General features: G+C 38.3%; 2 protein-coding genes and 1 long non-coding RNA gene across 5 annotated transcripts; 1 reads left to right on the forward strand and 2 right to left on the reverse strand.

Moving 5' to 3' along the window:
- Window positions 1–8,224: 8,224 nt before the first annotated feature.
- Window positions 8,225–10,728, reverse strand: LOC115929384. Its single transcript, XR_004066457.1, has 3 exons — window positions 10,465–10,728; window positions 9,630–9,882; window positions 8,225–8,364 (listed from the first exon to the last, which is right to left on the reverse strand). It is a non-coding gene; the product is annotated as an uncharacterized LOC115929384 (long non-coding RNA).
- Window positions 10,729–14,970: 4,242 nt separating this feature from the next.
- On the forward strand, window positions 14,971–22,431 carry LOC115929054 (serine-rich adhesin for platelets-like). Its single transcript, XM_030997176.1, has 6 exons — window positions 14,971–15,006; window positions 15,671–15,737; window positions 17,439–17,801; window positions 18,135–18,506; window positions 18,829–19,206; window positions 20,145–22,431. Exons 1-6 carry the CDS (start codon window positions 14,971–14,973, stop codon window positions 20,411–20,413), a joined length of 1,485 nt encoding a protein of 494 aa, XP_030853036.1. The 3' UTR covers window positions 20,414–22,431.
- Window positions 22,432–23,563: 1,132 nt separating this feature from the next.
- LOC576471 (serine/threonine-protein kinase Nek7) lies at window positions 23,564–50,857 on the reverse strand. Of its 3 annotated transcripts, none has more exons than XM_030997357.1 (9): window positions 50,432–50,857; window positions 43,507–43,635; window positions 42,338–42,480; window positions 40,942–41,004; window positions 40,173–40,283; window positions 37,264–37,372; window positions 36,018–36,220; window positions 31,788–31,898; window positions 23,564–29,510 (listed from the first exon to the last, which is right to left on the reverse strand). In XM_030997357.1, exons 2-9 carry the CDS (start codon window positions 43,532–43,534, stop codon window positions 29,397–29,399), a joined length of 882 nt encoding a protein of 293 aa, XP_030853217.1. In that variant the 5' UTR covers window positions 43,535–43,635; window positions 50,432–50,857; the 3' UTR covers window positions 23,564–29,396. The 3 variants fall into 3 exon arrangements, with proteins under 3 accessions (XP_030853217.1, XP_030853216.1, XP_030853215.1); XM_030997356.1 differs by lacking the exon at window positions 31,788–31,898 and adding an exon at window positions 32,626–32,739 and having other exon boundaries at window positions 50,690–50,855; XM_030997355.1 differs by lacking the exon at window positions 31,788–31,898 and adding an exon at window positions 32,626–32,739 and having other exon boundaries at window positions 50,432–50,855.
- Between the last annotated feature and the right edge of the window lie 21,232 nt (window positions 50,858–72,089).

The raw sequence follows: 72,089 nt of genomic DNA on the forward strand, positions 1-72,089 counted from the left end.
CCGTGCAGTCCCTTTCATTATGACGTTGTATGTGTCGATTAACCACTGTGAAAAGGAATGATAAATTGAAATCATACATTAGAACATGTAAATGTTAAAACTTGGCACGGTTGCGATCGCAACGGCTTTCAGAAAGTCAACATTAGGTATAGTAGGGAGAAAAGAAAGCATCCAAGTATTGTAGAAATAGGAAAAAAGTTGCTTCAAAGTAGACAAGAAAAAGAAAAAGAGCGAAATACATTGACAATATACACTATGACAAAATAATGGGACATTTTAAAGTTTCACACATCAGTATGAAATAGAAACATGGATGAGGAGGGGTTTGCCGGGTTCGCGTTCGTGTGGAGTTGCCCCTCTCTGCCGCTTTAGACTGCCCTCTTCTCTTCTCTTCTTTATGTTTGTCTGTTTTGTTTGTCTGTGTGTTCGTTGTTCGTCGGTGGATGGGGGGGGGGGGGGGGGAGGAGGGGGGGTACGGGTGGGGAGGCTTTGATCTATAATATTCATTCAGTATAATGAATTTGAAGACATTCAATAATTTGTACTAAATTATATTATGTATTTCTAAGGGCTGACAATTTCTTGACATTTTGACATTTTGTTATGTATGTCAATTAAATAAAGATGTATGATATTTCATTTTTACTAAATGAATGCAATAAAGAAAGCTACAAACCAAAAATTAGGCAATTTCATTTGTAAAAGGTTTGTAAAAGTAAGGGCAGGCTCGCCCCCTCCCTTGATTACTATTATTTACTACATTATCGGGAATATAAGGGGATGAAAGTAAGAAAAGAAGGCATACCTAGTTCATTTATAGTAGCGAGTGACCCTTGTTTACAGGTAATATGATGCAATAAGACAGAGAAAAGAGTTAGGTGCCCCGATCGTCTCCGTCCAAAGAAAGCTAAATCTCTCCCTGAATCTTGTCCTACGGGCCTCCCCTCGGGGCACGGTGGCACTCTCCGGATGGTAGACGGGGAACATGGAGTCACGGGGCGTTCCCGCTACGGGGTCGTAGCCGCAGAATTCCCAAAGGACTCCGTCATAGTTACGTAAGCCTTCTGATGCGTCTGTGGAAAATGAAAAGAAAAACTGAGTGCTTTTAATGTAATTTTGTCATTGAAACATGAAATATTAGGCAGGATATTACAGGTTACAAAAGAGACGTACCCATCAGCTGCCCGAAAAATCGAAGTGACAGTTGCCCTAATGTTAGTATTTTCATAATTTGTGGGGGAGGGGGCGAGGAAACTACAATTCCAGCCCCGCGCTGCCGCAGTACACATGTGTTCACTTCCTGGTCTTTATTTTTGGTGGTTAACTTTATAGTTTGCTTATACTGTTATTCACCCCATAATTTCCAATTTTTTTTTAATTCTTCAAATATTATTTTGCCTGATATTATCATTACCCTGATCGTATATGTCATTACACTGCTACTCATCCTGTAATGATGACGATATTTATGATGGTGATGATGATGATGATTAGGATAATGATGATGATAATGATCATCATCATCATCATCATCACCATCATCACCATCATCATCATCATCATCATCATCACCATCATCATCATCATCATCATAATGACGATATAGATGCAATGACGATGATGGAATGATGATACAAAATTAAATGATGAAAAAAATGATGATACTAATGATGACTATGATGATGCTGAAGATGATAAACGGCAATACTGCATTTAAATCACCATATCTCTTCTCATTTTACCTGACGGTGTTTGGAGCCAAATCCCAATGGCTACGAGAGCAACTAGCAATATAAGGTGTTTGAAAAGCGTCCAATTTATGCAACTTCCTAGTGTCTTTTTCTCAGCCTGGATGTTATTTTCTGTACCATTTTGATTATTGCTGATCAGAGCCGTTATTTCGGTTTGGTGAAATTCCATATTTACTGCTCCTATCCTTTACCATGTCAAGATAAATTTGAACTCAACGCACAACTTCGAAATCACAAATCTTATAACCTGTAGTGAATAGGCTAGCTAATTATGCAGCTCGTTGTCAAGACAATGGTGATAATGTGATGCGCGCGCATTCACTCCTAAAAGTTTCATTGTAAACGATTATTACGTCATAATGCAAAAATTGTTGAACTCTGCGCAATATCGATCATAACAACCCCCATTCCCATTTGGTTCTTTCCCCCTCCCCCCCCCCCCCCCCTCTCTCTCTCTCTTTCTCTCTCTTTCTATCTTTATCTCTCTTTATCCCTCCCCCTCTCTCTCTCTTTCTTTCTCTCTCTCTCTCTCCTATCTCTCTCTCTCTCACTATCTCTCTCTTTCTCTCTCTCTCTCTCTCTCTTTTTCTCTCTCTCTTTCTCCCTCCCCCCTCTTATCCCCCTCTCACTCTCTCTCTCTCTCTCTCCTCTTTTCTTTTTTTTCTGTCTGCCTGTCTTTCTCTCTCCCCTCTATGTTTCTTTCACTAATCGGTATGCACCTAACCAGTGCAAAATCGTATCGAAACCGGCGTATGTATACCCCATTTCCAAATTAAATGACGAAGATACTGTGATAAAACCACGGTAGGGGAGGGGGGGGGGTGGGGGTAGTCAATTCCTTAAAATATGTCCCATACGAATAAGTCTTCACCTATCAATAATAATAATATTCCATTTTTGTACAGCGCATAACACATTATGGAAATTGATTACCCTAGCTTTGGCTCCGAACGGCATCTGTTATCAGCGCACAGTACATTAGAGGAATAATCCTACCGGGTACCCATTTACCGCATCAGGGTTGGAGTGTGGCAAATGTAGAGTAACGTCATGCCAAAGGAAGGAAGGGATTTGAATTAACCCCGAACTCTGTGGTTCACAGTTCCGCAGACCTATCCACTGGACCACAAAATTCCTCTATTTCGGCAAAATATAATAAATAAAATAAAAAGCTTGAGATAATTTCCAAACCGTGCAAGCATCCATCAACTTTTGCTTGACACCTTATTGGAATTCTCACTGACACAACTGGTAAGGGATGTAACCCGTCCTGCGTCTAGTAACATCCTGGATCTTCTTTTGACGTCCAACCCTGGCCTCATTACAGATGTATCCATTCATCCTGGCATATCAGACCACAACATTGTGTCCTTCGTCTTTTCAGGAAATCCGAAAACAGCCCGTGCCCCTCCCAGGAAGATCTACCAATTCCACCGAGCAGACCACCAGATCATTAAAGAAACTGTTGAAAAGTTTTCAATCGATTTCTTCCTTTCATCTCCAGAGCTCCAAACTGTAGATGAGAATTGGAACAGGATATCTGTGTTCCTCAAGAAGTGTATGGAGGATCTGATACCATCAAAGATGAGCAAATCCCGGCGACACCTTCCGTGGATCACCACCGACCTCAAACGAAAAATGAGGAAGCGTGATAGGCTCTTTAAGAAAGCCCGTAGAAACCCCAGTACGTCAAAATGGAAGGCTTTCAGACAGCACCGCAACGTGGTAGCGAAACTAGTTCACCAAGCACACCACGATTACGTGAACAACATCATAGGGAACAGTCTGCAAGGGAATCCCAAGACCTTCTGGTCCTATGTCAAGCAGTGTCGGACTGAGAATATGGAAATCCCATCGCTTAGATCTGACAAAGGCATCCACACGACCAACAAAGACAAAGCAGAGTGTCTCAACTCCTTCTTCCACTCGGTATTCACCAACCAACAGGTTTGTCATGCTCGTATGGAAGGTTCCTCACACTTTCCTGATATCGGCCATCTACACATTCATCGTCCTGGTGTGGCAAAGCAGCTGTCAAATCTCAACCCATCCAAAGCTTGTGGGCCAGACGAACTTCCACCTAAACTCCTCAAGCTTGTAGCTGACGAGATTGCTCCTGCCTTAGGATTCCTTTTTCAGCAGAGCTACAACTCTGGCACTGTTCCAGCTGAATGGCAGCATGCATTGGTAACACCCATCCACAAGTCCGGTGATAAGTGTGATCCAGGAAATTACAGACCTATTTCCTTGACCTGCATCTGCAGCAAGCTAATGGAACACATAGTGCTCAGCCATATCTCGAAACATGTAGCTGCCAACAACATCCTGGTAGATGACCAACATGGATTTCGGCAGAAACTCTCCACCACCGCACAACTCATCTCTGCTACCCAGGATTGGGCACACACCTTACAATGCAGAGGCCAAACAGATGTCATCTTCCTTGACTTCCAGAAAGCTTTCGACCGAGTACCTCATCGCCACTTGCAGACCAAGCTCGAGCATTATGGCATAAGAGGAGACACATTACATTGGACTATGTCGCTACTTTCCAACAGGCAGCAAGCAGTTGTTGTCAAGGGCTCCCGGTCATCTTGGATGCCTGTTACCTCTGGGGTACCTCAAGGTTCAGTGATCGGACCAGCCCTCTTTTTGCTGTACATCAACGACATCACTGCAAATATCCAGTCCAAGATGCGCCTTTTTGCTGACGATAGTGTGATCTACAGAGAAATTCACACTAAGAATGACACCTCCATCCTTCAGCAAGACCTTCAAACCTTGTCTGACTGGTCAGCGAAATGGTCCATGGCTTTCAATGTCAAGAAGTGCGCCTCCCTTACCATCACGAGGAAAAGAACACCAATACAGCATGACTACCAGATTTCCAACGAGATAATACCCAGAATAGACAAGTACAAGTATCTCGGGGTAACTGTAACCAAGGACCTTCGATGGAATACACACTGCCAACTCCTACTGAACAAGGCCAACAAAACCCTTGGATTGCTGCGGAGAACCCTGTCACCATGCACCAAGGATGTGAAATCAAGAGCATACACAGCCCTGGTTCGACCGCAGCTAGAGTATGGCGCTGAAGCCTGGAACCCTCACACTTCTGGTGCTGCCGAAGGTCTGGAAAGGGTACAGAAAACAGCTGCTCGTTTTGTCTACCGCGACTACCGAAGATCCACGTCAGCTACAGGGCTTGTTTCCCAGCTGGGATGGGATAAACTGCACACACGTCGTCTTCTAGCACAAAGCACCATGCTCTTTAAAATACACCACCAGCTAGTCAACATTTGTCTTCCTCACCTCATAACCAAAGCTACATACATCGGCAGAAGAGACCACACACTCAAGCTCTCTGTTCCTGAGGCAACAATCGACTCCTACAAGTACTCATTTTACCCCCGCACCATTCGCATCTGGAATCAACTACCATTCACTGCAGTTACTGCCCCATCAGTTGCTGCTTTCCAGATGATCGCCCTCCCTGTCATCAGAGGGTTGGAACCTCATGTAGGTTCCAGAATGCTGTAAACCATATAGCAGCATGATTATTTTTACTTGCACGTCACTATTTTACTGTATAAAGCAATTGTACACCCTTTTGTTGTCTGCACCTTCACCTGCTGTCACAACACATCCCATCCCAGTATAGCTTGGAAAAGCTGCTTCAGGGATTACCACATCAAGTATCAAGTATTATTACCTCCATTTGGTATCATTGCCATAAGTCCATTATCATATTATCACGAAATTTTTAGTTTTTAGATTAAATAAACGGATACAACATTTAAGTCGTACAGGACACATATTACAGACTCGCTTTTAAGGGGCATACTACGAATCATCAGGTCATCGCGTCCGGTCGGGTGGTCGCGTTACGCAGGCACGTAGTCCAGAGTTTGATGTTGGGGGTGGGGGGGGGGGGGGGGCACATACATGTAATCGATCGAGGTAACACAAAAAAGGGGTTCTCTCCCCCCCCCCCCCCCCTCCCCCCGTGGCTACGTGACTGGCGTTATGTACACGACCTTTCGTAAAACGAAAGCGGAAGGTCATGCGACCTTTCGTAGATTTGCCGTAGGGTTTTACACAAAGTGTCGGGTAAATTGGACAGGACCATTTAGAATTAGGGTTTGTTTCACAAATATTACCCCCGACATTTCGTGAATAAAGGAGCACGCTTCTACAAAAGGTCGGGTAAAGCGACCACCCGACCCGACAGGGTCATTACACTTTTCGGCCCTTCATCCTCACTTCAAAGAGATTCACCCTCCAATACTATTGTATGATCGATAGCAAATTTCTATCCCCTCTACATTCATCGAAGAATAATACATAGTTACTATTATATCGAACTTTGCCATGGTATTCAGAATAGATCATCTGGAGATAAAGTTTATACCTGATTGGATTAGCTAACAAAGGGCCTACCATCGCCCGGTCGGGTGGTCGCGTTTACGTACGCGACCTTTCGTAGATTTGCCGTAGCCTTTTCACACAGAGTGTCGGGTAAGTTGGACAGGACCATTTGTAGATGAGGATTAGGGTTTGTTTCACAAATATTACCTCCGACATTTCGTGAATAAAGGGGCATGCTTTCAAAAGGTCGGGTAAAGGGACAACCCGACCCGACGCGATGATCCGATGATTCGAACTAAGCCCTGCTAAGGAGTATATCATTACCAGTGGGTTTCTACCGATACATTTCGCGATTTTCCTCTTGTTTAACGATTAATGGATACGCCAATGCTATTAACTTTTAAAACTAGTGCATTGCATTCTAGAAACGAAACCAATATCAATTTCAGGTTCATTACACTTTTCGGCACTTCATCCTCACCTCAAAGAGATTCATCCTCCAGTACTATTAGATGATCGATAGCAAATTTCTATCCCCTCTACATTCATCGAAGAATAATACATAGTTACTATTATATCGAACTTTGCCATGGTGTTCGGAATGGATCATCTGGAGATAAAGTTTATACCTGATTGGATTAGCTAACAGAGGGCCTACCATCGCCCGGTCGTCTAGTGGGGTTTATTGTATCACCGATATCAATTAGTAAATTGCCGACCAAATACTACCTGCATCACTCTTGACGTCAGGTGCGGGATCTATCATTGATATTATAATGGAAAATGTGGGTCAGAATTATAAAAGTAATGCACGGAAAGAGTGGTTTATATTAATCAATTTTCAATGACTATGATTTGGTGTATTATAGGCCCTTAATCAATATTATGATGGATTTAATGTCATACTTGTTGATGTTTTTAGGAGAATGCATTTGAACTGAAGCTCGTCCAAGCGAGAGGATATACTTTAGTGGAAGTATCGAGGATCGGTGAGTTGCAAGACACCTATACGATTGAGGTATGTATTTGTATACATAAGGACAATTTTGTTCATATGGCAAAGGCCTACATTCATTAATGTTTTGTTTCCCCAAATCATATTTGAAAAAATATATAAGAAAAGCACATATTGCAAATATATAAACACCCTCTTTGTTGCGAAAGTGTAATATCTGAATTGAATCATTGGGAAGGTATTGTTCGTATATATCTCCTTATTCTTATACCAGAGTAATACCATTATCATTTTGTATCTATTTTATTTAAAATCATAACATCAGGTGTAATTATCATGAAATATAGATCATGTAATGGTAAGAGTCGTTAGTAGAGTTGTCGTTGTCTAGTGGATATGTCACCGGACTGTGGATCAAATAGTTCACGGTTCAAGTTCCGGCACTAATGTCCTTTGGCAAGGAATTTAATATTTTAATCTCTAACTGTGGGGAAAATATTTCATATTTTAGGTCTTTTGCTAAATAGTTTGTACTAGTTACATGTACTGGCCCATTTTGAGCTCTCTCTGATTGGGAGAACACGGCCACACCCCCGCTAGCCCCCCCCCCCGCCCCCTGCCCCACCCACTCACACTCTTCACCAAAAACACTAGACAGTCCAAGCTTGTGTTCCAAATGGAATTTGGTAATAATGACATTGATTTAATATACGGGTTAAACAGTACAACGAAGCTTTGACAATTGTAACGGGAAATATAGATTATGTCCTCAAAACAGCCTTTAATTTTAACGACAATTATTGTTAATTAGACAATTTTTTAATAGAGTTGTCGAATTTATTAGTTTTTAGCATTCAAATCCAATCGTATTGAGATGCCTCCTGATCTGTATTAAAGTTCAACAAACAAACTTCTATTATTTTGGTATTTGTTTCATGCATGGTCCAGATCAAAGAGGCCTTCAAACCAAAAGAGAAGACCTTATGTCGAATGATCAATAATCCTTGATGATGGCAAATAACTTGTATATCAAGCTTGGCAAATTTCTAGTTTTAGCTCTCTCTCATATCTTCTTGAAAGAGTTCGTGGCCGAGCTAGTATCCTGGGTGTGAAATCCTCGTACGATTTGTGATTTTCCATGACTCTCTTTTTTCTCCTTTCATTTTTGTCTTCTGTTTTTTTTCCGGTAAAGATGGCATGCACCCAATGAAAGTGAAGTCAGCAGTTATTGTGACGTCACAGCCATGCAGTCCCTTGTATTATGACGTAGTATGAGTCGATTAACCACTGAAAAAAAAATGATAAATTGAAATCATACAGTAAAACATGTATGTTAAAACTTGGCACGATCGCGATCGCAACGGCTTTTAGAAAGTCAACATCAAGCTTAGTAGGGAGAAAAGAAAGCTTCCAAGTATTGCAAAAATAGGAAAAAAAGTTGCTTAAAAGTAAACAAGAAAAAGAAAGATTGCCACCGAGCGAAATACATTGACACTATACACTATGAAAAGTGAGGACATTACAATGGATGACGAGTGGTGGGGTTTGGCGGGTTCGCGTGGAGTTAGCTGCTCTCTGTCAGAGCCATATATACACATAGTTTGGCCAACCCGGTTCGAGTTGGTCACAAGATGGCGACTACTGCTTTGTTGGGCAAGCACTAAACAAACGAATATACGCCATGTAATGACCCAGTGAAACCAAGTTGGCCAAACTCTGTGTAGATGGCTCTGTTCTCTGCCGCTATAGACTGCCCTCTTCTCTTCTTTCTGTTTGTCTGTTGTTGTTTTTTGTGTTTGTTGTTTGTCGGTGGATTGGGGAGGAGGAGGAGGCTTTGATCTTTACTATTCATTCAGTATAATTAATTTGAAGACATTATTTACTGTGTATTTAATTATGTTATGTATTACTGAGGGCTGACAATTTCTTTACATGTTGACATTTTTTTATGTATGTCAATTAAAATAAAGATGTATGATATTTCATTTGTACTAAATGAATGCAATAAAGAATGCTACAAATAAAAAAATTAGGCAATTTCATTTCCTATTGAAATGTGCGACCATGACTATTGGGATTAAAATCAACCTTAAATTTCTTGGAAATCTTTACGATCTTGTCTTATGTGCAATGTCAGACAGAATTATTAATCAAAAAGCATAACCCTAAACCGCCACCCCCTCCGCTACGTCGCTGCAATTCCACATTCTACAATAGTTCGATGTCTGATTATTCACCAATCTTAAGGATCTAGTGAAATATGGTGCACAATTTGTTATAGGTTGCAAGACATAAGTTCAACAATGAAGGATATAGTTTAATTGCTTTAGCTTTAAAATAAATGAAACGATTCCCCGTCGTCTTATTTAGCAGTATCTTACAAAATACTTGTAAAGCTGTTTTTAAACTATTGAAGATCATTGCAACAACAAATATCTGCATCGTGCAAACGATTTGTAAAAGTAGGGGCAGGCTCGCCCCCTCCCTCGATCACTATCATTTACTACATTATCGGGAATACAAGGGGATGAAAGTAAGAAAAGTAGGCATACCTAGTTCATTTATAGTATTACAGGCAGTAGGATGCAATAACACAGAGAAAAGAGTTAGGTGCCCCGATCGTCTCCGTCCAAAGAAAGCTAAATCTCTCCCTGAATCTTGTCCTACGGGCCTCCCCTCGGGGCACGGTGGCACTCTCCGGATGGTAGACGGGGAACATGGAGTCACGGGGCGTTCCCGCTACGGGGTCGTAGCCGCAGAATTCCCAAAGAACTCCATCATAGTTGCGTAAGCCTTCTGATGCGTCTGTGAAAAATAAAAAGAAACAGTGAGTGCTTTTAATGTAATTTTGTCATTGAAACATGAAATATTAGGCAGGATATTACAGGTTACAAAAGAGACGTACCCATCAGCTGCCCGAAAAATCGAAGTGACAGTTGCCCTAATGTTAGTATTTTCATAATTTGCGGGGGAGGGGGCGAGGAAACTACAATTCCAGCCCCGCGCTGCCGCAGTACACATGACTTTGTGTTTACTTCCTGGTCTTATTTTTTGGTGGTTAAATTTATAGTATGCTTATACTGTTATTCACCCCATAGTTTCCAATTTATTTATTCTTCAAATATTATTTTGCCCGATATTATCATACCCTGTTCGTAAATGTCATTACACTGCTACTCATCCTGTAATGATGACGATATTTATAATGGTGATGATGATAATAAGGATAATGATGATGATGATCATCATCATCATTATCATCATCATCATCATCATCATCATCATCATCATCATCATCATAATGACGATATAGATGCAATGACGATGATGGAATGATGATAACAAATTAGATGATGATGATAATGATGATTATAGTTCCCATTTTACCTGACGGTGTTTGGAGCCAAATCCCAATAGCTACGAGAGAAACTAGCAGTATAAGGTGTTTAAAAAGCGTCCAATTTATGCAACTTCCAAGTGTCTTTTTCTCAGGTTGGATGTTGTTTTCTGTACCACTTTGATTATTGCTGATCAGAGCCATTATTTCGGTTTGGTGAAATTCCATATTTACTGCTCCTATCCTTCACCATGTCAAGATAAATTTGAACTCAACGCACAACTGCGAAATCACAAATCTTATTAGCTGTAGTCGACTGTGCTATAGGATGGGCTACTCAAGCGGGTCGTTGGCATGACAATTTGATGCGCGCGCATTCACTCCTCCAAGTTTCATTATAAATGATTATTACGTCATAATGCAAAAAAAAATCAACTCTGCGCTATAACGACCCCCATTCCCATTTGGGTCTTCCCCCTCTCTCTCCCTCTTTCTACCCCCCCCCCCCCCTCTCTCTCTCTCTGTCTCTCTCTCTGTCTCTCTCTCTCTCTTTCTCTCTCTATCTCTCTTTCTCCCTCCCCTCTCTTTATCTTTCTCTCTCTCTCTCTCTTTCTTTCTCCCTCCCCCTCTTTCCCCCTCTTATTCTCTCTCTCTCTCTCTCTCTCTCTCTCTCATGTTCTCTTTTTTTCTGTCTGCCTGTCTTTCTCTCTCCCCTCTATGTTTCTTTCACGAATCGGTATGCACCGCCGGTGTGGTAGGCGATTTGTTCCGGGTTCCGCGGAACAAATCGGCGCGCCGATTTGTTCCTCGGAACGAATCTACTGGATCGACTCGTTCGCAGATACGTTCGAAAGCCGCCGTTCTTATCCGACATTGGCCGAACGTTTCTGCTTATATAATCGCGTATATTTTTATTACTTGTGTCGAATAAACATGGTAAAAATAAATTTTAGCTTTATCTTGATACTTTTGTATTTATTGTTGCAATGAAAACCAATATTATTTTTTTGGAAATATTTTTGTGTTGACCCCGGCCCCCCCCCCCCCCCCCCACCCCACCCCGCATCTCTTTCATTTAAACTAGAGTCTACATGTACATCATGCATGCAGCCCATGCACATGCATAATTAGATTCTGTGGTGATCGAAGCCCGGTAATAGGTGGTTGACGTAACACGATATCATATAAAGCAGCATTCAAACCAAATTAGAAGGCCTGATTAGAAAACACCCCGACATCTGCTTTTACAGGCAAACTAAGCCTATGGCAACAACTGCCCTTTTTGCTAGACCACCCAGTCCCCGTCGCTTCGCGACGGCGCTGTTTGTGGTCAATCATTGGCCGCAATTATCAACATATTTGAACAACGGGAATCTGCATTTCTATACAAAGTTCTCAAATTGGCAATCGTTGGTGTAGCTAATTTGGAGAAGTTTGATTGGTTGCAAAGGCCGACCAGAATAGTTCATTTTGCTTTAGGGGTGTACCATGGCGTGTATTCAATAATACGTGAGCACGCACGCTCTCCGATGAGATTCGGAACGGATCGCCTGGCCGGAACCGATCGCCTGTGACTAGCGGAACGAATCTACGAATCCGGAACAAATCGGCGGGTACATATCCAGGCGATCGGTTCCGGAGGAACCGATCGCCTGCACGGAACAAATCGCCTATGACACCGGCCGCGAATTTTTTTTCCGTACTCGAGAGAGCAAAAATCCCATGTGCGCATGCGCGTGGACTTATAATTTCTCTGCTACTTCCCATACGAAATGTACATGTATTCGCATGTACTGTGCACGATTCGCGTTCTACGAGTAAACGATGGCATAGTAGTCTTCAAACACAGACTCTGATTTGCCAGTTTGACAAATCAATATGCGTATGTGTCGCGATGTGCTTATTCAAGTCTGTGTAGTTGTATGATTCAGACCCAGTAGTGCATATGGAAATACATTGCAACTTGTATAGAATGGTATAGTAGTCTGCAAGCACAGACGCTAATCTGACAGTTTGACAACATACTAGTAGTGTGCTGAGAAGTACTTTATTCAAGTCGCCAACTTGTATAGAATGGTATAGTAGTCTGCAAGCACAGACGCTAATCTGACAGTTTGACAACATACTAGTAGTGTGCTGAGAAGTACTTTATTCAAGTCTGCGTAGATGTATGATTCAGACCCTACTGGTGCGTGCGTTAGAAATGCATCTCAATGTGTAGAGTGTAGTATAGTAGTCTGCAAGGACATAATAATATATTGTGTATTGATGAGTAGTGATTTTATGCAAGTTTGTGTACTTGAATAAAAGCTTGAATAAAAGCACTACTCAATACACAATAGGCCTATATTATTCTGTCAAACTGTCAAAGGAGAGTCTGTGCTTGCATACTACTATGCCACTCTAAAAGTTGAGGTGCATTTCCAATACACGCACCAGTAGGGTCTGAATCATAAAACTACTCAGACTTGAATAACACTATTTTGTCAAACTGTCAGATTAGCGTCTGTGCTTGCAGACTACTATGCCACTCTGCAAGTTGAGATGCCTTTCCAATACACGCACCAGTAGGGTCTGAATCATAAAACTACACATATTTGAATATAAAGCACTACTCAAGACACTATGTTGTCAAACTGTCCGATTAGCGTCTGTGCTTGCAGACTACTATACCATGCTATTCAATTTGGGATGCATTTCTGTAAGCACTAAAATGTCTGAATCATACAACTACTCAGACTTGAATACTAGTACTATTGCTACGCACGATATATGCGTAATTGTTTTGTCAAACTGGCAAATCAGAGTCTGTGTTTGAAGACTACTATGCCATCGTTTACTTGTAGAACGCGAATCGTGCACAGTACATGCGAATACATGTACATTTCGTATGGGAAGTAGCAGAGAAATCACAAGTCCACGCGCATGCGCACATGGGGTATTTGCCCTCTCGAGTACGGAAAAAAAATTCGCGCACCGGCCTAACCAGTGCAGAAGCGTATCGAAACTGGCGAGAAACTATGATAAAACCACGGGGGGGGGGGGGGGGGGGGGGGGGGGGGGGGGGGGGGGGGGGGGGGGGGGGGGGGGGGGGGGGGGGGGGGGGGGGGGGGGGTAGGCAATTCCGTAAAATGTGTCCCATACGAATGAGACTTTCACCTATCAATAATAATAATATTCCATTTTGTACAGCGCATAACACATCATGGAAATTTATTACCCTAGCTTTGGCTCCGAACGGCATATGTTATCAGCGCACAGGTACCCATTTACCTCACCTGGGTGGAGTGTGGCAAATGTAGAGTAATGTCTTGCCAAAGGACGATAGTGTTATGGAAGGGATTCGAACCCCGTACACTATTCTCCACAGTTCCGCAGACCTATCCACTGGACTACAAAACTCCTCTATTTCGGCACAATATAATATATAATCAAATAAAATAAAAAGCTTGAGATAAACCATGGATAATTACCTAAATTTGGTATCATTGCCATAAGTCCATGGTCATAATATTATTTTCACGATTTTTTTTTTTAAATTTTTAGTTTTTAGATTAAGAAAACGGAAACAAAATTTAAGTCGTACAGGACACATATCACAGAATCGCTTTTAAGGGCTTAGGCCTACTACGAATCATGCAGGTCATCGCGTCCGGTCGGGTGGTCGCGTTACGCAGGCACGTAGCCCAGAGTTTGATGTTTTTTTTCGGGGGGGGGGGCACATACATGTAATCGATCGAGGTAAAAAAAAAAAAGAAGAAGGGGGTCTCCCCCCCCCCCCCTCCTCCCCCCGTGGCTACGTGCCTGGCGTTACGTACACGACCTTTCGTAAAACGAAAGCGGAAGGTCATGCGACCTTTCGTAGATTTGCCGTAGGGTTTTCACACAAAGTGTCGGGTAAAATGGACAGGACCATTATGTAGATGAGAATTTGGGTTTGTTTCACAAATATTACCCCCGAAATTTCGTGAATAAAGGAGCACGCTTCTACAAAAGGTCGGGTAAACCGACCACCCGACCCGACAGGGTCATTACACTTTTCGGCACTTCATCCTCACCTCAAAGAGATTCATCCTCCAGTACTATTGAATGATCGATAGCAAATTTCTATCCCCTCTACATTCATCGAAGAATAGTATTATAGTCACTATTATATCGAACTTTGCCATGGTATTCGGAATGGATCATCTGGAGATAAAGTTGATACCTGCTTGGATTAGCTAACAAAGGGCCTACCATCGCCCGGTCGTCTAGTGGGGTTTATTGTATCACCGACATCAATTAGGAAAATAGCCGACCAAATACTACCTGCATCACTCTTGACGTCAGGTGCGGGATCTATCATTGATATTATAATGGAAAATGTGGGTCAGAATTATAAAAGTAATGCACGGAAAGCGTGGTTTAATCAATTTTCAATGACTATGATTTGGTGTATTATAGGCCCTGAATCAATATTATGATGGATTTAATGTCATACTTGTTGATGTTTTTAGAAGAATGCATTTGAACTGAAGCTCGTCCAAGCGAGAGGATATACTTTAGTGGAAGTATCGATGGTCGGTGAGTTGCAAGACATCTATAAGATCGAGGTATGTATTTGTATACATAAGGACAATTTTGTTCATATGGCAAAGGCCTACATTCAGTAATGTTTTGTTTTCCAAAATCATATTTGAAAAAATATATAAGAAAAGCACATATTGCAAATATATAAACACCCTCTTTGTTGTGAAAGTGTAATATCTGAATTGAATCGTTGGGAAGGTATTGTTCGTATATATCTCCTTATTCTTATTCCAGAGTAATACCATTGTCATTTTGTATCTATTTTATTTAAAATCATAACATCAGGTTTAATTATCATGAAATATAAATCATGTAATGATAAGAGTCGTTAGTAGAGTTGTCGTTGTCTGCACATTTTGAGCACATTTTTTTTTTTGATCCTCAAAAAAAATTTCAATTTGCACCCCCCCCCCCTTGAGCGCCAGGGGGGGGGCCCAACCCCCAAAAAAGGTAAAAAATCACGTGATTTTACATGATTTTTTTCTCAAGGGGGGAAGGGCCCGGGCCCCCCGGGCCCCCCCCCCCCCCTGGATCCGCCACTGGCGTGGACTATCATGTGTTGATTAGCAATCGAATCCAGTGACCGGGGTAATGATAATTACAATGTAAAATCGCTTAGAAACGTAGTTTTAACCGCTATACAAATGTGACTTATAATATTATTATTATTATTTTATAATTGTGCAGATGGAGTTATCTTTCTTCGTTATCTTCGTTATATTAAACCAATACAGCCCAGTGACTGCTGATCTAGGTGAGTAACTTGATAAGGTCTCATATTACCACCTTTCTTTCATCCATAAATGTCTATAACATCGATTATTTGCAGTGTGCCTCGATTGGGGTGTATATTTACATTCAAACGTCAAAACATAGTGGTAAAAATAAATAAAAGCCAAGTATTATTGTAAAGAAAAATACACATTTTTGTCTACAATATAATACTTTGCTACTTATTATCTAAATTGCTTAAGGCCCGGTCCCACTGCACTTACGGATGCAAAGAGGATGTAAAACGTAAAAACATCTTGCCATCCGTTCGAAAACGCTATGCATCCGTTGTGTACTCATTGCATACGTGTTTCATACGCTCTATCCATCGAGCATCCGTCCACTGTGATTTCATCCGCGCAAAAAGTTTTGAGCTGCACAAAACTTTTAGAACGGATGAACTTCCGCCGTGTACGATGTAAATCCGCGACAAATACGAGCAACAAACGTTCTACTCCGTTATCATCCGTTAAACATCCGCTGTATCCTCTCTGCATCCTCTGGGCATCCTCGCAACTCACATCCGCTGCAGCCAAAAACGGAAATAGGGAGGACAGATAAGGTACATGGAACGTCTATATATCGTTAGTAGCACGGAAATAGAAAGGATGTAAGCGTATGCATCTCGTATATAAAGTATTCAAAGCTGTCATCCACTTCCATCCGCTTTCATCCACTAGGCTTCCGATGAACATCCGTTTAACATCCCCGTTACCTACTACCCACGTCCGTTATTTTCCGTTCTGTTTTCGCCAATTTTTGCCAATTTTGTCCATTTCTGGAGCGGAAGAAAACGGATGGAGCCACCCCCGAAATTTTGCTCATCCGCTGTGTCCTTTATGCATACGTTTTGTGTCCATCGGCCAGAGGAACCGGGCCATTACAACTTCCCCGGCAATCTCTCTTCTGGATTTTTCATCTCTTTGTTTAAATAGTAATATTTCATCCATCACATTTTTGTCGTTATTAATTCATGATCTGCCATATTGTTTTCTTCTCATATTTAAAAACTTTTTTTTTTTTTTATAGAAAAAGGCTAAAAAATATACCGGAAAAAACTAATAACAATAGACCCATATTAATATCTCAAAACTCTCCTCTTTGACCGTGATCAACAACTTTTTCGATAATTTGTTTTATGTAAAGCGCTGTGAAACAACAGTTAGGCCTAGTTTGTAAGAGCGCTATAGAAATGACTGTATTGTATTGTATTGTAAATAGTTTGGGAAGGATAAGAGAAAATAGCCCCTACATAAGTATGTGAACTTCCACAAATTGCCTCTAGCTGTAATCATCTGATATTTCTGGCGACCGATCGTTTTTACTCTTTTCCATTTAAGCGAATTAACCGAGAGTTTTATGTATGGCATAATAATAATAAGGATATTTATATGATGAAAATGTAATTTACGAAATTGAACCTAAAATCCGTGATCATTATTAGATCAATAACGCTTTCATCCCTCCTTTCTCCCTCCCTCTCTCTCTCTTCCTCCCTCTGATCTCACAACCCAACTCTCTCTTTCTTTCCTTCTCTATCTCTCTCTTTCCTTCTCTCTCTTTCATTTTCTCATTCTCTCCCCCTCTCCCTCTCTGTGCCCACACTCCCTTCATATAATCTTCAATTCATCTCTTCTTCCCATTCTCGGCTATGATGTCTCCCTGTCTCTTTTTTTTTGTGCAGCTTGTGAATCTGGTCAAATCGAGAATGACGGGTCGTGTTATTATTTCTCAGAAAGCAAGTTAAACTTCGCGTCGTCCAAATCGTTCTGCGAGGACCTTGGAATGCATCTCGTCTACATAGGGTCACAGGAAGAACAAAACTTCATGCAGAATACCATATCTGGTAGTGAGAAGCATTGGATAGGTTTATCAAAAGTGACCTGGATAGATGGCTCAAGCTTGGACTACAACAACTTTGCATATGTCTTTGATGATGGAGGAATCTGTTTCCGAATGGCGGATGAATGGAGCTATCAATGGCATGACCAAAGGTGTTCCGGTTCGAACTATTACATTTGTGAAAACGAAAAAGAAGACAGTGCCGGTAAGTACAGAATATTAAGTAGAAACTCGGTGATTTTCTGCACGTTGAGGGTCTTCATTTTCTAAGACTTCTAAAAGGCAAAATTTAATCTTGTCTACCAAAAAAAAAAAAAAAAAAAAAAAAAATAATCATGAAAAAAAATAAATTCATAATCACAGGCGCACGAGCACAGTAACAACGGATCTGTCTCTTACTGGGAAGCCAACGTTCTTTTCATAATGACAATGTAATATTTCCTTGGTTTGTTTGATATTCAATTATTGTACAGCACACAATCAAATGAAAATGTGTATTTAATATACCCCTTTTCATATTAATTGTCTCCTTTTGCAGCGTGTACCGGTGGCCACACTGAATATGACGAATCCTGTTATCACTTCTCGCAAAGCAATTCAAATTTCGCCTCGTCAAAATCATCATGTGCCGACCTTGGAATGCATCTTGTCTACATCGGATCAGAGGACGAACAAGAATTTCTGGTGGACAACCTACCCCTTGCAAACAAGGATTACTGGATAGGATTATCAAGTGTGACTTGGCTGGACGGTTCGAGTCTGACCCACTACAACTTCGCAGCTAGTGACGAAAAGACTCTGGATGAAGGAGGGAAGTGTTTCGTTATAGAACCGAATAAGTCATACCAATGGTTGGATGATAAATTTGAAAATGATCACAAGCACCGTTATATCTGCGAGAAAGAAGGAGGTGAATATATACCGATGGTCCATAGCAGTTTTAATAATATCAATTGATTTAATTCAATTTTCATGGGCTTTTCATTTTTCCAGTGATATACAGAAAAGTATTTACATTCAGTTTATTCAATGCATCTAGGATATAGTTGTCTTAGATTTTTTGAAGCAAATTCTTTTTCTGCCTTACAATTCATTGATGATAACAACAATTATTTTAACGACGAATTCCAAGTAAAGAAAATGTTCTGTGCCTAATCTCCATCTTTTATTTTGAGATTTGTCATCATTTTCATTACAAATATCTCGCTATTTATATACTTCAACGTTAACAGGTATCCAATCAAGTTCTGTACAGCAAACAACACCAGGCGCTGTCACTTTTCCCGAAGTTTCAACCCAAACCACACCAAATCAAATGACGTCATCCAAAACGTCCAGTTCCACTACTCAGACTGATAATGTTGTCACGACGAGTGGCTCTACACAACGTTCGTCAACAACCGATGCTGCGACCAGTGAGACAACAAGCAGTCCAGCGTCAACAACACCAACATCACATGCATCCTCAACATCAACAACAGGGCAAGGATCAACAGATGCTGCTTCGCTTACTTCTGAACAGGCAACCGATACCACTCCTGCAACAACGGCAATACACACAACCCAGACAATATCTTCGACTACATGTCGCTCATCTTCTCGGGACAGAGGTAAATGATTTTTGTTTAAAGCATGACAGCCCCCCCCCCTCCCACCCACCCTCTTCCTCCCACCTGCACAAATGGCGTTGTTTCGATTCATGGATTTTCCTTATACAACGGTAATTAAACCTAATATTTGCAACTGTACGGTATCTCTATCCCATGGCGCGTCGATCGAAGACCAAACAAATCACTGACGCAGTAACAATAACGCCTCGTGTGTCATTACGAGGATGTATGTATACCCGTTACCTTCCTTACAACGTCTCCGCGGGTAATAACCCTACAACCCGAATACGGTCGGTGGCAAAGGGCAATGCAACATCTTTTTTAACGCCACGTGATTTTAGCCATGCCCGCCTAACGGTCAATAATTTTTTTTTTAAGCTGCCCGCATGCCCGCCTATAGGTCGATAGTTTTTTTTGTAAAGATGCCCGTTGCCCCGGGTAACGGGCCGCATAAATAAATGTTGCTGGATCCCAATTGGTTTACGTGTAAAAAAATTCTTTGAGCGAGCGCGTGCACGGATACCATGGAGTGCTTTTTGTCTGCGATTCCCGAATGATCGTAACATTCAGGCAACTTTCCAGCGAAGATTTACAGACAGTGTCTCAGATTTTCTGTGATGTATAACCAGCTATCTTTACTCAAGAAAAGGATAAGGTAAGATTTCTTTGAATATTTTTTTGTGTGAATTCGGTATATAAAAGATATATCGACTGTTTAATATTTGAAGCATAGCTGTTTCTATACTGGCTCTCGGGGACGTATCATCCTTACATTGTTACACCCCGCCTCGGGGTCATGTAACGTCTCCTTGGGCCTATAGAAAAAGCGATGCCTCTCATAGCAGTCAATATATATATCTATACTATTTCACAATGAATTCGTTAAAAATCATACTCATATTGGTGATTTTATCTTTAACTTTATAACCTTGAAACAGGTCACACGATCTTCAAAAACTTCCGACTACTGGCCAGCAATGTCGCCCTCATCGATGCCTATGTTCTGTCGTCATACACGGTTTCGTCCATCATCAGATGCAGTCAGTTGTGTCTTGCTGATGTCCGTTGCTCGTGTTATACTTACATCGCCTGCGAGGGTTCGTGCTTACTCGGCAAGGAATGTCTGGCGACGTCTACATATGCTTTTGAAAGGCGAACCGGAGCTAAATTCTATTCGGCACTTCTTGAAGATCAGGAATGTTTCTAGAAGGCACGTAGGGGCGCCGCTAGACCACTTGGAAACTGAGGGTGGGGGTGGCAAAATTGCCGACTAGTTAGCCCTAATTTTCAAATAACTCCGGAACACAAAAACAAACAAACATTTTGAACTGCCAGCAGAGATTTTAATGGAAAGATTATTTTTAAAAACGGTCGTCAAATTATCAAATTTGATGTTGCAATTTTCAGACAATGCTAGAAAGATTCCACATTTCCCAACATAACATCTGAAAGGGAGGGGGGGGGTTACGTGTTACCCCCTTTAGTAATGCCGTGTGTGTTTATTGTGTTTTTACAGACGTGTATCAATCAGATATGATTATTTACGTCTGAGGAACGACCTTTAAACGTCACCATCTGAAAGATGTGACTCAATTTCGAACCTGCGTCCTCGGCTGAATCAGTTTGTAACTTTCATTTTTCATACAGGCGCACACCACAACGCCTAGTTAAAGTAACGCCCCTGCCTATGTAGCCATTTAAAGGACATATACAGTAATGAATTATAGTGTGTACATATTTCACTCCTGTAAGGCTGTATACCGTCTCTGCAAAGACGTTTATATGTAATCCACTATATGTATACTAAAAAAGATGGCTGTACGTGGTATAAATTTCAAGCCACATCGTACTCTCTTCTTATCCTAATTTCAAATTTTCAGTTTTTTGTAAGTGGCAGCTGTCTGCACCAATAAGGCAATTCCTTTCTAGCTGCCTCCTCATTCACATAAATACTCACCTTTCTATGTTTTTGTCCAGATCACCTTATATTGTACTATTATTTTATGTAATGTTTGTTTACTTTGACTATATATCTTGTGATTTTGTATATTAGTGTATCTAAATGTTTTGTTTTTATGATGAATGGAATAAATTTGATAGGCTTATCTATCTTATGCTAATGCACTGTTTCATGACCTCCAATTGCATGAATGTTTTCAAATTGCATCAATTATCTATTTGTACTTTTATGTTTGATTTCATAAATGAACGATTACCTCATACCTTTAAACAATATTGCATTATGATACCACATGGATATTCCACGATAGACAAAAAACGGGTAGACAATTACGTCTTCCTTTATTCAAAACAGACCAAGGAAAATGTTGCATTTCGTTTGTTGGAAGTAATTTTTGGAATATGCTTCCTACTAATCTAAACATTGAGAGATCAAGGACATCTAATTTTCGTAAAAACTCACAAAATTACTCTTAGGTGAACACCATGATATTAGTATATAGCAACCAGTCTCGTTTTTTAAATTGTAGTAGTATACATAATATAGGATTTGGAAACCCATCGTGTATTTTTCTATAAACTTTATTTTAGGCTTTAGATAACGAGAGTCAGGCTCGACTAGCACATGTGCTATTTTTACTCGATTTTACCATCGATCACAAACTCATTGTAAAAAGTAATTTACTGTTTTACTCTTAACACTACTTATAACTATAACTATTTCAATTGTTATTTATTATAATCTTTATTGCTGTAAAATATCTATTTTAATTCATGTCATGTTTATGTTCATGTTATATTGACATTGTCATTGTACAATTATATATCTTTTGTGTCAATGCTTTCAATGGTGGTGAATAAATAAATTAAATTCAAATAAATAAATTCAAATATTCGGTAAGGATTAAATTGAAACATATTGACAAAAAATAATTTAATTCGTGGCTAAAAAGTGGAAGCTAATTCAATTCTCATTTGAGTTATTTTTTTGTTATAGCATCATGTCAGTACCTTGCTTTGTCAGTACCTTGCTTTTTCAAAATGTGGAGTCAAAAAATTGTGTGAGTGCGTGTGTGTGATGGGAACGGGGGGGGGGGGGGGGCTCATCAGAAATCTATATGGCTTTAAATGAGTTTGATTTTTTTTTAAAGAACATTCTACATGTCTGCTTGCTGGTGACTTGAGACAAATTGTACGAGCCTCATCGCAAGTCCGATTTTTTCATCTTTGTTCTACTGTTTATTAAAACAATTCTCTTGTGAAAAATGTAATCTGATTTTAGTTGTCGTTATTTAAAAGATATATACAAAATTAAAATAATCTGTTGTTTGTGCGTTACAGGCCTAGGGCCAACCTTCGTGGAGAAGTAAAATGATCCGAAGAAGAAAACAAAAATGAATTGTTGCATATAATAATCTCAGTTAAGGTTTAGGATCTGTGGGAAGAGTGACGGTTCGGCTGGCGGAATCTTGGAGAGACATAGAGAGAAAGAGAGAGAAAGAGAGAGAGAGAGAGAGATGGAGATAGAGAGAGAGAGAAGGGGAGAAACGAGGGGGGAAGCAAAGTTAAAAGAAGATACTGCCCCCACCCCACACCCGTCTCTAACTTGATCGTATCGTCTTCTCGCATTACATCCACACGCAAGATGGGTGACCCCTTTAAATAGCTGGACCAAAGCTCTATACCAATGATAGCAACCATGTGCTTTTTGAATATCGAGCCACATCAGCCCCAAAAAATACAGTTCACCTTTAATAATTAAAGGGAAAGTCCACCCCAAAAATAAGTTTGTTTCGATAGAGGCAGAATAATAAGAAAATCAGGTGAGTGAAAGTTTGAGCAAATTCTGAATGAAAATAAGAATGTTATGAATTATTGAAGTTGTGATCAATCAAACACAAATTGGCAACTCTATGACGTATCATGCGAGCTCAACTTCCATTTGCTCAGTACTAAAAAAATCTAAAATTTTCATTTTCCCTCAAGAAAAATTTCAACCATACATGCACCCTAAATATAATAATTGCAAATATGTTTCTATACTCCCCCTGCAAGGAACAAATATATATTCCGTCATCACTAACGAAGAAAACATGATTTTATGGAATATTATGCACAAAGCAAATGAAGGAGAGCTCGTATAGTAAGTCACAGAGTTGCCAATTTGTATTTGATTGATCACAACTTCAATAATTCATAATTTTCTTATTTTCATTCAGAATTTGCTCAAACTTTCACTCACCTGATTTTCTTATTATTCTGCCTCTATCGAAACAAACTTATTTTGGGGGTGGACTTTCCCTTTAAACATCATCCTCACCATAACAATCTTCATAACTATTCATCCCACTTCATCGCCATGAACTTCTCCTTGAAGAAACACAATTGTATGAATATGTGTATGAATATAAACAAGTTTTAATGCACACCAAACAGAATGATCAGTAGATTTTTCACAAGGAAATGATAAATTACATAACTGTCAAAAAACATGTCAAAAAGCCAGGGAAAGAAAAAAAAAAACACTTCACACAAGAAAGATTATCGTATGGATACTTCAAGAAAGATTATCTTATGGATACTTCAAGAAAGATTATCGTATGGATACTTCAATGAATCTAAACATGATGTATTCCAATGTTCGCTTTTGCAGAACCTTGAAAGTGCAATTTTCATTATGTAATTAAATATTCAATGCTACCTTCAATTGATAAGCAGGGGGGGGGGGGGGGGGGGCTAATCCCATTCAGACGAGGAAGATGGAATGTACCTTTGATACCAGCCCCGCATGATGGAGACAAACTCCAAGTTCCTTTCTTCTTCCTGGGCAATCAAACAAGGGGGCTGATGTTGACTTGATTCTGTACTGGATACGCCATTGCCTTTTCCTCAAAAACAGTCCTTGAAAAGCTCTTTAACTTTTCAGAACTTCTCTGAGAGTTACACAACCAAAAATATTGATAAAAGAAAAATCAACTGTTCGGAATAAAAGGCTTCAATGCTTATTTGATAGTTTGCGGTGAAGAAGCGTCTATTGATTTGAGTTTAATATGTGTTAATAACATAACTGCCACAATTACAGTAATTTTAATGACGGAATGTTTAAAGCAACACAACAGAATAAATGTAAGTAGGCACAGGTAATCAACAGTTTCAACTAATTGTAAATGCCCTCGTGTAAACTAATATATGAAAAGATAATTTGTGTATGTCCTGATAGGCTATGCAATGTACACAAACTTTTAGTATATTATACCATCTCTGGAATGCATAAATAATATCAAACGACTGCATTAAAAGACGTTAAACAAAATGACTAATTATACCTTGATTAAGTAAATCACATTATGTTGTGTGTGCCCATGATGAATGGAAACGTCGCTTATTGCAATACACTCATACGGATTGAATCATTAAAGTTTAATGGTGAAAATTCATCAAGAGTTCATGGGTCATACAAGACAATAAAAAGTAATACTTGACAATCACAGGCTCATATTTAGTACAATCTACAGGTAAATAGTTTAATTTTTTTACACCAATATCATTCTCTATCAAAAAACATCTTCTATCCAAATTCTCCCACCAGATACTTCCATATATTCCTTCAAATCTTGCATCTATTTACAAAAATATCTTTTCCTTTCTCTTTCTTTCTTATTCAATATATATTTTATATAATCTTGAAAGTTATAGTAGTATCTGACAAATAGAAAAACTGTTACACCACAACAATCATGTATACCTCACAATCAACTTGAGAACTCTAATTTTATACCAGAAATATGACACATACGGTGATGAACAGGTGGGACGGGCTTGAATCAAAAGGGAATTAAATTTGTATAGAGGGATATGGATTAATGCCCTTCTGGCTCTCAGCAGATGGTATACTCATTTCATAAGCTGTGTCCTTCTAGCGGGGGGGGGGGGGGGAGGGGGGGAGGGGTTGAAAGGGACAAACCTCACAGAGAATTGTAATATAATCAAGCCCCTTTTTTATTGCTAGAAATACAAGATCATAAATAACCTTTGCCAAGATCAAAATGAACTTTCAACAGTAGAATTTTGGGCTATGAATTCTGATTTCCAGTGTAAAATTTGATCTTACATTTTTTCCCCTCATTTTTTTACCATGGGAACAACTTTCAGAACATGCTTTTGCTTCTGTTTCATACTTTCAATATGAAATAAAATTAATGTGAATTTTACAGTATCTACATTCTTGGACAGCATGGACTATCCATGGTTAAGCTTCATCAGAAAACATAACAATGTAAGAAACCGAATATCAAAGACAATAGAAAGCTGCTCTTTAAGTCTATGTGTAACAATAGGACTTTATAACCAGCTGAACGTCCTCACTGATTAAAATAATGTAGACAGGCTGTTACAACTTTGTTACAAGTAACAAGTTCACAATAAATCTATATTCAAACGAGTGGTGTTACTTGGCTTGATCAATATTATTAAAGAAGAATAATATCCTTGCAATATAACATCAAAATATTAGTATCATTCAGACACAATGCATCTACTAGGATGATCCACAATATATACTCCAACTGGACACATTCAATAATTCTTAACGGACATATAAAAAAAAAGGCTTTTTAATAGTGAAAATACACACAGGCTGTTTATAGTATAATTCATTTTGACACTGAAAAACACACTATATTAAAGTCTCTTTGAAGGCCACTTCAGCTTTTCAAAGCACTTTCAAACAAATGACATTACATCCACTAATGTATATACCATGGAATGCATATAGCCTTAGCAAGACAGCAAAAGAGGGAAAATCACAATAAAGATATTAATAGTTAGCCAGAAAAGTAGAACATTTCACTTTAATATCCTAAATGTCTAGACTGCCAAGGCTTCGACTGTACATGCAAGGCACAGATAAACAAATTGCATGTGTTTAATAATCTATGATTCATTGAAGAAAGTTGTCCTGATATTGTATCATTCAGATGCCCTATACATTTTCTAATATATTGTCTGTTTAGAGCCCAAAGGCTGTTATCTTTGTTTCACCTAACTGCTATTAAAGAAAGCATGTGTATACTTGGAAACAAGCAACCAGGGGACCAAAAGCTTCAAGTCCTCTCCGACGGACTTGGTAATGAGGATTAATGTCTTGCCAAAGGGCACTAGCGCATCGACTTGGTTTCAAACCCTGGGACTTCCCCGTTACGAGACCACTGAGCCAATAAAATTATATGAGTTACTCAATGCCCTTCTGGCTCTAAACAGATATCGGTCTCATCCTTGCTTCACTTCACTACATTTCAAACATGTCGCATGTAATAATATTTCATTCACAGCACACAGCTTCAAGCCACTCCCTCAAAACAGTTTGAAACCTTGGTCCTGAGTTCTACGCATAATTATGTCCAGATAAATTATTATATTTTTACAACATTCTGAGCAAAATCGTAGAAATGCACACATAGCTTATTATACAGGTGGAAAAGAAAGTGAAGAAATATATTCAGAATATATTTATGAAATTCAAAGAAATCAATGGAAAAATGTAATTCACACAAGTTATGACTACAAATGACAAATTATACACTTATAATTTTATATCACAGGAAAAAATAATTTGTATGATTTAAACAATATCACTTACTCTCTACATGATGTGTTTGTACATTACTCTGAACACCTTCATGTTTAATATGAATAATTAATAAATATATTCTTTCATGTTTATATCCTATAACATTAATTCCTGCAGCAACTCTATCTTCAACTGACAAAGTTTGTGTTTTCACAACACAATACTCAACATTATCTGATATACACAATTCTACATGACTGCGTCTAAAGTAGCAGTTGTTATGTCATCTTGTGCAATACATGCCTGTCCTACCATGCCTCATGGGAACTCAATGCCATAACTCTTAACACATTTTACTACTGAATTATCCAATTCCCTGATTGGTATACAGGTTGTGGAGCTAATTCTAAACATTAGAAAACGAGTCTAGCAATATTTGATTAATTTTATACATCAGTCATATGAAAATGGATAATAGATTAGTTATTTACCAGGATTGCTTAAATATGAGCAGTGCATGAAGGCTAACAAATTATGACTGTTTTTGTTATCTTTAATAAACCATGTTAATTGTTATGATATTTTCTATTGAAAATGATTAAATAAGAGACTGTTCAAATTGTGCATGTTTGAAAAGACATTTGCTTGACAACTGCAAAAAAAAAAATACTGCTATCATTTGATAATTATATGATAAGAATGTTTACAATCAAGCTATACAAAGCATCACTGTTGCAATCCTCACTGGAACCAAATATCAAACCTCTTTTCCTGTAATGAATCTGAACTCCTCTATTCCTAATACCACTCAAAGCCTGGACGGAAACATCAATATTTCTTTCTCTCTTCTTTTCGATCAGGAAACTCACAGGAATAACTCGCTATTTCTTCCCCTGCTATCTTACTTAATATACAATGGGTGACATCATTTCAATTGCAAAATCTGGAAAAAATAAAAACTTGAAATGTAAATTTTTTGGGCTTGAATTCCAAAGCAAAAATTAAAGTCTAAGGCTGCTCACACACAAAGTTTCATCATAAAATAAACGGGATAATCCCTACAAAGTGCATCGAGTCTCATGATTTCTATAACTTCATGTTCATGTTTGGAAACGTGTACAGTAGGCCTACATCCCCACATTGACCTCATACATTACAATACAATAGTTAACATGTAGTCCCCACATATAGAGAATGGTGCAATAAAAGATTCATCCTTCTGCACCTTCGATAGAACCCGGTGCATGTATGTACAATACTTGACTCGCAATGACCCAAAGGCTATAATCAAAGATGAATCACTTGTCCAATATATTGATCACAAAACTGTCATTGTAATTCACCACAGAAGTATACGCATTATATTATACTACATTGTACTTGAAAAATTGCAATTTTACGTTACAAGACTCTGAATAGGCATAGCATGTTAATGAACACATCACTCTAGACTATTAAGGGCACTATTGGACAAAGAACCATGTAAAACAGATTGATTCTAAGGGTAAATGTCGCCTCTGACGTTTTGAAGAAAATTTCTTGGTTTACATTGACTTGTTAACCAGTTGACTACTGGATTCATTCATTGACATAGGCTTAATACAGGGGCCACCCGGGTCCAGTAGGCAATGGCTTTAATAACATAAATCCTCTTCACCCACTGCCTATGAATACCAGTGGTTCCAGAATTAAAGGGCTAGTCCTATTTGATGGTAACGATAACTAGAACAATCAAATTGTCTTCTGAAATTCATGTGGACAAATTTGTTTGGTTGTTTGTTTTACCCGACTGCTAAGAAAGCATGTGTATGCTTGTAAGTACATGTAAGCAACAAGGGGATCAACGGCTGTAAGTCCTCTTCAAAGGACTTGGTAATGAAGATCAATGCCTTACCAAAGGGCACGAGCGCATTGACTTGGTTTCGAACCCGGGATCTCCCGCTTATGAGACCACTGCTCTAACACTGAGCCATCACACCTCCTGTGGAAAATCGATTGAATATCAGAGTTACATGTTCCAGCTCATGGATTTATGCTATGTCATGCTAATGAACCTTCAACATATCTGATTGGTGGGGTCTCGACTACCTTTTCCACACAAGCTTCAGCAAAACCGATTGATAGTATTAGTTATGGTTATCATTCACACAAGACCAACCCTACAAGTAATCAACGAGTGAGGATACTCTAGAGCAGAGGCCCATTTCACAAAGCCTATTTTCAATGACAAAATGACAAAAACAGTGACAAATCTGCTGATAACCAATCAGAAGCAAGGATTTCAGTAGCTTATAACAGATACTGTCATTTGTCACTGATGACAAGTTTTGTGAAACACCCCCCAGGATCTGATGTGTAATGCACTTGACTTGCTGCTCCCATGCAATGTAATATCTGCGATAGGTGGTGCAACCATGTGTTCTGTAGTACCTCAAGTCACAGACCGAACTGACCGTTACAGTGCCCCGAGGACTATGTATCGGTCAGTTTAGAGTCGGTATGGTGGTGGTGGCGTGACTGAAAAATGAACCCTGTATACGATCGATGCACTCCACCTTCAATACTCAACACTGCGCAAGACGGCCGTGGCCTTGCCTTGGGGGTATCGTTGTTAGTACATACACGGGGACATGGAAAGGAAGGGGTGGGACTGCTAGAAGGACTAACTTGACTGGACACTCTGCATATGCATTCTCTTGGCCACCTCCAGGACATAGGAGACGTCAGGTCTCAGGTTGGGGTCTGGATGAATGCACATTGCAACCAGGTTACGCAGCTGAAAATTATATGAATAAGGAGAAAAAGAATGTTAACTCATGTTATCAAATTTTAAAATTCAGTATTCAAGGATGCCAGTTAGAATTGATCAGAGGGCATGAAGAAAAAAAAAAACACAAAAAAGCATAAACTATAGCCTGAAAATAATTCCCCAGGGCCTGAATCCCGGCTTTTGCCTGAAAACGGGCATCCCTGAATATTACATTTATTAATTATTTCATGATTCCATTCAATTAGTACCAATGAGAGAGAAGGAGCTACAGAGAGTGACAAAATTACTGAAATTGCTCAATAATTACCTGTGGACTATGAAATAATCAAAAACCAAATTGTTATCATTTCTTTCTATAGAGGATAAACTTTGATGTTGTCAAAATGGTGTCGTTGTTTTTTTCCTTCAAATTCATAATTGGTTCATGTGAAAGAGACAATAAAAATTCACATTCTTCTCATAGGTTGATCTCCAGTTTCTTAGAGTGTATTTCCATTGATAAACTCACATTCGCGATAATTTTGACACAAACATCAAAATATGAGGGTACTTTAAATAAGATTGAGGCTTACATTTTTCTTCACTACTTCAAATTGGAGAAGAAAAAGAATAAATGAAAAGATAATCAAGTAAATGAATATATTAATAAATAAATAAGTAAAAAATAAATAAATAAGTTATCAAAAAAAATAAAAAAAAAAATCAAAAAATATGAAGAAAAAAAATATTAATAAGTAAAATACAGAAAGTTGATATTACTATAACTAATGAACAAATATTAATCGGAGTTGTGCTAGTATTAATCCTCACATGAAAACTTCACACAAATCAAATAAACATTTACAAGACAGAAATGGAACTAGTAAAGGTGTGAGTCATAATCTACATGTACAGGTGTAGTTAAATGAATGTATATTCTGTATGGAGCCAGAAGGGCATAGCCTTGTAAATTTTTACACCAAGTTAATACCCTTCTGGCTCTCAACAGACAATATGTAATAGTGAGCATTTTGAGGGTGGAAAAAATGACTGAATCAAGCACAACTGTTTTCTTCAAACTGTCTGGGAATGCACACAATTTTTAGGCATATGTTTCACTCGAATCATGGATAAGAATGGCAAAAGAGAATTGTGTCTTTTGGGTATTTAAGTGAATCCTGGGGTAAGGCCAAACTTAAGTCCACAATATTTCTGATTATTTCATACTACACGTGTGGACAAATACATGTAGGATTACTCTCAATCAATCCATCAATCAGTTCAATATTTGTTTACTTTCTGGAAATTTAGAAATTTTAGCCCACAACCATAGATGAAGTTAGAAACAAATGGTTCTGAAAACTGATATAACACTACACTAATGACAATATAAAAGTATATGTACATGCATAATTAGTATAAATACAGGTATTAAATGAGACTAGTAACAAGATATGATTTTGAAAAGATGGACTTTATATAATCTGAAACTATAGCATCTCTGCTACTTAAGAAAAGGTAAACAGTGAAAAAGAAATGATTCCCGGACTTCACACTTTTGATAACATAAGCCAGTTCTCAATATTATTAAAGGGGAAGTCCACCCTGATATGAAATGGTTTTAATAAAAATAGAAAAATTAAAGGAACAAATGAGTGAAAGTTTGAGCAAAGTCCAATTAAAAATAGGAGAGTTATGAATTTTTGAAGTTGTCATCTTTGAAACATAAAGTAGTAACTGATGATGGAATAAATTTGTTTCAATTTTCATACAGGGGTTGTATAATTATATTCAGGGTGTATGATTGGAAAATGAATTTTTGAAGTTTTTTGTATTAAAAGGGCAAATGGGAGGTGAGCTTGCAAGGTATGACACAGAGTTGCCAATTCATGTTTAATTGATTGCAATTTCAAAAAATCCTAATTTCTTATTTCTAATCAAATTTTTGTTCAATTTTTCACTGACATGTTTCTCTCATTTTTCTGCTTTTATCAAAACCAAAATTATTATCAGGGTAGATTTCCCCTTTAAAAGCAAAAATTCAGCAAATCTACTACAGTCAAACATGCTTTAGTGACCACCTGTCTACAGCAAGCACATTTTTTGTTTCCCTTGAAAATGGTTTCTCATTGAAACATGTACAGTACTAAAGGAATCTGTCTACAAGGACCACCTGTCTAAAAAGACCACTTTTTGTGTTTCCCTTGGGCGGTTGCTGTAGACAGGTTTTACTGTATTTTTATTTTTTCCTCTGTTGCTTACCTTCCAACATTTCAAAGTTTGTCAAAATGGAGATGAACTTACCTCATCTGAGTAGTGGGCCGGCAAGCCAGGGTATTCACATTTATCAATCTTCTGACAAAGAGAGTACAAATCCAAACCCTCCGCATAGAACGGCGAATGCAATGCTGCCATCTATAGTTCACCACACACCCCACAATGACATGATTGCACCAGGCGAGGGCGTAATCATGTTTGTTATGTACGTGTGCCAGTCACATCAACCAATAATATAATATTTTTGAGAGGGATTATTTCCGTGAGTCGATAGTTAGTTTTCAAATGGCAGATAAAGTATTTTGGGTTTTTGTTTAATTTTTTTTCAAATCATTTTTTATTGCACACACATGAATTTTGGGGGGTTGGTGTAAGGCGAATATGGTGCAGCACAAAAGACGGCGACAAGGATGGGATCACATATAGTCACACGGAGAGAAGGCGAGGGAGAAGGGAGAAACAAAAAGAGAGATGGAGACACAGAAAGAGACAGAAAAAGAGAGGCGGAGAGAGACACAAAGAGAGATGCAAAAGAGAGAGAGAGAGAGAGTGAGTGAGAGAGAGAGAGAGAGAGAGAGAGGCAGTGTGTGAGAGAGAGAGGGAGATACAAAGAGATAAAGAAAGACAAACACATAAACATAAAAGAAGAAATACAGATGGGGTCACAACAAGATGGAGAAAAGGAGAGAAATGTGGAAAGAGGGAGAGATAAATGCACTCCATTAGTGGTGTGTTAAGTTAATACACAAGATGATCACACACGTAAACTCTAGTATATACATGTATAGTGCTACACAACAAACTGATATTGCGACATGACAAACCACCAATAACCATGGCAACAACTGACAACAAACCACCCTACCTCCTCAGTGTAATGATCGGCGGGAAGGGGCGGGTAATCGCATTTATCAATCTTCTTGCAAAGGGCGTAAAGGTTCATCTTATCCCCGTAGAAGGGGGACTGTAGGGCTGCCATCTGAACAATGTACACACAAGCCAGTGTGTGTGTGAGGGGGAGGGGGATGGTGGCAAGGGGGGGGGGGGGGGGGGGGGAGGGGGAGGCAAGGAAAATAAAATACAAGGCCATTATACTGTAGCTTTTATTTATCGTCCAGGGGAATTTGGAGGAGTGTGCAAGGCGAGAATTTGAAGTCTAGAGTGTAATGATGGCATTTTATAGGAATTCAAGTGAGATTTTTTGGAGAGTTTCACACACAATCAACATTTCATATTTGTTCAGTTGCATACATGTACATGTACATGTACATATGTACGTACACTATCAAACGAACAATGACTTATAACTTCACAATCTATGCAATAGAAAAAGGAAAAAGGCATACTACATATACAATATGCAAATGCAACAAAGAAACACAGTGCTTAAAAAAAATTATTTTAAAAATTGAAGTTTGATTCTATGAGAGTTCCAAAAGAATAACAAAAACTATGTACATGGACATCTATCTATAAGCTACATACTAGGCAATTTGGATGAACTCCATTCAATAATTTGTTGTTCGTTTTGATATTTTTCTAAATTCAGCATTGGAAAAAGGAAGTTTAGCACCTGTATGACTTCCTCTTCATTGAAGGTCACAGAGAGGGAGAGGGAAAAGGAGAGAAAGGGGGGGGGAGAAAGAGAAGAGGGAGAGAGAGAGAGAGAAAGAGAGAGGGAGAGAGAGAGAGAGAGGGAGGGAGAGAGAGAGAGAGAGGGAGGGAGAGAGAGAGAGAGAGAGGGAGGGAGAGAGAGAGAGAGAGGGAGGGAGAGAGAGTGTAAGAGATAGAAAGAGATAGAAAGAGAGAGAGAGAGATAGAGAGAGATATGGGAGAGGGGGAGCAGGAACGGATACAAGATGGGTGACAGAACGATGTACAAGCATACAGTGTACATGCATGCTTTGTGTACCAAAATATGAGAGTAAATCTTGCAATTCCAATGTTTTAATAGAATGCCACATATATGTGCAATTGTGCATACATGCTAACACAAATTCAAAGGTCAATTGTTGCTTGTATAAACAAAAATTAGCAAAACAAATGTGCACTTTAATATGATTAAGATCAAATCTGTATCATGCATCAATCCACATCGGCTATAATTTGAAATTTCAATATAAAAATCCTGAATTATAGAGGATTGTGAATAGAAAATACAATCTCAATTACTACTTTCAAAATAATTAACCTAAGGCTATTTAAATAGCCTTGTGCGTCGCCTATTAAAATGTGTAACTATGACAATGCGGTATTACGTAAACCAAAACATGATTTCCTATGGGATGTACAATAGGGTATTGAAATTGCCACTGAGTTGATCGAGTCAATTATGTTAGAAACACAATTTTCCCTGCGATTATGACCAAGGGAAAGAGTGGATCTTGCCATCTCTATCCAGTTTACAATTACAGCAATTGCCTTATATATCCCTATTCTTATCAGGGTTAAAATAATAACATAGGATTATGTAATATAAAAAAGTATGAAAGGGCTACGCAAAACAGATACGATACTTTTCCTAATGACAGCGTCTTAAAACATTTCTTTTCAAAAATACTTTCCAATGTTATCGAGAGGAAGTATGTTGAGCTAATCTCACTCTTCTTATGTTACTCTATCCACCTTTCCTTCTTACTATTTCTTTAAAGGTAATACAACGTTTTGGAAAATTTTGAAAATTGGGTAGATAGTGATTCTTTACAGCTTTGATATATTTGGATTCCCCCGTAGATGTATTATAAGCGCAAGAAAATTTAGCCCAGGGTGCTACAAGAATTTTTTTCACCACTTGCCCTGTCGGGCAAGTGGGTTTTCAATTTACTTGCCCAAACAATATTTCCACTTGCCCAAAACTTTAAAGCGAAAAAGGACTCGAGGTTAAAGCATTTATTATCTCGTAATGATAAGTTAGTGTTTTAGATAGCAAATTAATGCACATACATGTACAGTGTAACTGTACTGAATAATAACCTAATATGTCAAAGAAAATGGTCAACAAAGGATGGTTGAAGGTTTAAAAAACGTATTTTATTGATTCTCCATAAATTGAAAACGAGACAAAAACATTCATCTGATTTATATGAGCAGCGAGTTTTAAATAATATGTTCACAATCATTAACAGTCATTATGAATAAATATCAAACATTTGACTTTTTGTACTTACTAGAAAATCCCTGTTGTTTATTCCATTCCGATTCGCACGTGTTCATTTCCCTAGAATAATGACGTCATATTTGGCGTGATTCAACCAATCGGCAATCAGAGAATAGCAAAGGCCTGTCGGTGCGGCCTGCAGAGCTAGAGAGAGAGCGCGCGAATAAGCTCGCAGCTGGTACGATCGCGCTAGCTGTCTCTAGCTAGCTCACGGCCGGCCGTGCGTGGAGGCGGAGCGGCATTCATGGCTTGAAGTGTCACTGTTGCATGCGCGCTGAGCTAGCTGAGCTGGCTAGCTGTCTGTGAAGTTTTTTCGAAATCGGAACGATCGCTTTTTTGCTTCTGGATTTTGACGACGGGTAAGAAGTTGACGGGTGAATGGTAGAGTTCTTGGACACTAGGAAATTACTGTAAAAGTATCACTTGCCCGAATCGGGCAAGTGATAATTTGATTTACTTGCCCGACGGCTCAATTTGGTTGCCCCGGGACGTCGGGCAAGCGGGTTTGTCGCGCCCTGTAGCCCCTAAAACACTTCTGCTTTCGAGAAAAATGGAATATAAAAATTTACCGGTGCTCCTGGTAAATTTTGAAATTTTTCAAATAGCGCCTACGGTCGTACAATGGTAGCTGCAACCATGGAACTTTTAGAATATGTAGTTGTGATATATAATTTCCAAACGGGAATAGCTAATCGGTCGATGTTAGTTAAGAAACATTGCTTTATAGCTTAATTAATATCTTGACCTTGAGAGGGAGCTATACAACATAAAGAGTTCATTATTTACAATTTCATAACTTTAGACTCGATTTCAACCGCGACAACGATCACTGAATATTTAAGGATCGCATATGCTTCCAATATGTTCATTTGAACCAAATTCGTGACCCCATACCAAAACTTTGTATTACCTTTAATACAGCCCATAGAGACATATTGTGATATGTGCTATATCAGTATGGTATATTATTATTATTATTATTAGAGTACTGATGTGGTTTCAAATTTATGATAGAAGACCATTATACTAGGCTAATACATGTAAACCTCCTTCAAAGAAAACGTACTGTGGTCCCAGTCATAATGAAAACAGCATCTTACCTCATATAACAAGCAGCCGAGAGACCAGATGTCCGACTTGAAGTTATACCCCGTCTCGTGGATGCGTTCGGGTGACATGTAGTACGGAGTGCCAACCAGGGAATGTGCAGCGGTGGTCTTGGAGCTGAAGAAACGCCCCAGACCCAGGTCACCCAGCTTGACCTTGCCATCCGCAGTGATGAATACATTAGCAGGCTTGATGTCTGAATAATAATAATAATAATAATAATTATAGGCATTTCTAAAGCGCCGTCCATCTAGAAATTCTATTCCGAGGCACATTAATTATTACCTCGGCTTTAGCCTAGCTGCCATTACAGCACTCCAGCATTTCTAGGAATTAATTCCTGTCAGGTACCCATTTACCTCACCGGGGTAGAGTGTGGCAAATGAAGATTAATGCCTTGCCAAAAAACATTAGCAAGGATACGAAATACGTCCTTCACAGTACAGTTTTAGGTAGTTCCCCATACCTATTGTAATTGTTCTTTGAATTTCATTGTGAAAAGATGAGGAATTATTGTAATTCATGATAATTGTAACAGTATTAAGAACAAAAACTACAGCACTAAACTCTTTCATATGTATTCTTACTAACCCTAGGCATGATAAATGAAAGGTAGAATATTCTTATAAAGCTCTTGCTTACTATTACACTTACAGTGTATCAAGATCATTAATTAATGATAAAGTTAAGATCCTTTGTCATGACCAAAATCAACATCCCTATTCATATTTATGCAACCTCTACAACATTCAACAATTTTTGAATGTCATTGTCTGAAGATGGCTATTATCTATTTGCAATGTAAATGGGTAATTCCATGAATCAGGGACCCACTTTGTGACATGTTTGGTGTCCCACTTACATATTAAAGGAACCCACACATATTTGTGGCTCTGAGTGAATAGTGAATTGTGAATTGTGGCTCTGAGTAATAGTGGAGTGAGATTGTTAAGTAATCCCAGGTATGAGGATGCAATATTATGCTTGGAGATCACTTTACAATCTCACTCCACTATTTAAAGCCCCACTGTCCTACTTGTAGCTACTTGCTTGCTCTATATAGAAAACTTCCCCAATCGGTGCATGTTGGTCCCCCATGATCCCCTTTTTCTTCAATGTTACTTGATAACTGATTTGATGAGATAACCACCTATCAGTGACCTTGCAGGGAGGTCTAATCCCCCTGGCTAAACTAGTGCAGACAAGCTTTAAAAAATATATAAAAAGTTGAAGTGATACCTCTGTGCATGACTCTCTTCTGATGCATGTGTTCTAGTGCGCTGCAAAGCTGGACAAAGTACTTCCATATGGTTCTCTCCGGTATCAACCGCTTCTGCTTCTTGAAATGCTGCACCACAGAGGAAAATAGCATGGTCAATCAAAATTGGATGGAACATGTCGACAAACATAATAAGCCAATTCACGGTTGCAGTCTGAGCATGAGCAGATAAAGGTCATTGCCGTCCAAATTGTGAAATACATGGAGACAAAATGCTCATGAAAGTTATGTAATAATTATTCATTTCTGCACAAGCAGTGCACTCCATGATATACAGGTGGAAGTATTCTTTGAGAAGGGGAAACAAAGGCTATCTATTTAGCACCTCCATCCCTGTAGGAGTAATTATTTCAAAATGTACAAAGTGGGACCTCTTTATGTTTTGACGATCTGTGGATATTCAGGGTCATTTGGGACATGTGCTAACCGTGAGCTGGTCTATTGTAAACATCAAAAAGGGGACAAGGTAATAGTTGGTGTCAGACACAAACAGTAATCAGCAGTACAAATGAAGATGAAAAATTAGAGAACTTCTATGAAAAGACAGGACAAAACAGCAAAAAATATATATGATCTAGAAAGAAAAAAAAACTATTAGAAACGAGGTATAAAAGGAAAGAAAAGTGGGAAAAAGCAAGATATGAAGAGAAAGAAGAAAATGATTACAGTAGGGATGTATATTTAGAGTAAACATGAACAACTGATTGGAGAACAGCAAGAGAGACACAGATGAGGGGAGGGATAGAGATAGAAAGACATGAGAAGAGTAGAAACAATGGGCATGATAGCAGATAAGAAGTAAACGGAAGAAACAGACCAGGGCCCCGTTTCAAAAAATTTGTTATCAATAACAAGTTACAAAAGGTACTGAAATCATTGCATTTGACAGGCGGAGAGCAAATTTGACATAAAAATTGAGCATTTGTTATTGATAAAAAAAATTATAAAACAGGGCCCATATAGTTGACTCTAAACTGACCAAACAAGGAGCTTTATCCAAATCAAACGGAATACATTCAAACAAATCACTGCATTACATTTACATTTATTAGAGTTGGGCTTCTGAACCTAACCTCTACATGAACCTAAGGCTGTAACCCCTGAATAACCTGGAGTTTATCCCTCTTGTTTCCTAGTTCCTACCGAGAAGTCATTTCACCCATCACAATAAATTCCTCTCAAACTCCTTTTCTCTCCTGATTTAAAGATAAAGTTGAGTTCTGGGGGGTGTTTCACAAAGATCCTAAGTAGAACTTAACACTAAGTTGGACTTAAAAATTATGGACAGCCATTGGAGCCTTAAAATGAAATGTATTCAAAAGCAGAAATTCAAGTATTTTAGACTTTTTTTATAAATTCCACATCAAGAACATGAAATCTCCTTGATGATAGAAAATATGAATGATTTGAATCAACATTTTATGCCTTTCAAAATAACTTTTACAACATATTTTCAAAGATGCTAACGGCTTTCCATAATTTTTAAGTCCAACTTAGAGATAAGTTCAACTTAGAATCTTTGTGAAACACCCCCCTGGTCATGCGATTGCATTGTGAAAGAAACGTTGTGGATTTGATCAGAAATTGTTGATAAGTATTGGTGTGCACTGCAAGGTTCTGAAATCATCAAAATGATAAGAAATTTGGCCCAGTCTTGGTAAAGTTACAAGCACTGTACACAGAAAGATGTATATGGGACTACACGAACATGTGGCATAAAAATCTGTCCAGACATTTACGATGTTACATGCCATATTTACAATATTAAGACATCTGAAGAGACATGCTCTTCAGGGAACACTTTGTATCTGATGTTCTTCCAGACTTGTATATAATACAATGATAATTACGCTCACAAATTATTTTTCATCTCTTCCCAGAACTCAACCTTCTCTTTAACATCCAAGCCCATTCCAGACTTGATTCAGACCGATTTTCACATCCCGGATTTATTAGGGGAGAATTCCAATATCCTGTTGAGCCAGTCAGTGAGCCCCCACATGGGATCTGGGTTCCGATGAATTCCTTCCTCATACGGTCGAGATAAGGGGGAAGTCCCACTTCAATAAGATGATGTCATGCACTCTGGCATTCAAGTATGACATCCATCCAAACCCCAGGATGATACTACAGGATCAAGGAATGACTTTGCTCGTAAAAGATGAAATGCCTGTCTTCTCAGAATAGGAGTTGCGATTCCATTTAGAACACAACAACAGGAAATTGATTTCAAAAATTGGGATAAGCCCACATTGTCGCGACAATTATTTGGCATTTCAATTTTCTTGTCATATTGGTAACTCTTCAAGATGGTGATGAAGAAATAGGAGAAAGAAATGCAACTACTGTAAAAACCCAACAAATTTGCGAGCATGAAACTTTTTAAACAGGTTGCAATTTGTTTCATGCCACAAAATACAAGAATCACAATCGAAAGAACACTTTATTTTTGCAAATCATGAAACTTTATAGCCCGAATTCACAAAGGAGGTTTAACATACATGTAACCCATGGTTTAAATATTAGCACAAAAATAAGCGTACATGTACAGGTACATGTACCTTGCCTTGTGCGCATCTAATATTGGACCTCTGACTGTGTTTGCACTTATCTTGTGCTAATTTTAGACCATGGGATGTAAATGAAGATTTAAAACATGGGTTAAATTTAAACTTCCTTTGTGCTTTACAATTGGCCTTTCAGACATTATATTTCTATTGATTTATATTTTTTTTATTAAAAAAACACAGTGCATCAAGAAAATTGTCTGCTAACAACTCTATAAGGTGCATTTAATTATGGCTTCACCAGCTCTTGGCAGAAAATAAAATGAGCACATGCATTCATGTAACAGGGAAATTCATCTTACCTTAATCATTCTTGATAAGTCTCCTGCATCAGCCAACTCTAGTACAATGTTCAGCTCATTGTTTTCAATAAACGATGCCAAATACTTAATCACATGATCGTGGTCCAAAGACTAACAGAAGAAAAAGTGAAGTAAAAAAAATAAGAAGAAAAAAGACTAAGAAATGGAAATAAAGAAAGAATGATTTTCTTGTTTCACTTCAACAGTCTAACACAACCAAATGCTGAGCATTTCTAGGAAACTAGACAAAACATTCCCAAGTTAGTGAAATTTACTTCCATGTACATGTGTAAATTCATATACGCAATTCACATTTGAAATCTTAAGGAAATAACACATCAATGAATGCGTTACACTTATAATCTGCCAATGTTATAGTTATTGCAATGTTTTTAGGTGTACAGTACTTGTTTTTTCAAAAAGTAATTGAACTATTTCAAAAATTATGCAGTACAATATATTGAAAATGGAAATAATGTGATATAAATTTGTATATTTAGTTTCTATCCAAGGACACATTAACGTACATACCCGGCAATTGTTACGGTACTCTTTTATAAAAGGTATCCTATGCCTAATTGCCTATCTATATTGATTAGAATAAAATTCAAAAACATGTACATGTATATCAACATTATATAAGATTCATTGTATGTCAGAGTTATGGGTGTATTCTTTGATATCAACAAAATAATAATCAAGCTTTACGTGTACAGCCTTTCAAACAAATAATTAAAAGCTAAAAAAGGGAAAGTGTTTAAAATGTTACCTTCAATAAATCAATTTCCTTTATACAGTCGTTCCTTGCTTTTGCATCCATCATCTCAAATATCTGTGCCAAGGAAAATCAATACAAGATTAAAATAATTAAACAAAATAATGCTGACCTAAATATCATGTTTATGGCAGCCTTTTAGGCAGGTTTACCCCCCCCCCCCTGTTTGTTTTCCAGAAGTAAAACTGTACAACGTAACCTTATCATAAGAACATTGGTTATAATAATCTCTCCTTACAGCAGGGTCAATTTGCAAGTCCTGCTTCTTTGTATTTTCATTTTTTATTTGTTTTTTTCCCCTTCTATCTTCACCTTTCTTTACATTTTGAGGACTGATCAGGCAATTTTCTTTATCCAAAGCAGCTTGTTTTAATCAAGATTCCTTTCATTGTATATTAGTCTATTCTAAAAATTGGGAACATAATGTTGGAAGATTTCAAGTGAATTGGTAATCTGGACATTCATCAAAAGGTGATGTTTTCCTTGTTTTGTCACATTGCTTAAAGATAAACTCCAGTACTGGTAAAAAAATAATAATTAATTCTCACAGAATCAAACGAAACTTACACTGAATGTTCAAGATTACAAATAAATGACATGTGCCAAACAATTTTGGAAGAAATTGTATACTGGCTGAGTAATGAGCATAGAAAGACAAGGAAATCAAGGTAGTACTAGCCCCGACACCATGTGTGTTGTCCCATATATAACTTTCTATGTGAGTGCTTGTTACTTTACCAAGACTCAGTCAAATTTATTATGATTTTGATGACTCCAGAACCTTGCAGTGCACACCAATACTTACATGCTACATGATCAACTGTTTCTGATCCTTTCCACACCTTTTCTTTCACAATGCAATCGCATTACCAGTACTAAAGTTTATCTTTAATATGATCATTTAATAATAGGAGTATAGTCAGAGTATTTTGTCCCATACTTTACCACCCATCAACATTTAATATTCTATTATTACTGATTACCCTATCAAACTGATAAGTGATAACCTTTATACATGTAGAGCATGGATTAAACAAAATATCAAGTAAAATATTTTAAAACATGTCTATTCATATTAATGATTCCATGCGGAATGCTAGAGCGCCATAATAGCAGCCATGTTTAAAGTACACAATTGTGGAGCACCAGAAGTGTCAAGTCTGTCCTTTGGCGAGATATTAATCTACATTTGCCACTCTCCACCCAGGTAACGTAAATGAGAACCTGACATGAATTGATTTGTTGAAATGCTAGAGCGCGTCGACGGCTGCCATGTTAAAGCCAAGATAATAATTGTGGAGCGCCAGGAGTGTCGAGTCTAACAAACAAGAGCGCTATACAAGAACGCACTTTTATTATTATCATTGTTATGATTGTCATTCTTACTCACCTGGACTTTCTTGAGTGCCGTGACCCTGTCGTTGATGAGACATCTTGCCCTGTATACCTCACTGAATTGTCCCTTTCCGATTCTCTTCTCAATAGCAAAATTCCCTAGCTCCGCATACATGGCCGGATCCTCGTGGGAAAGCTCTACAACGAAGAAGAGTCAAATCAAGAAAACAATACACACACAACCAAATGAAAGATCATTTAATAACCAAAGTGGATATTCTATAATGGTTGCAGCACAATTATTTCTTTTCAGACAACTGATGACACAATGTACAGATCTAGGTACAGCCAAACTTATTAGTCAATATGTCATAAGCGATACATAGAGAAAACCTGTCTACAAAGAACTATCTCTGCATCTCTTGAACCTGTATTACGAGATCATGCTGAAAGACTTTCATATGATCTAAAAATTAAAGACACTACAGGTACATGTGCATATACATGTTCAAGAATTGCAAAAAATACAGCCAAGCTAAAGTTTTTCGTCTTGCACTCATCAAAGTAAATTGCAAGAATGAACAGAACGCCCAAATCTGACAATATAAACAGAAGCTAAAGGAAAAAAGCGCTTGAAAAATAATGGACTGTGATTGGCTGCTGGAAAGAAGATGTAATGCCTGATGCTTAATGAAAATGGGCTGTAGGAATACTAGCTAGAATATCCCAAGAGGCCTTATCAGTAGTGAGGCTGGCATTACGCCTACTTTCCAATAGCCAATCACAGCATTTCTTCTTCTTCACGCTTTGTTCCTTTATAATGTCTGATTAGCTTTCTGTTCATTGCGATTTACTCTGATGAGGACAAGATTAAAAGTTTAGCGAGTCTGTATTCCCTCCTATTAAGGGGTAGACTATATGGAAAGGAAAACAGACAAGTACAGACAAATAAAAAGAAAGATTCTTGTGTTTTGAGGATCGTGTTATGTGCCTAATGTCTGCCGCTCCTGGTTTAAGTACCAATCATCTCTCAAAATGTACCTGTACAATGTACAATGTATAAAGTGTATATTTGGATGATTTCCATTCCACCGAATTGTTTTCTTTCACTTTCATGACCACTTTATGATAAATAGCATAAACATAGATTTGTCTACCAACATTTTTCATCTACAAAAAAATACAGATTGGTATTCCAACAAACAAGAGAAGGGGTTCACTTACGACTGGGTTGCTCATACATGTCAGCCATGGTTAGTTGAAGTCGCTGATGACAATTTTCAACGCTTCTTCATTGATGGCCTGCTGTTTGCCGATAAAAAAGTCGAGAAGTCACACGCCTCCTTCAAGATTCTGCAAGATAAAATAATAAGCAAAACTATCAATGCTGGTTGTAGACTACTAGAGCCTAAAGGTCTGCACACTAGTACACAGACTACAATGTTTGAGTGCATATTTCTGTAATGAAAAGGTTTCTGATTTTCTTTTACTGCCATCCCCAAGGAGATATTCTCACCTGCAATAAGTACAGGTGTTGCGCTGATACTGTTAAATTAATGGACACTGCAGGCAAAGTTGCTCTGCAATCTTCACTTTACCTCTTCTAGAAGCAGTTAAAAGAAGAAAAAAAATGAATATGAGCAGAGCAAAGAGATGCTGATACTTTTCATATTTGCTTTAATAGATATAGGACTGATTCCAGACTCGACCTCCTTTAACAATGAGTATAAAACGTCTAGAAATGCAGACTAAGAGCAGACCAAAGTGATCCTGATGCTTTCTATTACTGGTAGCTACATGTACATGTACATGTATATAGATATAGAACTTATTCCAGGTTCAACTTCCTTCAGTGAATATAAATGGTCTAGAAATCCAGACTAAGAGCAGAGCAAAGTGATGCTGAATTGATGATACCTTTCCGACTAGCTCTCAGATCACTACATGTACATGTAGTTCCAGATTCAAGTTCATTTGACAGTAAATATGAAAAAAGGGATAAGAGATCAGAGATACAATGCAAGTGAATCGAACACAGTCCAGGGATCTCACACAGAGTCATAATTTGATTTGCTGCCCACAAATGACTTCCCACACCTACATGTATGTAATTTCATAGTCGTCAAGGATTGAGAGGCAGATAGAGTATCTGCCTCTCAATCCAATAATGCTTCTTCTACTCAAGTCATATTCAATAAGTTTTCACCCATCAATGTCATCGACTGACAACTTAAACTTACTGAAGCTTTTTACAAATCTTATTAAATGGTCATGTCAATTTACTTATCTTCATTCCTCTCACTCTCACACATATGATTCTACATGTACCTCTCTCTCTCTCTCTCTCTCTCTCTCTTAGCTTCATTTTCTTTCTTTTTCTTTTGATACATATAATGTGTGCATACTACAGTGTATTCCTGGTCAAATTAAAACACTAGTTCAAAAATAGTGAAAAATACAACACAGATTCTTTTTGTAAATACCATTTTCATTTCTGAAAATATTTTCATCAATCTTTTATCCAGAATCCTTAGCCTAAAATGTGTTTTCTTATTGTTTTGGTGGTGTTGTTGTTGTTGTTGTTGTTGTGTTGTGTGTGTGTGTGTGTGTTTTTTTTTTTTTTTTTTTTTTTTTTGGGGGGGGGGGTCTTCAGATTAGTTTGGCATTGTTTTATCGTAAATAATTTTGAACATACTCATGCTCATATTTTGAGATGATAATTACAATGTTTCAGATAATTTAGGCATCATTTTCTTGAAGCGCATATATCGTTCCTTCGTTCTGTCAATTTTAGAAGATCGTCTAACAAAACTAACAAAACTAACAAAACTAACAAAACTAACGGGTAACGGGTAACGCTAACGGGTAACGCCTACACACGTTAAATATATAATTAACGTATTGCAAACATTACACGCGTTAGGGGGTTAGTTTATTTTGACTCATACTGTATTTTCAATTTTATCCATAAAGAAAATAGAAGAAAATCAGTCTACTGTAGTTTCCTACAAAATACCATAAAAGCTCTCTCTCTCTCTCTCTTTCTCTCTCTCTCTTTCTTATTGTTTCATGGTCATCATGTATTTCTCTCTCTACATTTATCTACATTTACATGTATACATTGTAACTCCCTTCTCACCCAATATCTATAATTACATGTAACAATTACATTGTACCTCACATGTCTTTGTTTCATCATTTTTTTTTTTACCTCCCCATTATTTCCACCCCCTTCACTTTCTTTCTCCTCTCCCCTCCCCTCCCCCTCTCCTCCCCCTCTCTCTCTCCCTCTCTCTATGTCGCGCGCTCTCTCTCCCTCTCTCTCTCTCTCTAAGTACTTTGCATTTGCATCCATATGGGCAATACCATTTGTGGGATTAATAATTGAGCTCACATTGAAGAGCACATTCATAAATATATAATCCAAATTATATCAAGCCTGAATAAAACACCATTGCAGTTCTAGTCAAGACACAGTGTACACTGTACATACTGTATGCAGGCCTCGATCTAAAACTCGCTAATGAAATGCTTGCCATCGCCATAGCAACCACTGGCATGGAATTATTAACTGGTTTGGGCGAGAGAAATCCAGCGCTTCATACACTGTACAGCCGTCAATAGAAATGCTTGTGTACATACTGTACCCATACCTGTACATGTGTTGCTCTCCAATGCCAAAACATTTACATTTACAATACGTTGGGTCATTTGAGAACTTTCTTGGGTTTTTGAACAAATATGGTGCATGCATTTGTATCCTAACAATTCATACCGTAAAGATTTTTAAAAGCATTAAGAAAACTTGTTCTTTCATTTTCTTCTCCCTGTAAAGATGCACATTTATTATCAAACACCACTTTTAGGACAAATACCCCTAATATAATGCGAGTCTGTATTTCAATGTCAATTTCACTGTTTGTGTTTGGTTATTTTCCCAGACAACAATTTCTAAAAAAATCCTAAATTGCAACCAATTTGTCTGAATTAAGTTAAGTTCATCTATTCCCCCTAATTGGGTATTCAGGAAAACAAAGACAGATTTCTCCACTGATTTTCATGGCAACTTTACAAATACATGTACATGTACATGTACGAGATGATTCTGGGGAGCTGTGTACAATGTGCATACATGTACATGTGTAGGCCTACACGTACATGTACATGTAATGTGTACTCATGCTTGTAGAAAGTAACTTTTTTATATATCAGATATACATTTCTATACATGTACGGTACACATTGTATACCGGTACCCAGTATTTTGTTTCAAATTCAATTTTTATTTCCAAAATCTCTCTCTCTCTCTCAGAAACATTAGAGATACATGTACATTGTACATGTAGAGGTGTACATCATGTACATGTATGTATGTACCTGTACATATTCATGGCAATTTATACCGTGGGGTTTCATCCCCTCAAGTATTTTTTTTATTTATTTATTTATTTAAAATGGTTTATTTCATAAAAAAACTTTCGCGGCCCGAGAGCCGAATTGCAGTTTCTTTAACAAGGTATACATGTACATGTACATCAGTGACAAAGTAAAACATTATGCATGGTAGCATTACGGTAGTAAAATTGGAATTCTTTTGTACATACATGTATGTTGATTATATAATTGTGCTTCAACGACCTTGGCAAATTGCTTGGTACATATACAGAAATTTGAATTGTACTACCATATTTGCAATAAAATTATATATTAAACTCATACAATATATGAATAGCAATACATTTTTGATATTCGATATTTTGTTTTCCATAGCATAGGCCTCACATACAGTACATACTACAGTCCATACTGTATGCAGACCCTAAGTTTGCACATGTACATGTATACACAAATACATAATACATACAGTAATATGGATACATAAAAACATATAAAAAAAAACATATGGATACATATAAAAAAAAATATGTACATGTACATGTACATGTATGACCGTTCTACATGAGGGATGAGGAAGTACATATCTGTTTCAATATCAATGTTCCGAGGCATGCATGAAAACAAATTTTGACCACAGCACAGATCCTAAATGTACTACCGGTACATGTAAATACCAATATATGTTTATATAAGTTCGCACTGCACGCTACATGTAGATCGGTCTGAGGAGATCTAGGAAGCAAACTGATCCAGAAGATCGCTTCCTGGACCGCTTGTCTGTTCACACTCACAGTTAGACCGGTCTAGCCTGGATCGGTCTAGAAGTGAATGAGAAAGGGGTCTAGGTCATCACTCTCTGAGGAAATTCTCCTCACAATTCTGACTTCCTTCAGACAAAGCCTAGAGGAAACGTCTTTACGTGGGCCGCCTCTCAATAAATAGAACTTCTTGATAAGCCCTTGAGCAACAGATGTCTCAATAGGTGTGTTTTCATTAGCTCCAGATTGCAAAATAGCCTGATATGAAATATCACTACTAGTCAATTGCAAGTATGCACTATTCAACAGAATGAACTGTAGATCTATCAAATGTTTTGTATCCTATTTCTCTTCTTGTTAACTAAGTCTGAGCCTTTTACATTAATGTTCAAGCAACAACAAAGAATGTACATGTACATGTGCATGTATAATTGTTCACTGGAACAATAAACAATCAAATGATCGGAAATTACACAAATTAAATAATTCCTTTAATAACTTTGGACCCAACACAATACGGTACCTAATCCCAACCCCAAAAAGGATTTCACTAGCTTTAACTGTCATATAAATTTGTCACTGATGGCAAGATTTGTGAAACACCCCCCAGGGCTAATGATGAAGCATCTCATTCTGTCAGCATTCTTAAAGGTCAAGAGAAGAACAAAAAGATCATCCCTTCTCTGATTTTGTTTTCAGCATGATGTGAGATATAAAAGTTTTTTGGGAATCCTATTAAAAATTATAACATGCTTAACGATGTACAGTACTTGTACATGTATACGTAAATGTACAGAATATTGCTGTAACCCAAAGATAATGAAAAATCATTTGATGCAAATCATGCAATATTTGTTCTTCTTTCAGATTCCCTGATTTCTTTACTTCTTTCTTCCTTAATTTTGCAAATAGTGCATGTACATGTACATTGTAAATGCTCATATGGATGTTCTATGAAGTGTTATCCCAAGGTCAAAAGGTACATGTATGTTTTGTTTCTTGTTGGGGATGTCCTAGAAACACCAAAGTCTGAGGTTTTACATGTATGCACTGATATCATGACGGAGAAAATTATGATTGATATTTATTCTTGCAGGCAGTATGGTGAATTCAGTGACACTCTTATCGTCAAATCACAGACACAGGTTGCTTTTATGCTAATTGAGGCTTTTGAGAGTGTCATTCAAACTTGCAAAATCTGTACAGAAGTAATATTTGGATTTTAATATTTTTTTGTAATTGGTACATGTACATTGTACATGTATACCCAGATGTGTGTCCAGACTTTCATGTAGTAGTCCGGATAGTTGATTTAAAACAGTAATTTGAAGAAGTTTACATGCAATATTTTACAAATCTTTCAAGAGTTAATGTATGTTAGAGAATATTGTAAAGGACATATTTTTATGATGTTTAGTCCTACAACTGAATTTTTAAAATAGTTATTATTATTTATTTGGGAAGACAAAGAAAATCACTGAATACAACACAAGAGTACATTTGGAAAAGAGTACATTTGGAAAAGAGTCACATGGATGCCGGGAAAAGAAAAAGATTAACTTAATAACTATTTTCCAATCCATGTGACATACATGTATACTGTACATGTACATGTATTTGATGCATACTTTTATCAAATTCAAGGGCACAAGGGAAGGCTGTGGTTTTGTTCAGCCTCCAGAGGCTCCGGACTCACAACCCTCATCCTATACTTGACGGTTTCAATTGTCGATTGTGATTTTTTTCCACAAGTCGGCCAAGTTACTTCATGATCATTGTCTACATGTACATGTACATGTGTATGTAAAATAACAAAAACTGAGGTGGGCGGAAAAAAAAAGAAGGGGGGGGGGGGAGGGCTTCATTCATACCACATCGATTGAACATTCTTTTCCAACACCAATCTATTTAATACTAGTAAAAGTAGTAATAATAGTTATTAGTGTTATCAGTGTAATCAATCTTATGAGACAAATTAATTTGTATAGGATGAATTGGGTTAGGACGAGGGATCCATTGAAGACTTCTTCAAATTATAATTTCAAGTGGTTGAACGGATGCCCAGAGGAGTTGAAAAACATTTTAAGTCAAAATTGTAAAAACTACTTCTTTACATTTTGAAAAAATGTCACCCAACGAACCCACCGTTTTTTGTTTGAATCGTTTTCCTACATGTACACCTGTACATGTATGTGGGCTCTGAAGGCGTCGGAGCTCCGGCCCTGGAGTATTAGCCCGACTCCAGACATGTCACATGAGGCGGTGTCACACAGAAAAACCCTGACCCATCATGAATAAACCAGATTTTAAAAATCTAGTTTTTTCATTTACGTCGGTGACAGACTGGTGACAGACAAGCTACGAATAATCTGGATAACTAAAATCCGAATTATTGACGGGCCACTGCGCATGCGCAGATAATGCGTAGATAAGCATTGTGACATCACCCATTCAATCAAAAGTAATGCACAATTAACGCGTCTCAATTGTGCGCAGGTTATGATAGCGCGTTAAAAACCATATGCCAGCCAATCATCAAGTGAAACGTTGACCTTACACTTTAGAGGTTGAAATAATCCCTTGAAAGGATTTTTAAAGGGATTTTTCTGTCTGACACCAATGTTGAAATAATCCCTTTAAAGGTCAACTGTTCAACCTTTAAAGGGATTATTTTAACATTGGTGTCAGACAGAAAAATCCCTTTAAAAATCCTTTCAAAGGAAAATTTTCTTGCTTCGTTAGAGGATTTTTTAAGAGATTTTTTAAGGGATAATTGATGACAGACAGCTAATTAAGAGGATAACTAAAATCTGGATCACCAAATCTGGAATTTTGGCCTCTGTCTGACACCGTCTACTGAGGAAGATGTAGAGATCTATCACTCAGTCTCAGCACAGACACAGTCACCATGGTCACTCAAACTCAAAAGCTGTCAAAAGACGCTCCACAAAACGTTAGAATATTGGAATAAGTCTGCTAATTAAATTACCCACCCGTGCCGTGCAGTGTAGAATGACAGTCGCCGACTGTCTAGTGGATGCTCCTGAGCTGAGTTGAGCTGAGCTGATCCGAGTCTGTATCTCTCACACTGAAATCAGTAGGTGTCTCTCTCCCTTCTTCCCCGCCAAGCTGACGGTATGATGAGGACTCGACTCGGCGACTAGCGACTCAGCTCTGCTTGCCACAACGTCAACGACAGTCATCAACACTTGTCTAAACTAAATACGTCTGAAGGCTGTAGCCCAACTTACTGAGTTAGTGTTTGATCCTGATTTAATTAGTGAATCTACTGAATGACTGATATGCCGTAAATGTTATGTTAGGAAGAAATTTAGATTGTTATCTATATCTTGGCTCCAGCTCCAGCGATCCGCATAGCAACTCTCGGTGAGCTGAGAGGAATATGCAATCGATGGCACGCAGTGCGTACCCGTACCCCGTATGCAATATCAGTGCTAGGCCGAAAATATAAATGAGTCGAGTCAAATGTAGACGAGCTGCAAAGTCTTGCTGCCTTGGCTATGTGCAATTTGCACCATCAATCTGTCTCGTCTAAAAAATATATCCAAACAAAAGATTCGCCTCTCGCCTTAATACAGGAGGAGGACAGGGGGGGGGGGGGGGGGGGGGGGGGGGGGAGGGGGGCTTTGCAGAGGGGGAAGAGGGGATGGGACGAGGGATGCAGGAATTAAAGTACCCATATTCCCCAATATATCAGTCGACTGTGAAATTAACGATTTTGGAGACTATGCAGGTCCGAAAATAAATTGGAATAAGACAATAGATAATTTTTTTCATGATAATGCCATTATATATACTGATCAACCTGTTATATCTAGGAGTATTATGTAGGCGAAAATAAGAAATTATTACAAGATTTAAACTGGAATGTAAAAATAAATAAAATTCGAAACGTATTAAATGTGTGGAAAATGAGAGATCTTACTTTTTATGGTAGAATAATTGTTTTAAAAATGTTAGTGGCGTTACAAATTGTGTATACCGCAACTGTTGTACTATAGTACCATAACATGTTGTCAGATATTGAAAAGACTATTTCGTTTCTTATGGAATTCCAAACAAGATAAAATTAAACCTAATGTAAGTATACGTGATATTGAAAATGGTGGATTGAATATGATTATATTGCTAGTAAAATATCTTCACTTCGTTTGGCATGGATATCTCGTTTTTTTATGATAACGGCCAGGGGCGTACGCAGGATTTTTTCAAGGGGGGGGGGGGGGGGGGGGGGGGGGGGTTGTAAGCGGACACTTTTTTTTTTTTTTGGTCTCAAAATTTCAAAATTTGACATTTTTTTTCGTTGGGGGGGAGGGTAAGGTCACCTTATTTAGGTTAGCCGTGGGTATAATTTTTTTTTTTTTTTTTTTTTTATAATAAAAAAAAAAAAAAAAAAAAAAGCCAAAGGGGGGGGGGGGGTTTAGGTTTTTTTTAGGGGGGTTTACATACATTAAAATACCAAAGGGGGGATTTGAACCGCCAAACCCCCCCCCCCCCCCCCCCCCCCCCCCCCCCCCTGCGTACGCCCCTGATAACGGCTCTAGTTGAAAAAATATGTTTAGATACTGGTCCGATAAAATAGGAGGTTTGCCACTTTGTTTACATTTCAATTGTAACATAAAATATATGAATTTATTATGCTCTAAACATTATTTGCCAGAATTCTATGTAGATCTTTTTTGTACTTGGTCAGAACTAAAATTCATTATATGTTTAAAGTGAGAAATATTCCAAATAAAATTATTTGGAAAAATAGTATAACATTACCTTTAAGAACAAAATATTGTTTTATCGAGAATGGAAAGATGCCGGTTTTATTGAAAATTCCATAATTGGAATGACTCTACATTAACACATACAAAAGTGAAAGCACAACAGCTCTTATTTGATTTTAAATATACAAAATTAAGCATTTCCGCAGTGTTGGTTAGACAGATTAAGATCTGTTCATGATACTCGAATGTGATATTTCGAATCTTGTAGAATTGATAGAAGTTATTTTTTTATTATGAAAGTGAAAGATTACTATCGTTTGTTAATATATACGTAAAAAGTCAATTGAATCAAATGTCATTTACTTTTGGAATTCCTTTTTAGATTCGGATAGTGACTTTGTTTGGAAGGATGTATTTTTATTTAAAGTAAAGCAAATTCGTAATAATAAAGTTAAACAATTTAATTTCAAGATGATTCATAGGTTTATTGCCTCAAAAGAAAACTTATATAAATGGCAAATTGTGAATTATAATTCATTATGCAACTCCTGTGGACAAGTAGATTTAACTATTCACTTTATGTTATATTGCAAGGATGTGACTTTGTTTTGGAAAATAATATGTAATTTGATATTTAAATATCAAATTACATATTATCTATTTGTATTTCCTTTTGGAATAGAAAGTTAACCTATTCTAAAAGGAAATACAAATAGAACAAAGATAATAGTTGTAGGTATAAGGAATTTGGAAAAAAGAAATATTCACTCCTGAATATTATTTTAAATTATGCGCAATATGCAATTTATAAATTTTACATTAAGAAGATTGTTAATGGTTCTGTTTACTCACCCACATACTTTTGAATTCAAGTCGTCGCTAACATTATTTTTAAGAAATGAATGTGTTAGCAAAGAAAATAATACTAAACTGGAAAAAATGTTAAATATACTTTAATTTTCAGCCTATGTTATATTTCACTCAATCATTGAGTTATTAATGTAAATATGTTTTGAAATTATGGAAATAAAAACCTCGCTTGAGGATAAGAGAAAAAAAATATTCCCCAATATATCAATCGACTGTATGGGAACCTGAATGGATGGAATATTGTAAGATTTGTGCTGCAAGCTAGATCGAGATAGGGTCTAAAACAAAACAAAAAGTAAAAGACATAAAGATAAGGGATCGTACTCGTAGAGATCGAGAGGGAGAGTAAGGGAGAGAGAGAAAGAGAGAGAGAGGGAGGGAACTCTAGACAGAGACAGAGAGAGAGGGGAAAGGGAGAGAGAGAGAGAGAGAGAGGAGGGAGGAAGAGAGAGAGAGAGAGAGGAGGGAGGAAGAGAGAGAGAGAGGGGAGGGGGGTCGCGGAAGTTTTTTTTTTTTGGGGGGGGGGGGAGAAAAAGAGGGGACGGCAACGTGAAAAGAAGATACTGCCCTCATCCCACACTTGTCTCTTACTTGGTCGCGTCGTATTTGCATCGGTTCTCGGACAATTCCCCTCCTGGGCAATCATCCCCGGCCCATTACCAGCGTGACAATTACCCCCTAAAGATTATTCCCCCCCCCCGGAAAATATCCCCGCCGAGGACAACCACCCCCTATGACTATTACCGAGGACAATTAGGGTTAACTTCGCTAGTCCTGAGGACCGCTATTCATAACGCGGAACTTCCTATACGTGAAAGACCGCTATTCATAAAACGAAAAGGGGGTCACTATTAATAAAGGCATAAGGCCCCCCAAAAAATTGTTTGGTTATCCTCGATTGCTATTCTGGAGTAGGGGCGGGCGGGCGGGCGGATTTTTCGGAATTTTTTTTTTAAAACTTTATTTTTGTGTGTCTTTTTTTTTAATTAATTTTTTTCCCCATGTTTTTAATTTTTTTTTAAATATTTTTTTTTTTCATAAAAAAAATCCATTGGGATTGTCAAGCATTTAAACAAACAAAGTCTATAAAACACTTTAATATGGTAAAAGACTAGTTTAATGTACAATGAATATTAAGACCAACACAGAAAGTATTTTGGGCTTTGAAATACAGCACCTTTTAAATCTCTATTGTACTACTTATAGCTACTTGCGCCCTCTATGTAGCAAACAATGCCTAATCGGTGACCATTGGTCCCCCATTATCCTCTTTATCTTATATTAACTGAGAGCTGATTTGATGAGATACCTGTCCAGTTACCTTGCAGGGTGGTCTAATCCCTCCTGTAAACTAGTACAGATGGGATTTAAAATGAGTTTAAGAATGCTCAGAACCTGATTTGAATGAACGGCATTTAGACATAGAAAAATAAAAATGGCAAGTTTAATGAATACCTAATTGCGTATACTGAAAAGACCAAACTGGCAACGGGACGCATTTTGATCCTAGTATTATGAATAGCGACCCTCTTCTCATATTGTGAATAGCGACACCCTTTATATTCGATTATGAACAGCGGTTCTTACGAATAACCCTTTTCTCAAGTTATGAATGGACTTCCCGTTTAATGAACAGGGGGGGGGGGGGGGGTAATTGTCCTCGGGGTGGTTGTCCTCGGTTGTTCTGGGGATGTAATTGTCCTTGGGAGGTAATTTTCCGGGGGTAATAATTGTCCTCTGTGCATTTTTGAAAGAGAGTCTCCTCCAAAAATGATTGAAGAAATTATAGAACGAGTCATCAAATGGCCGGACCGCAAACACCATCATCACTTCTTCATAATATAAACTTAGATGCGCTTTTCCTCTGCTCCTCCTCTCTATTCTCTCTTCAAAGTCGTTGTATCTCCTCCTTTGTCTCGTTTATTTATTTTCCTTTGTCTCTACATAAAACTTTATTGGCTTGTCAGTGTTCCATGTTCCTTGTATACTAATTTAATTGAAAAAAAAATTCAGCTACTCCTCCGTCTTCTCCTTCTGTTCTCATTTCCGTAATTTCAATCGATCAGGTGGTCTATAATTATGTTCTCTCTCATCTCTCTCTCTCTCTCTCTCTCTCTCTCTCTCTCTCCTTCTCTCTCTCTCTCACCCACGCACACACATACTCTCTCTCTCTAACTCTGAATCTCTCAATCTCTCTCCACACCCCATGTATCTTTTCGAGAAATGAGTTTATGTTTCCTACTAGATATAGGTAAAACCATTCCTACTTGCTTCCTTGTAATTGTACAGTGGAAACCACAATCAGTTTGAATTCACTCATGAATTAATAATGTGACAGTACACGTGTGTATCGAAAACACCACGACCGATTAGAAATTCTTTATTAATCATTCATGCTCCGTTAATAGACTGAAGTAAACTGTAACATGGTACACAATCATACATAGAAGTACTGTGATGCATAATAATAGAAATTTCATTTGAATTGAATTGAATTGAAGTGAAGATAATTTTCTATGCGTAAAAAGGAAAGGTATTTTTAGAATGTTGCGTGCAGTTATTGATGTATCTTTTCGAGAAATGAGTTTCTGTTACCATATAATTAGGTCAAACCATACTTGGCGTCCTTGTAAATTGTAATTGTAATGTGGAAACCACTAATGAATTCACTAATGAATTAATAATGAAAAAACATAATATTATATCGAAACGCCATGATCGATTACAAATTCATTATTAATCATTCATGCTCCGTTAAAGGCAATAGGCCTACGAAGTATTGGCATGGGGTCATGAAATTGATTCAAATGAACATATTGGAAGTATATATGTAATCATACAATATTCAGTATTTGTTGTCGCGGTTGAAATCGAGTCTAAAATTATGAACTTGTAAGTAGTAAACTTTTATGATGTTTAGCTCCCTCTCAAGGTCAAGATATTAATTAAGCTATAAATAATGTTTCTTGACTAAAATCGACCGATTAGCTTTTCCCATTTGGAAATTATACATCACAAATACATATTCTGAGATTTTCATGGTCGCAGCTATTGTACCATTCTACGACCGTAGGCGCTATTTTAAATTAGTACCGGGAGCACCGGTACATTTTTACATTCAATTTTTCTAGAAAGCAGAAGTGTTTTAGGGGCTTAATATTCTAGTGCTTATAATACATCCACAGGGGCATCAAAATATATCAAAATTGTAAAGAATCACTATCCACCTAATTTTCAAAATTACCTTTAATAAACTGAAGTATACTGTAACGTGGTACACAATCATAATAAAGAATTACTGTGGTGCATAATAATCGAAACTTTATTGAATTGAATTGAAGTAAAGATATTTTTATGCGAGAAAAGGAAGGGTATTACATGTATTAGCGTGATGCGTGCAATTATTGATGCAGCCGTGTGCGTAGACACGAGGCGTTTGTTGGCGTTGGAGATTTAACTTACTTGAAACAATTTCCCACGGATACCTCCTTTCTGAAAATGACACTTCCGAAATTTATTAGAAGAGTAGCCTGAGTAGCCTGCCGACGGGGCAGCTGTTTTAAAGACCGTCAATACTACTGGGCCAGAAGGGATTAGACCACACAGCGAGGTCACTGAAAGGTGGCTATGTCATTAACTCAGCTCTCAACTAACATAAAAAAGAGGATCATGGGGGACCAACAGGCACCGATTGGGGAAGTTTTCTATATAGAGGGAGCAAGTAGCTACAAGTATAGGACAGTGGGGGCTTTAACAGCTACAAACCTTAAAACAACAATGCTTATTATGCAAATATATATCTTGTTTCTTTTAAAATCAAAGTACATTTAATTGGACTTTCACGCTATATTTTACAAGTCTTCTATGTGCAATGCTTCGTCGAGTAGAGGGAGCCTTTTGCGAAATTAAGATTTTACTCTCTCCTTCCCTGAAAACCAGCAGTTGTACTCCGAAGACTGTTCTAAGGAAAACAAGATCGACAAGACTTTTGTAAAATCAACATTAGGCAATTTCACCGGCCTTTCCCTCATTGTTCATTACGGTCCGAAACTCCTGATGACTGGTGGAAGAACGAGTGATGACCCCCCCCCCCCCCCCTGGCGGTGCATGGGATAACTACTACCATAGTCTCTTGTTTTCTTTAACTACTACACCACTACTACTTCAACTATACTACTATTAGTGAACCGAGAGAGGACATGGAAGATTGAAAAGAAGAATTGTATATAAAGGCAGAGAGAGAGAGAGAGAGAGAGATGGGGGGGGGGGGTCGATTGAAAAGAAAGTACTGATATGTTTAGTCAGATCACCAATCAAACCGAATCCAAAACGACTCCAAGCAGGTTGTGGTGTCTGACTTGTTGGTGTGACCGGGATAGCAATATTTAGAGAAAACCATTTTCGCGTCTCAAAGAGTATTCAAATTAAATATGCAGTACTTTTATTAATGAGACCATGTGATCATATAGTTAAAATTTAGAAGTATGATTTACTGTTTTTTAATTTAGTATTGATTCTATGAAGGTTAAGCTTAAATTATTAATATGACCTACTCGGTGATTTAAATTAAATATACAGTACTGTTATTAATGAGACCATGTGATCATATAGTTAAAATTTAGAAGTATGATTTACTGTTTTTAAATTTAGTGTGATTCTATAAAGGTTAAGCTTAAATTATTAATATGACCTACTCGGTGATCAATGAGCAATGTGTAATTTAAAATTCGTTCAATTGACCTATGCTGTATGTACTGTAATTGTAACCGTGTGAAAAAAAAATCCATTTAATGTGGACAATAAAACAAATCAATCAATCAATATGTCGCGGGCAGCCAGGGACATTATACGAAAACATAAACAAAATGTGTGTTTGAAACCATGGTGATCCAGGCCACACATCATTTCAGTAGGCTGCTTCTATTAAACTCTTGTATATTTATCTCTCTCATTTGCCTCCTGTTCTCATTTCGCAAACTAAACGTAATGATAACAGCGGGGTTTTTTTTCAGCAGAGCGTACAAAATCACCTTCATCTTTAGTAATTCCTAGGTTCTTCTGTTTGAATTTTCATGCGTTAAATGAGCAGTTTATTGGAAGAAAACTTTTAAAGTTGAGTACAACGAGTTCAGTGTGCGAAAAAAAGGGGGAAAACCCACTGGTTACTGACATTTAGAGATTCTAAATGGGATTTAAGAAAAGTATATAATAGTTCAGGATTTGTCTAAAAATTCTTCAAAACTCTTTAACTCCATTGACAACATCGATCTGAGAGAGGGATTTGTGAAAGAAAATCATTATCATGGTTGATTTACTTATGAGAGGACTAAGGATATTCCTTGCCTTGTATGGGGGGTTTTCTCTGGTAAGTAAATGGAAACAAATATTTTATATTTCTTCAAATTGAAATACAGATGGTTTGTTTGCAATCCAAAGAATGATATTTTTTTAAACAAAAATGACTGAAAATAATGTACATGTATAATTATGATGTCTAAAAACATAAGCGTTGAATTTAATTACTTTCTATGAATAATTGTTGAATGCATTCATGAAATATTGTATTTGTATGGAATTTAAATCCCTATTAATGTTGTATGTCCTATTCATTCTTTTATGATGTACATGTACAATGATGGTAAAACCAGTGAAAAAAAATGTCCTGAATGGACAATAAATGGGCAATTCATTCGTTATTTTTTTAATTTGTTATTTTTGTAATGTGTACTTCCTTCTGTCGTATCCGGACCTCTGGACAACTACCCTATGGACAACCACCTCGCGGATAACCACCCTCTAGGACAATTACCCCCAAGAACAACTACCCCTGGACACTTACAGTCTAGGATAAGTACCCCCCCCCCACACCTAACTACCCCCTAGGACAACCATCCTCTAGGACAACTACCCCTGGACAACAACCCCCCAGACAACTACCCCTAGGACAACCACCCTCTAGGACAACTACCCCCGGACAACTACCCCCGGACAACTATCCCCGGACAACTACCCCCGGACAACTACCCCTAGAGGGTGGTTGTCCAAGAGGTAAGGTCCTAGAACCTCTTTGTGTATTATGTAGAGTGATTATAAAATCGGTAAAAAGAGAATTTTCTGAGTAGACGATAAATGGTAATTCAAATCAATGCAGATCATTAATGTTAAGCGCTCTCGTCCACTAAATCTATGGTCAAACGTTAGAGCGGCGACCGACCGATTAGTAGCCTGCTCGGTCGTCGCTGGAATTTAAGCATCGCCCAGCGATTTTTAGAGTAGTCGAGCAGGCTGTAGAGCCCCAGCGAAGCCTGGGCGGTGCCCTGTCGATTTCCCGTCGGTCGCCGGTCGATTTTAGGTCAAAACTGGGCGAAATCGCGGAGCTTTTCCGCGCGGTGTCCCGGAAGTGACCGACCGGTGACCACCGATTCCCGAGCAGTCTCCCACCGGTCACCGGCTGATTTTAAAGATATTGATCGGCGGAGCTCTAAAATACACTCGGTGCCCGGCCGTTCGCCGCCCGGGCACCGAAATTATCGAGCGTTCGCCGCCGAGTGATTTAGGTCAGAAATCGAAGCCGCTATAGGTCAAAGGCTGCCGACCGATTTTGGACTCGCGACCAGTGACCGACTGATCTCCCAGCGGCAACGGGGCGGCGACCGGGCGGCGACTGCTCGACAGCCTTTGACCTAGCGGCGTTGATATTTGACATAAATCGCTCGACGGTGAACGCACGATTACGTCGGCGCCCGGGCGGCGACCGCCCGGTCACCGAGCGTAGTTTTGGCGGCGAGTGAAAGTGAGCAGGCGCCGCCTGAATTTTAACTCCACGCTAAATCGTCAGCAGCGACCGAGCGATGCCTTAATAACAAGCGGTGCCTGGGCGGCCGCCGCTCGGTGGCCGGGCAAAATTGGCTCAAAACTCGCCGCTCGGTCACCAAGCAGGCTACTTTGGGTAATGTGACCATAGCATAATCCTCAGTGAGTGATTAGTAGAGGTGTCGTTGTCTAGTGGATATGTTACCGGACTGAGGATTACATGGATCGCGGTCCGAGTTCCACCTCGGCACTAATGTCGTTTTGCAACACTTTAATCTACATTTGCCAATCTCCACCCATGGGCACCCGGTAGGATTGGACAATGCCCCCTATCGTCAGAGTCCAGCAGCCTGACATGTTAGCCTACTGACTTTTACCCCTAAAATCGTTAACAATTCTTTTTTTTTTTGAACGAAAAGCACATCCAACCCGACGTACATTGACACTAGCTCTTTCATTGGAACCCTCATGTCCCATTGACTTTGAAAGTTCACCCACCGTAATTTGGTCAAAACAGGTCGCTAGCACGCCGTTGCCTATATAACACATGTGAAACAAGTCGAACTTTGGACGCAATTTGCCACGCGATTGTAAGGTTATAGGTCAGGCACACGAAGGATAACAAGCATGAATTATCATAGATCAGTTATGATCGGTTCATTATGTCCATTCCAGCCAACCCCCATCGTAATTTTTCCATTTAGTATAGGCAAGCATTTTGCAGAGGTAAGCAAAAACATGAATTTTCATGATCGCCATGGACTATCCGATTATTTACAGAGGGGTGCAATTGTGCACCACATCAAACTCCCCTTCTTTAAGTCAAGTATTTCATTGTATTATGTAGTTTGGTAGGTTTATTTTACTAACTGTTTAATTATCAGATATCAATGATAGTTTAAAGATATGGAAAGTTTTCTTGTATTTTATATTTAGCAAAGCAATCTCACATACAAATTCACTACAAAGTGTCGTCTAATCCGCCGATTGCCGTCTGCTATATACGTCCAGCGAGCAAAAATTAGACAACCGGAGCAATATGTGTGGTTGGATTGGCATGTGTGCGCTTGTAAAATTGGCGCCTGGTGGAATACTCCCCAGGAGCGGAGCGTTCGCACTAACATGTGTTGATTAGCAATTAAGTCCAATGACCGGGGTAATGATAATTACAGTGTAAAGCGCTTAGAAACCTAGTATCATGCTTATATGTGACTATTATTATTATTATTATTATATTTATGCAGATGGAGTCATCTTTCTTCATTACTTTCGTTATATTAAACCAACAGAGCCCAGTGACTGCTACTCTAGGTGAGTAACTTGGTGTATTCTTACCACCTGTCTTTCATCCATTTATTTTATAACATTGATAATTTCTGTGCCTCGATCGGGGTGTCTTTTTACATTCAGACGTCAAAATAAAGTGTTGAAAACAATTAAAAGCCAAGTACAGTATTATAAAGGAAAATAAATATTTTTTGTCCAAAATAAGTCTGCTACATAATTCCCCAGCAATATCTTGTCTGGATTTTTCAGCTCTTTGTATAATAGTCATATAACATTTATTCGTAATTGATTCTTTATGATAGTCTGCCATATCGTTTTTCTTCTCATTTTCTTTCCTTTCAGAAAAGGCTAAACATATAACTAATAACACCATACCAATATCACGCTCTCCATCTCTCTCCCCCCCCCTCTCTCTCTCTTTCTCTCTCTCTCTCTCTTCCTTTCTCAGGCTCTCTTTCTCTCTCTTTCCTTCTCTCTCTCTCTCTCTCTTTCTCTCGCCCCCTCTCTCTCTCTCTCTCTCGCCCCTCCCTCTCTCTCTCTTTCTCTCTTTCTCTCTCTCCCTTCCCTTTCTCTCTCTCTCTCTCTCTCTCTATCTCTTATTCTCTCCCTCTCTGTGCCCACAATCCCTTCATATAATTATCTTCCATTCACTGATCTCTTCCTCCCATTCTCGTCTACCTGTCTCTCCTTTATTTGCAGAGTGTGAATCTGGTCAAAGCGAGAATGACGGGTCATGTTATTATTTCTCAGAAATCCGTTCAAACTTTACCTCGTCGAAATCGTCCTGCGAGGAACTTGGAATGCATCTTGTCTACATAGGGTCACAGGAAGAACAAAACTTCTTGCAGAATAAGCTGTCTACTAATTGGCATCGGATAGGTGTTTCCCAACTGACCTGGATAGATGGCTCAAGCTTGGAATACAACAACTTCGCATATGACTTTGATGATGGAGGAATCTGTTTCCGACTGGTAGGACAGGATTATTTATGGCATGACGACAGCTGTTCCGATTCGTACTATTACATTTGTCAAAACGAAATAGTAGACAGTGCCGGTAAGTATAGAATATTGAGTAGAAACTCATTGATTTTCTGCACGTTGAGGGTCTTCGTTTTCTAAGACTTGTAAAAGGCAAAAATATAACTTTGTCTACCAGAATAAAATCGTTAAACTTATTTATCAAAAATCATTCATAATCATAGGCGCACGGGCAGTACAGTAACGGCGGATCCGTTTCTTACTGTAAAGTCAACTTTCTCAATATTTTTCGAGTGAGCGAAGCAAGCGATTTTGACACCTTTTTATAATGGCAATGTAATTTTATGATACTAGATTGGATTAAAGTGCAATAGATCACTTCCTTTGCCGAATATGAGGTGCCCAAGTTCGACAATTTCCTTGGTTTGTTTAATATATTTTATACTTGTACAGAACACAATCAAATAAAAGAGTTTGAAGAAAGTGTATAATATAGTCCTTTTCATAACTGTCTCTCTTGCAGCTTGTACCGTTGGCCACTCTGAAAATGACGGCTCCTGTTATTACTTCTCGCAAAGCAAGTCAAACTTCGACTCGTCAAAATCATCCTGTGAAGACCTTGGAATGCATCTTGTCTACATCGGATCACAGGCTGAACAAGAATTTCTGGTGGAAAACCTACCCGTTGCAAACGAGGATTACTGGATAGGATTATCCAGTGTGACTTGGCTGGACGGTTCGAGTCTGAACTACGCCAACTTCGCAGATGGTTCAGAGACTTTTGACGACGGAGGGGTGTGTTTCGTTATACATCCAAGCAAGTCATACCAATGGTTGGATGATAGTTGTGCTGATGATCACGTGCGGCGTTTTATCTGCGAGAAAGAAGGAGGTGAATATAATTATAATGATGATCCATAGGAGTTTTAACAATATTAGTCGATTCAATTCAATTTGCATGGGGGGGGGGGACCAAATTTGAAATTATGTGAGCCACATATTGGTACGTAATGGTGACACCGACAATGGCGAAATTGGCAAAATCGTTTGGGGACAGGGGGCGGGGGGGGGGGGGTAGACGAAAAATCCGCACCACCCCACTCTTACATGCATATCCCGCTGAACGTTTCTCTAAGTAGGTGTTAGGGTAGGGGGGGGGGGGGGTAGTATTTACGATCAGGTAGAGCGTTGCGTAAATAATTGTAGTGGGGTCTAGGGGCGAAGCCCCTGCGAGGGTTAAGGGGTGGAGCCCCCAGAAGCTCAGGGGTATAGGCATTTAATTGCGGTCAGATGAGCATATCTTGATACCTTATTTGTGCCACTGGCAGGACACGAATTGGTGTGGGGCCAGGGGCGGAGCCCCTTGAGGCGTAGGGGTTTTAGGCAATATATAACGTTCAGATGAGCATAAAGAGGCCCGCCTTAGGGCCATTGGTTGGGTTCAGGGGGCGGAGCCCAGGAAGCTCGGGAGTTTTAGGCATTTAATTACGGTCATGTGAGTACATTTTGAAAACTCATTTGTGACACCCTGGCAGGTCACTAATTGGTGAGGGGTCCAGGGGGCGGAACCTTTTTGAAATTTTGAAGGCAGAATGAGCGATTTGTAACGCTCATCGTAAACGCTCATCGTAATCGCAGTTCCACGGTGTACTGTATATTCTCACTTCTCTGGCTCCGCCAGGCAATTCTCCTGTGTGGCCTTAATTGGTCTTCCAGCTGGATTCGCGAACCTTCACTGTGCATCAGGGGCGTACGCAGGATTTTTTCAAGGGGGGGGGGGGTAAGGTCACTTTACGTTAGCCGTGGGCATATTTTTTTATTTTATTTTTTTAAATTTAAAACAAAAAAACAAAAACAAAACAAAGGGGGGGGGGGGTTTAGTTTTTTTTAGGGGGGTTCACACACATAAAAATACCAAAGGGGGGGGGGGTTTGAACCCCCAACCCCCCCCCCCCCCCCCTGCGTACGCCCCTGCTGTGCATGCTACGTAGACCCACTAGAAGTCAGTGCGTTAACCCTATTTAAACGCGTTTACAAATTGTAAACGCACCTTTTTGTGAGTTTACGATCGGCGGTCGTGATCGCCGTTTTTTCGGTGATTCTACAAAAGTGAGCATGGACGCAACCGTGTTTTAAACTAAACGCGTTACAGATGCCTGATTCTAGCCAAAAAAAGTAAAGCATAAACACGCCCTCAGTTGTTTTAGGCATTAGATTACCGTCAGATGAGCATCCAGGCGCCCGCTTTAGGGCCCTCGGTGGAATCCAGGGGGCAGAGCCCCCGGAAACTCAGGGGTTTTAGGCATTTAATCACGGCCAGATTAGCAAATTCAGACACCTTATTTTTTGTGACAAGGACAGGTCACTATCAGTATAATTTACTAAACAATGAGGAAAAATCTCGGAAAATTATGTCATTTCAGCAACTTTTGTAAATCACCGGTATCGAATTAGAAAGAAAAAAAACACGTTTAAATTATATTTAGGGGCATCTGTCACCCCCCCCCCCCCATCAGTACGCCAGTGCCCCCCCCCCCCCCCCGCCAAATTCTACAACTTGTTGGCGGGGGAAATCGTAACTTTCTTTTTTCTCTTTTGTCTTTACCTTTCTCTCCTCTTTTTCTTTCCTGTCCCTTCCTTCTCTCTGTTTTAGGTTTGCAAGGGGGAGGCAAGGGCCTTTCGCCCCCCCCCCCTCGATTCACACTTTGTTGGCGGGATTAATCGCAACGTTCTTCCCTTTTCTTTTCTTCTTCCTATTTTTTGTTCCCTTTTAGCTCTCCTCTTTTCCTTTTCCTTCCTTACCACTTTTTAGGAGGGTCGGGGGCAAGGGCCTTTTGCCCCCCCTTAATTGTTGGCGTGAAACTTAAAACTGATATCCCCTTATTTTCTTTTGTTCTTCCTTCCATTTATCTCCTCTTTTCCTTTTTCTCTCTTATTTTTTTGAAGTGGGGAGGGGGAGGTGACAGCTGGGAGGCAAGGCCCTTTTGCCCCCCCCCTCGATCTTCTTCTTTTTCCCTCTTTTCTTTTCTTCTTCCTCTTTTTCTTTCCCTTTCTCTCCTTTTTCCTTTCTTTTCCTTCTCTCGCTTTTTTGCCATTAGTCTCTTCTCAATGACAATTTGCATTATATTTTTAAACGCCAGCGTCAATTTACGTGAGCTTTTGTAGATTGCATATAGCAAATCAACACATTTTTGGATCACGTAACCCAACACTTTGTAGATTTGGGTGACCTGTTTCACGAAAGGGCGCAAGACATGAACGTGGACATGATACGTGATACGTGACTGCTCGTTGCAAGCCCATTTTGCATACCTTGTGGATTTGTAATCTTACCTTTAATATCTACATGTTCAACGGCAAATAATTTTTCTAAAGGGTTTAATTCATTGCAGCTGTTTACTTTATCACTACTTCACAAGGAATTCTTTCAATAATCAATCTAATATTTGTGATTTTATCTTTAACTTTAAAACCTTTGAAACAGGTCACACGTACTCCCAAAACTTCCGACTACTGGCCAGCAATGTCGCCCTCATCGATGACTATGTTCTGTCATCATACACGGTTTCGTCCATGATCGAATGCAGCCAGTTGTGCCTTACCGATGTCCGTTGCTCGTGTTATACTTTCATCGCCTGCGAGGGTTTGTGCTTACTCGGCGAAGAATGTCTTGCGACTTCTACATTCGCTTTTGAAAGCCGAACCGGAGCTAAATTCTATTCGGCACTTCTTGAAGATTAGGACTGTTTCTAGAAAACACGTAGCTATGAATACGGGCGCCGCTAGACCACTTGGAAGCTGAGGGTGGGGATCGATGGCAAAATTGCCGACGAGTAATTTTCAAAGGACCCAGGAACACAAAACAAACAAACAGTTTGAAATTGGCCGACAGAGATTTAAAAAAAAAAACGGTCGTCAGATAATCAAAATGGCTGACAACAAATACGAAGAAAAACAAATTCAGAAAAGATGGGGGGAAATGGAATTCTGTTGTTGTTGTTGTTGCAATGTGCAGACAATGCTAGAAAGATTCCACATTTCCAAATAGAAAATCTTAAAGGGATAGTTGAGTTCTGTTGCAGAGGGCGCTACACAAAATATTTTTTTGTGAGATAATGAAAAACTGAGTGTCAAATTTGAAAGAACATAATATTTAAATGACAAAATCATCTTTGTTTGATCAAAATCGGTTCAGAGACGGCTGAAATATAACGATTTCTAATACTTGTGTACCACCACAAATATTAGATATATTGACAAATTTGAGAAAAAAACGTTGAAAAAAACGTAATTGACGCCTTTTACGTCGTATTTCAGCCAATGCCGATGTTGGGTTTTTTTGTTAGATTTTTCGTGTTGCTTATATTACGCATAACCAGCCGGCCATGTATTGTTATTTTTAATTGAATAATCAATTAGCGGTCACCGTGATTTTTTAAAAAGTGGAGCTGAATTGGTATGCTCGTATTGGCTAAATTTCACACATTTTGAGGTCTAAAATTACCTTCAAAGCAATTTTAGTTTCTTAAAGGGCACTAGAAATGTCATAGATAAGAAGAAGAGCAATAACCATGCACTTTGAAGGCATTTGCGGTCTGAAAACAGAACTCAACTATCCCTTTAAGTAGGTGTTACCCCCTTTAGTAACGGCCATACCTATGTAGCCATTAAAAGGCCATGTCAGTAATTAATGAAAGTGTAACTGAATGTCAAAATTATTCATTGAATAATGTATAGCGTGTACATATTTCACTCCTGGATTATCTGCAAAGAAGTTTATTTGAATCCACTATGTAAATATTCGAGTAGGATTAAGTTGACACAGAATGACAACAATTAATTCAAAACGTGGCTAAAAAGGAAAAGATAATCCACTTCTCATTTCTACACGGGCGCAAGTGATTGTTTTTTGTATTTATAGCATCATGTATTTGTTAGTACCTTGCTTTTCAAAAAATTCAATAAAAGAAATTGTGTGAGTGTGTGTATGGGGGGGGGGGGAGGCCACCGTAAATCTATATGGCTTTAAATGAGTTTTGAGAAAAAAAAGAACATTCTACAATTTTATGACCCAATCATTCAACCGCAACATGCTAAACAAAAATTTGCGACTTTTTAACTTTGAAGAAGGTTAATTTGTTTTTGCTCCATTCCTTGACCTTAGATAAGCGTTTGACGTTATGCCCCATGACTTACTTTTGCTAAAAAATGTCGTACTTTGGAATTGATGAAGTTGAGTTGGAATGGTCTTATTCTTTCGTAACAGGCAGAAAGCTATGGGATTTTATGAAGGAAAAACAAGTGACCTTCTCCCCGTTCGAACAGGAGTCCTACAAGGATCCATACTAGGACCACTTCTTTTTTGTATGTTCATGAATGGTATCTCGAATCTAAATTTAAATCCATATACAAAACGTTTACCTTATGCGGACGATACAGCTGTATTGAATTTAGATTTCGATGTCAAGACAGTGCGGTCAATTTTACAATCAGACATACATAAGCTCCGTAAATGATTTTTAGATAATGGAATGATTATTAACTCAGATCCCAACAAATAATATCGTTTCATCCCGTCGGCAAAGAAATAGTTTTAATTTTCAGATATTTAAGAATTGTTAATTACCAGAAACTGTCACTAAACTACAACACCTTGGTGTGATTCTCGAACACAATCTTAATTGGGCATGTCATGTTGATGAAGTAGTTAAGAAAATCGTTAGATAAATTGCATGTATACGCAGGGGCAGACCCAGCCGGCGGCGAGGGCGGGGGCCAATTCGTGAGAAAATATGGGGGAGGGGGGAGGGGGAGGGGGCAGTCTTCCTAATTTTTTAAAACCTATTTTTTGGACCAGGGGTGTATATCAAGAAACGAGTCTTGTTTAATTAATGAAAATTTGAAACAATTGTATTTAGTTTACACTCATACGTTCGTATTTTTACTATATTGTTGTACTGTTTGGAGCTCTTTAACAAAAAAAAAGAGAGGATATATTGAGGATACAGAGACGCCAATACAAATACGCTTGAATGTTTTTACATGCTGACTAGAATGCACCATCATTGGGACTTCTTCACTCATTTAAAGATAAAGTTGAGTTCTGGTCATGCGATTGCATTGTGAAAGAAACGTCGTGGAATCGATCAGAAACGGTTGATCATCTAGCATGTGTACTGCAAGGTTCTGGAATCATCAAAATGATAAGAAATTTGGCCCACTCTTGGTAAAGTTACAAGCACTGTACACACAAAGATGTATATGGGACTACACGAATATGTGGTATAAAAATCCTTCCTAATTTCTATGCTGTTACAATGCCTTATTTAAAATATTAAGGCATTTGAAGAAGCATGCTTTTCAGGGAACGTTTTTCATCTGATGTTCTTCCCCACTTCCATAATAACGATGATAACGCTCACACTTCCTAGAACTCAACCTTCTCTTTAAATGGCAGCCAATTGAACAAAGAATAAGTTTTCGCGTACAAGTTACTGCACAACCTTGCCCCACAACCTGTATACTTTAGTATCTAAACGTAATGTCGCCTCTTTCACTGGATATATCATTTCTTGCCATTATTACCTACCGAAACCAAGAACTGAATATAAAAAATGCTCCTTCTAATATACTACAAGCGAACTTTTTAAATCACTAGCAATGCTTGTTCAAATATCATCCACTTTACATATACATGTATCTAAAAAAAATCCTATGGGAACAACAGTCTATAGTATGATATCGCAATAACTAAAGCCGATTGATTTTATTTTATATTAACATGTTTTATATAAATCTATCATAACACTGCTGTACATTTATGCTGTAGTTGCCTTGTATTTCATATATTTATGTGTTTGTCTTTATGTTGTGTTTTAACTTAATACATTGTGATATCCACTTGATACAGGGTCCCTTTGTAAAGCAGGCCTTGTGGCACTGAATAGGGCTACTCTGTGTTTTTAAAGATGACTAAATAAATAAATGTCTGCTTGCTGTTGATTTGAGACAAATTGTACGAGCCTTATCGCAGGTCTTTCTTTCATCTTTAATTCTAATGTTTACCAATACAATTCTCTGGAGAAAAAGAATGTCTGTTCTCAGTTCGTTATTTAAAAAGAATATAATCATAATATCTGGTGTTTGTGCGTTATAGGGCTACTTTAGACGGCCTTTGTGTGAAACAGCAACTGGCTGTTGTAACCTTCGTGAAGAAATAAGTGATCTGAAAAAAAACCTGAAGTGTTAGAGAGAGATAGAGAGAGAGAGAGAGAGAGAGAGAGAGAGAGAGAAGGGGGGGGGGGGGGGAGAGAGAAGAAGAGTGAGAAATGCAAAGTTATGAATATAAAAAAGTTTGAATACACCAAAATAGAATAATCGGTAGACTTCTCACTAGAACTGCCAAGCATGTCAACAAAGGAAAAACAAATTCACCCAAGAAAGATTATCGTATTAATACTGCAATGAATCTAAACATGATATACAACAAGTTGTTCATTGCAAAACGTTAAAAATGCAATTTTCATTATGTGATTTAATATTCCGAACAACATGCAATGGCATATCCAGAAATTAATTAGCAGGGGGGGGGGGGGGGGGGGGGTTAATACCAGAGCTACATGATACAGACAAACTACAAGTTCTTTTCTTTTTCCTGGGCAGTCAAACAAGGGGGCGGAAGTTGTATTCCATGTAGCCCCATGTCAATCCAAGGTTTGACTTCCCTGTCATCAATAGAATAACATTTTTAAACGTGAATCCTTCGTGCTCAAAAATAAAAATAGATAAGCATACCTGCACTAGTTTTGCCAGGAGGGATTAGACCTCACTGTCTGCTCACTGGCAGGTAGTTATCTCATCAAATCAGCTCTAAATTAACATAAGAAAAGAGGGCCACGGGGGACCAACGGGTACCGCTTAGGCATTGTTGGCTATATAGAGGGCGCAAGTATAGCTACATAGTGCAGTCCCGATTAATGTCCAAATACAGTGCACTATGCTCTAGCGTCCAGGAGACTATACCTCCGTTTGAATATGGCTGGATGACAGGATGAATGTGAGTAGGCACGGGTAATCGACAGTTTTAACTACTTGTGAATCCCTTGTGGTGATTAATATATGTATAATAATCTGTGTATGTCCTGATAGGCAATGCAATGTACACAAACTGATAACATAATATATACCATCTCTAAAAATTACGAAATAAATAAAATGACTGCATTAAAAGAAATAAAACAAAATGACTGCATGCATATACATTGATTAAAGGTTAAGACCAGTATTGGAAACGCCCCAATTTCAAAAAATGAAATGGAAGCTCTCATTACCAATCATGTGAAAGAATATGTTTTGACTAATACATGATGATAAAAAATTTGGTAAATTTGTTTCTCTCATGGTCTGTGAGAGATACACAGTAGTCCCATGTACATCTTTCTGTGTATAGTGCTTGTAACTTTACGAAGAATGGGCCAAATTTCTTATCATTTTGATGATTCCAGAACCTTACAGATGCTAGATGCTAGATGATCAACCTTTTCTGATCGATTCCAAGACGTTTCTTTCACAATGCAATCGCATGACCATAACTGGTCTTTACCTTTAAGTAAATCAAATTTCGTGTGTAACCATGATGAATGGAAAAGTCGCTTATTGCAATTCACTCACTCATACAAATTAATCATTACAGTATAGTAGTATATTATCAGGAGTTCATATACAAGACAATAAAAAGTAATACTTGACAACCACAGGCTCATATTTTGTACATTATACAGTGCGTCCCAGATAAAACGAAACCGAGAATTATCGATGTTTTATCATTATTTAATCACAATTATAATTGATAAATGAAACATATTTAGAAAGCATAGATCCTCTTCCTACATTTGATGCAACTCACAATAATGTTTATTTCACGCATGAGTGATTAAAATCAATTTGAAGAGAGGAAAACAAAAAGTCATTTGGTGGACGATATCTGAATTTCTAACAGAAAATCACATTTCTAAAAATTTGAGTTTCTGCCCTTTCATATGACACCTCAATCAGGAAAAATGAGCTAGGAATAACAAAGTTCTGTTCGTTTAAAGTAGTGCTTGCATTTCCATAATTTGATTAAAGAATTCTTTTTCACTGGCTGCGTGCCGTATCAACAAACGAAATTAACAAAAGACTTAACTCCGTTTCGTTGACAATCAGCCGTAGACGAAAGACTTCATGCATGGTTGATTGTCAATGAAACGGAGTTAAGTCTTTTGTCAATTCTGCTTTTTGCTACGGCAGGCATCCAGTGAAAACGAATGTGTTTGCTAAAATTATGAAAAAGTAAGGGCTACTTTAAACAAACAGAACTTTGTCATTCCTTGCTCATTTTTCCTGATCGACGTGTCATATGAAAGGGCAGAAACACAACTTTCTAGAAATGTGATTTTCTCTTTGAAATTCAAATACCGCCCGCCAAACGACTTTTCGGTTTCCTCTCTTCAAATTGATTTTAATCACTCATGCGTGAAATATGCATCATATTGAGTTGCATCAAATGAAAGAGGAGGATCTAAGTTTTCTAAATATTTGTCATTTATTAATTATAAATGTGATTAAGTTATGATATAACATCGATAATTCTCGGTTTCGTTTTTTTCTGGGACGCACTGTATAGGTAAGAGTTGATTTTAAAACCGATATCATTATCTATCCAAAAACATTTTCTATCCTTCTTCGATCTGATATTTCCATGTAACTCGAATGAACACGTTACGAAATTGACTGCACATTCGCGAATTTTAATGCCCGCGAGATCACTTTTCATCTACTGCCGACGGAGTTGAATGAATCTTGGCGCATGCGCCAGACGGACTGAATTCGAATGATAAAAGTGCGGCATTCATGGAATGAAGTCAACGATTTATCAAATGGACTGAAAACAATGGAAATTGACCGGGAAAACTTAAATCATCCTC

Source organism: Strongylocentrotus purpuratus, unplaced genomic scaffold (genome assembly GCF_000002235.5).
Source record: "Strongylocentrotus purpuratus isolate Spur 01 unplaced genomic scaffold, Spur_5.0 spur5_scaffold_4, whole genome shotgun sequence".
NCBI classification, from domain to species: domain Eukaryota; kingdom Metazoa; phylum Echinodermata; class Echinoidea; order Camarodonta; family Strongylocentrotidae; genus Strongylocentrotus; species Strongylocentrotus purpuratus.

Bases quoted from the DNA above. Each gene is read 5' to 3' on its own strand.
- LOC115929054 (XM_030997176.1), top strand. From the start codon at position 14,971: ATGGTCGGTGAGTTGCAAGACATCTATAAGATCGAG. The intron at 15,007-15,670 runs GTATGTATTTGT...ATAATTGTGCAG, and splicing joins AAGACATCTATAAGATCGAG to ATGGAGTTATCTTTCTTCGT. The intron at 18,507-18,828 runs GTGAATATATAC...CAACGTTAACAG, and splicing joins TATCTGCGAGAAAGAAGGAG to GTATCCAATCAAGTTCTGTA.
- LOC576471 (XM_030997356.1), bottom strand. From the start codon at position 43,534: ATGGCTGACATGTATGAGCAACCCAGTC. The intron at 37,373-40,172 runs GTAAGATGAATT...TCTGTGGTGCAG, and splicing joins ACTTATCAAGAATGATTAAG to CATTTCAAGAAGCAGAAGCG. The intron at 32,740-36,017 runs GTAAGATGCTGT...TACATTGTTCAG, and splicing joins TCGGCTGCTTGTTATATGAG to ATGGCAGCCCTACAGTCCCC.